General features: G+C 45.3%; 2 protein-coding genes across 2 annotated transcripts; one reads left to right on the top strand and one right to left on the bottom strand.

Moving 5' to 3' along the window:
* The first annotated feature begins 51003 nt into the window (after positions 1–51003).
* On the top strand, positions 51004–52725 carry LOC125553902 (UPF0481 protein At3g47200-like). The gene has a single exon (XM_048717552.1). The coding sequence runs from the start codon at positions 51215–51217 to the stop codon at positions 52499–52501; it is 1287 nt and encodes a 428-aa protein (XP_048573509.1). The 5' UTR covers positions 51004–51214; the 3' UTR covers positions 52502–52725.
* A 2369-nt stretch (positions 52726–55094) lies between these two features.
* LOC125551885 lies at positions 55095–66520 on the bottom strand. Its single transcript, XM_048715273.1, has 16 exons — positions 66164–66520; positions 65394–65588; positions 65222–65296; positions 64962–65126; positions 63603–63766; positions 61867–62085; positions 59955–60081; positions 58812–59000; positions 57876–57962; positions 57606–57760; positions 57171–57290; positions 56847–57072; positions 56212–56271; positions 55949–56122; positions 55749–55858; positions 55095–55578 (listed from the first exon to the last, which is right to left on the bottom strand). Exons 1-16 carry the CDS (start codon positions 66347–66349, stop codon positions 55413–55415), a joined length of 2418 nt encoding a protein of 805 aa, XP_048571230.1. The 5' UTR covers positions 66350–66520; the 3' UTR covers positions 55095–55412.
* Positions 66521–72089: the final 5569 nt, after the last annotated feature.

The raw sequence follows: 72089 nt of genomic DNA, 5'->3' as shown, positions 1-72089 counted from the left end.
TTGGTAAGGGGCGGGGAGTGGGCTTCATTGTAGCCACGCCCCTGCTCCGTCCCCCTTGATGAGGTCACGGTTTGTTGGAGTCGCCGGCCGACTCCCCAAAGTCGGCTTCTCTGGAAGTCGTCCCTGGGACTCGGCCGTGAGCGGGCAGTCGGCCGCCTTGCCATAGACTCCCCAGGAGGCGGCTCTTCACCCTGTGGTCTTGAGGGGTGCAGCCTGCCCCGATGTCTTGAAAGGTCGTGGGGCTCGGGTTGGCCTACCCGTGGCCCATTACTCCGACAATGCCCTAGCCGCCGGCCCTCTCTGCCCCTGCCCCGGAGTGCGTCTCGCACTTCGGATCCTTGGGCTCTCCGTGGATTCTCTCCGTGGAAGCCTCCTGATCTCTTCCCATGGATGGTGGTAATGCCTCGTGTTCTTTGCTCCTAGATCTTTCTAGGGTTCTTCCTTTGTCTAGGGCATTACTTAACTTTCTGCGATTAGTGTTTGAACTATGGAGTAGAAGAGATCTTTGTTTGCCTCCTGTCTTGTTTGCAGCACTTAGAATTCAGAATATTACTTGTGTGATTAGTATGCCTCGGTTCGACCTATCTCCCCTGGTAGTGCCACTGTCAGCGGTTCTACCGCCCCTACGGGCGGTACAACCGCTGGAGCGGTACTACCGGCGGAGGAACCGGTACAACCGGAGTATATCAACCACCCAGCACTATTCTATCTTCTCTGTTGCCCCAACATGTTCCTTTTCTGCTTGTGTGTGCAATCCTCTCATCCTTGTTGGTTTTTGTGTGCTTTTTCGTGTGTGTGTTCAGGGGGCTCTAGTTCTCGCTCTGCTCCTCGCAAGACCAAGAAGAGGGCACGAAGGACCTTGCGCCCGGTTGTGTCTGATGAAGAAGAAGAAGTTGTGATTCCCACCAAGCCCACTGGGCGTGAAAAGTCTGCAGCTGCTAAACAACGTGTGGTTATGCCGTTGCATCGTTGGAAAGCCAAGGATTGGGAAGCCTTCCAATTAAAGAATCCGTATGAGGTTCCCATTGCTCCTCGTTGGACCTCCATTCAGTTCCGAAATGAGATGCAAGTGCGCATTGTTCATGAACTCTTTGAGCACAACAAGAACAGATATGCCAAGCAGTGGACAATTGATCTTGACCATTGGAGGAACAACATGGAGTATTTTGGTGAGGCGCTGGCTCTCTGCGAGGAGTTTGATCTAGCCAAGCTCATGTCAGTCAACTGTGACTTTGATGTTCAACTCATCCATCAGTTCTATGCCACGGTTCATTTTGGGGAAGATGATGCGTGCACTCTCACCTTCATGTGTCGTGATGAATTGTTTCACGTTCCCTGGAGGGCATTCTTAAATGCTATTGGGTACGAGGATACCGGTTTGGAAGGAAGGGGTGGCATTCGTCCTCATGACTTTCCTGAGTCCATGCTTAAGGAGAAGCTTGCCCCTCTGTACATTCAGGGCCGTGGGATCATTGGAGAATCCAAGGGTTTGGAGAAGGTCTATGACATCATGCACCGAGTGTTCCGCAATGTGCTCTTGCCCAAGGTGGGCAATCAAGATGAGATTCATGGTTATCTGGTTGATTTGATGGTTGCTATGAAGACCATGGTGGGGACAGGGGCAACGTTTGATGTGTCCAATTGGATGTGGCATGAGATGTACAACATGATCATCTACCGTAAAGTCCCAATCTATGCTCCGTTTGTCATGTGCTTTCTGAACTCTGTGTGGGCTGTTCGTCGTCCTGGAGAGCTCCTCACTTCTCCAGACAACCTCACTGTTCATGAGGTCAAGCTCCTTAAGAAGAAGAAGCATGTTGAGCCTCGCTTCCCTGCCAATGCTCCTGAGGATGTCTATGCTACTTCTAATGATGAGGACTTTGAGCTGGAGCCAGGGGCCAAGCCTTCGTGGGTGGCCAAACTCACTGCCAAGGTGAAGAAGACCTTTTATCTCCAGGCTGACATCCAGAAGAGGATGTATGAGGCACATGTCAATGAGAAGCTTGCACGACATCACCAAATTGCAATGATGAAGCACCTCAACATGCCGGTTCAGAGTGGCTCTGAGAAGAGCATCACCCCAGAGGAGCGTTGGATATCTACCCATAACACCTGGACTGATGATGAAGCCCCTTCCCAGCCATCCTCCTCGTTTGCAGCAGCTGACAATGCCATGGAAGAATCTGATCACGACGACGATGATGACTCTGATGATGAGGATCCAGATGCGACCGAGGAGTCAGAGGAGGACGCCTGAGCTTTGGGATGCTAGCTTCACTCTTTTCCTTTTTGGTGTCTTGATGCCAAAGGGGGAGAGGGTTCTATAGGTCTCGGGGATTTGCATGGGTTTTTTCTTTTTCTCGTTTTCTCGTGTTGGTCTTTGTTCGTGGACTTGTTTCGTTCCTTGTTGTTTGTGAGACTTGTTACTCCTGTTACCTTTCCGTTCATTGGTCATTATCATTATTATTGCACTCTAAGCATTATATTGTCAGAGTGGTGAGTCTAAAAAATCTAGGGGGAGTCTAGTATTGAAAGTGTGCCCATGCTTTCTAACAGCTAGTTCCTATTGGGGCACATATTCAGGGGGAGTTCCCTCTAGATTTCATTGACTTATCTCTTGCAAATCGTGTTGTTGTCATCATCCACCAAAAAGGGGGAGATTGAAAGGGCATTTCCCTACTTTATGTTTTGGATGATGATGACAACCCTTTGTTGGTCTAATCGTGTGCTATACGTTTCAGGTTCTCGATGCTTAGGCTTACATCGGATTGCTATTGCCTCTCGTAGGAAAAGATCGAAGACGTGTCCTCTACGCTTTTATTTTCTTTGGTCATAGGGAACCCGTACTATCAAGAGGGAATACTCATTAGAAAGCACTGGGGGAATCTTTTCACATACACATTCATCACCCCTCCTTTGTCTTCCTCAGGTGTGTGTGTGTGAGAGAGAGTTTTTCCTTGTCTCTTCCCATATCCTTCCTACTCACTGTTTCTGCCCAGCGGTTGTACCGCTGGGTCTTGTCGCTCACCAGCTTTGCTCGAGCGGTTGTACCGCTGCCTCCGGGCGGTGGTACTGCCACCATGCTCTGCAAATGCTGGGGCGGTGGTTCCGTCCATGCACCGCTCAAGTACCGCTCGCGCTTCTGTTTTGATGCGGTTCTTGGGCGGTAGTGGCCCGGTTGGTCCGGTCGTTCCACGATGACCGGTACCACCTGTGGTCCGAGCAGTTCTTCCGCTCAGAACTTAGCCGCCCAAGAGATCAAGGCCATGCGGTTGTTCTGGCCAGGCACCGCCCAAGTACCGGTCAAGCTCCTGTTTTGATGTGGTGGTTGTGCGGTGGCCAGGCGGTTAGTCCGGTTATTTTTCTTAGCCAGTACTACCGCCCGCCTGTCCGGTTGTACCGCTTGGTAGGGTTCTGCAGATACACCATGAGTCCCGGTTGTACCGGGACGAGGACTGGTTGTACCGCTGCAGTGCAAAAAACGCAGTAACGGTTGGAATCGAGGGTTACTATATAAGCGAGCTTCTCCCACCTACCACTCTTACCTTGGACCTCTCTCACTCCACCATTAATGCACTTCAAGCTCTCTTGCCCGATCTCTCTCTCTAGCCACTCAAACTTGTTGATTTGCTAGGGATTAAAGGAGGAGACCTAGATCTACACTTCCACCAAAGGATATTTGCTTCCCCCATACTTTCTTGTGTGGATTTTGTTACTCTTGGGTGTTTGAGCACCCTAGATGGTTGAGGTCACCTCGGAGCCATATTCCATTGTGGTGAAGCTTCGTGGTTTCGTTGGGAGCCTCCAATTAAGTTGTGGAGAGAGCCCCAACCTTGTTTGTAAAGGTTCGGTCGCCGCCTTCAAGGGCACCAATAGTGGAATCACGGCATCTCGCATTGTGTGAGGGCGTGAGGAGAATACGGTGGCCCTAGTGGCTTCTTAGGGAGCATTGTGCCTCCACACCGCTCCAACGGAGACGTACTTCCTCTCAAAGGGAAGGAACTTCGGCAACACATCCTCGTCTCCACCGTCTCCACTCTTGGTTATCTCGTGCCTTTACTTGTGCAAGCTTATTTGTTTCATATCACTTGCTTGCTTGTGTTCCTATCCTTGTTGCATCATATAGGTTTCTCACCTAGTTGCATATCTAGACAACCTACTTTGATGCAAAGTTTAAATTGTTAAAGAAAAGCTAAAAATTGTTAGTTGCCTATTCACCCCCCCCTCTAGTCAACCATATCGATACTTTCATCGCCGAATTGCTGACCAGCTCTCACCACATCACGACAGTCAGTTTTCAGCTCTCTCTACTGAGGTGTTTGACCGGGCCAGCCGGAAACACAATCGCAGTAGTTCTCCCTTTACTACCTTAGCCGAAAAAACGGAACGTAAGGTAGAAAGCATAGGAGCCGGGCAACCCAACTATTGACCAAAGACGTGATTCGGAGCCGATGCATATAATGCAGTATTCAGGATGCTGAAGTATACTCTGAGAGTGTTTGGACTTTCTATTGTTGAGAATATATATATGGCTTGAAATAGAGCCCCTGGCGATTTAAGTCGTACCAAGGTGTATATGCCAATTCAGATATAGAGTGGGAAAGCAGATTAAGAAATAAGCCAATACCGAACAAGGTTGGGTGAAACTGTTTCCATTAGAGTCTGATTGATATGTCGAAACGTATTTTTACAGAAGAGGCCATAAGCATCAAGGCCATTTTACATGCCGAGAACAAGGGAAAGTTGTATACAGGTCCCAAATTGAAAAAGATGATCTTGAAGACCCTTTGGACACTCTGCCACATGTCTGCGCCGCCTTTCCCCATAGTGTATGGTCCTTTGAGAGGATCAACGATCGAGTGTATATCAGGGGCGTGCAAAAGGACCCTAAGTACCATCGAAGAGTGGTGTGGGTTGTAAAGAACCTGAAAAAAAACAAGAAAAAATATGGAAGAATATAAAGGTCCGGATAGGGTCGAGCCATGTCGTGGACCGTGTTTTCTGTATGCCTCCATCCGTGCCCATGGTATCTTTAGTGCGTAGTTATGTACGCGCGGTACGTATGCCGCCATGCGGTTGGGGTTGTGACGGAGGCCGAATTGCTAATCTAGCTCTGGACGAGCCAGGCTGTCATTCTGTAGGTAGCCCGCACTTGTTTGATAGTGTCCGAGGGCTTGACTGTCGGGGTAATATTTGGCTTGATAAGGCCACCCTGTGCTTCAGCTGCGAGAGCTGCGGTATGCTCCTCGGTGCGGAGGGAGCACTCTATGTTCCCATTGACTGTAATAATGCTGCAAGGTCCAAACATTTTGAGCTTTAGGTAAGCATAATGCGGGACTGCGTTGAAGCGGGCGAAGGCGGTTCTTCCAAGCAGTGCATGATAACCGCTGCGGAAAGGGACGACGTCGAAGATCAACTCTTCGCTTCGGAAGTTGTCCGGTGAACCAAAGACCACTTCCAGTGTTACTGAGCCCGTGCAGCAGGCTTCAATGCCAGGTATTACTCCTTTAAAGGTGGTTTTGGTGGGCTTGATTCTTGATGAATCGATGCCCATTTTGCGGACAGTGTCCTGATAAAGCAGGTTAAGGATGTTGTCGCCATCCATAAGGACTCGCGTGAGATGGAATCCGTTGATAATTGGGTCGAGGACCAATGCTGCCGAACCTCCATGACGGATACTGGTCAGATGGTCTCTGCGATCGAAAGTGATAGGACAGGCTGACCATGGATTCAATTTCGGGGCCGCTGGCTCTATGGCATAGATGTCCCTTAGTGCGCGCTTGCGCTCCCTTTTGGGGATATGTGTAGCGTATATCATATTCAACGTTTTTACGTTAAGGGGAAATTTCTTCTGTCCTCCTATGTTCGGTGGGCAAGGCTCTTCATCATCGTCCTCGCTGGGCGGTCCCTTCCCCTTATGTTCGGCGTTTAGCTTGCCGGCCTGTTTAAAGACCCAACAATTCATGTTGGTATGATTAGCAGGCATATCAGGGGTGCCGTGAATCTGGCAAGGCCGATCGAGTATTCTGTCCAAACTAGAAGGACCATCCTTGTTTCCTTCGAATGGCTTCTTCCGCTGACCGGGTTTAGAGCCACAGAATCCGGCATTAACCGTCGTGTCTTTGGTATCTTCTTTATTGCTTTGATGCTTGTGTTTGTTGCGTCGTGGCTTGTCGTTGCCATCGCTGGCTTCGGAGGTGCCAGGGTCGCTGTTGCTATTGCTTCTGCGAGCTAGCCAACTATCTTCTCCCGCGCAAAAGTGGGTCATAAGTGCAGTAAGGGCTGCCATGGACTTCAGTTTTTCTTGGCCGATGTGCCGGGCGAGTCACTCATCTCAGACGCTGTGTTTAAAGGCCGCGAGGGCTTCGGCGTCCGGAAGTCCACAATTTGGTTCTTTTCAATTAAGAACCTGGTCCATAGCTTCCGGGCTGATTCTCCGGGTTGCTAAACTATGTGACTAAGGTCATCGGCGTTTGGAGGCCGAACATAGGTTCCTTGGAAGTTGTCTCTAAAGGCATCCTCCAAGTCTTCCCAGCTGCCAATAGAGTTTTCTGGGAGGCTATTTAATTAGTGTCGTGATGGTCCCTTTAATTTTAGCAGGAGGTATTTGATGGCATGGAGATCATCACCACGGGCCAGGTGAATATGGAGAAGAAAATCTTCGATCCATACTGCGGGATTGATACGTCTCCAACGTATCTATAATTTTTGATTGTTCCATGCTATTATATTATCTATTTTGGATGTTTAATGGGCTTTAATATGCACTTCTATACTATTTTTGGGACTAACCTATTAACCAGAGGCCCAGTGCTAGTTTCTGATTTTTGCCTATTTAGTGTTCCGCAGAAAAGGAATATCAAACGGAATCCAAACGGAACGAAACCTTTGCAAGGATCTTTCTTGGAACAAACGCCATCCAGGAGACTTGGAGTGGAAGTCAGAGACGCAACGAGGCGGCCACGAGGCAGGAGGGAGCGCCTAGGGGGTAGGTGTGCCCCCACCCTCGTGGGCCCCTCGTAGCTCCACCGACGTACTTCTTTCACGTATATATACTCTTATGCCCTAAAACATCCAGGGGAGCCACGAAACCACTTTTCCACCGTCGCAACCTTCTGCACCCCTGAGATACCATCTGGGGACCTTTTCCGGTGATCTACCGGAGGGGGAATCGATCACAGACGGCTTGTCATCAACACCATAGCCTCTCCGATGATGTGTGAGTAGTTTACCACAGACCTTCGAGTCCATAGTTATTAGCTAGATGGCTTCTTATCTCTCTTTGGTTCTCAATACAAAGTTCTCCTCGATGTTCTTGGAGATCTATTCGATGTAATATTCTTTTGCGGTGTGTTTGCCAAGATCCGATGAATTGTGGATTTATGATCAAGTTTATCTATGAACAATAATTGGTTCTTCTCTGGATTCTTATATGCATGATTTGATATCTTTGCAAGTCTCTTCGAATTATCGGTTTAGTTTGGCCTACTAGATTGATCTTTCTTGCAATGGGAGAAGTGCTTAGCTTTGGGTTCAATGTTGTGGTGTCCTTTCCCAGTGACAGTAGGGGCAGCAAGGCACGTATTGTATTGTTGCCATCGAGGATAAAAAGATGGGGTTTATACCATATTGCTTGATTTATCCCTCTAAATCATGTCATCTTGCCTAAAGCATTACTCCGTTCTTATGAACTTGATACTCTACATGCATGCTGGATAGCGGTCGATGTGTGGAGTAATAGTAGTAGATGCAGAATCATTTCGGTCTACTTAACATGGACGTGATGCCTATGTTCATAATCATTGCCTAGATATTCTCATAACTATGTGCTTTTCTATTAATTGCTCGACAGTAATTTGTTCACCCACCATAATACATGCTATCATGGGAGAAGCCACTAGTGAGACCTATGGCCCCGGGTCTATTTTATATCATATAAGTTTCCGATCTACATTCTAGTTTACTATTTATTTTATTTTGCAATCTTTACTTTTCAATCTATACAACAAAAATACCAAAAATATTTATCTTATTATCTTTAGCAGATCTCACTTTTGCAAGTGGTCATGAAGGGATTGACAACCCCTTTATTGCATTGGTTGCAAGGTTCTTGATTGTTTGTGCAGGTACTAAGCGACTTGCGTGTAATCTCCTACTAGATTGATACCTTGGTTCTCAAAAACTGAGGGAAATACTTACGCTACTTTGCTGCATCACCTTTCCTCTTCAAGGGAAAACTAACGCATGCTCAAGAGGTAGCAAGAAGGATTTTTGGCGCCGTTGTTGGGGAGATCTACGCTCAAGTCAAGACATACCAAGTACCCATCACAAACTCTTCTCCCTCGCATTACATTATTTGCCATTTGCCTCTCGTTTTCCTCTCCCCCACTTCAACTTTGCCGTTTTATTCGCCCCTTTTCTGTTCGCCTCTTTTTCGCTCGCTTCTTGTGTACTTGTGTGTTAGATCGTTTGTTTCGTCTTCATGGCAGGCCCTTCATCTCTTCCTTTGTCTCCCGATTTTGAAGTTCTTCACTTCAAACAAAAACAAGGAGAAAACTTAAAAGATGCTTGGTACAGGATGATAGAATCCTATCGTAATTGCACTATAGAGGGAGATTTCAAGATTTTACTTCGCAATTTTTATGTTGGGCTAACCATGTCCCATAGACAACTCTTGGACTTTGCCGCTAAAGGGAGTTTTACTGATGTTGGTCCCAGTATTGCGTATGAGATTATAGAGGGAATAGTAGGAGTACTACCCCCACAAAAGGAACTCCATCATACTCAAGAAGGAACCCAAGTTTTTGAGAAAATATGCGAAGTAACTAAAATTTTGCAAAAAATCTCTTGAACCTCTTAAAAATGTTAGTGGGAACCTTAACCGCATGAATATGTTGATCACTCTTTGCAATAAGCGGTTGGATGCTCTAGATCCAAAGATCTCTAAGTATGAAGGGAAACATAAGGAACATCCCGGATCCGAGCATAACCCTATTAAAAAGATAAATACCAAAGATGGCAATACCTAGATCTATTCTTGCTTTTATGCCTAGCTAGGGGCGTTAAACGATAGCGCTTGTTGGGAGGCAACCCAATTTTATTTTTGTTCCTTAATTTTTGTTCCTTAATTTTTGTTCCTGTTTAGTAATAAATACATCATCTATCCTCTGTTATGATTGTGTTTTTTATGTTTTAATTAGTGTTTGTGCCAAGTAAATCCTTTAGGATCTTCTTGGGTGATTGTTGTTTGATCTTGCTGAAACAAAAACAGAAAGTATGCGCTCACGAGAATAATTTTCATTTTTTACCAGAGAGCGATAAAATACCAATTCCAACTGAAGTAGATTAACATACAAATTATTTAGTCGTTCCTAATTTTTCAGAATGTTTGGAGTTACAGAGGTATTCTAAACCTCCAGATTGCTACAGACTGTTCTGTTTTTGACAGATTCTGTTTTTCATGTGTTGTTTGCTTATTTTGATGAATCTATGTCTAGTATCAGGGGGTATGAACCATAGAGAAGTTTGAATACAGTAGGTTTAACACAAATATAAATAAATAATGAGTTCATTAGAGTACCTTAAAGTGGTGGTTTGTTTTCTTATACTAACGGAGCTCATGAGATTTTCTGTTGAGTTTTGTGTTGTGAAGTTTTTAAGTTTTTGGGTAAAGATTTGGTGGATTTTGGAACAAGGAGTAGAAAGAGACTAAGCTTGGGGATTCCCAAGGCACCCCAAGGTAAAATTCAAGGACAACCAAAAGCCTAAGCTAGGGGATGCCCCGGAAGGCATCCCTTCTTTAGTCTTCATCTATCGGTAACTTTACTTGAGGCTATATTTTTATTCACCACATGATATGTGTTTTTCTTGGAGCGTATTGTATAATTTGAGTCTTGAATTTTTAGTTTACCATAATCATCCTTGCTGTAAACACCTTTTTGGAGAGACTCATATGAATCGGAATTTATTAGAATACTCTATGTGCTTCACTTATATCTTTTGAGCTAGATAATTTGCTCTAGTGCTTCACTTATATCTTTTTAGAGCACGGTGGTGGTTTCATTTTATAGAAATTATTGATCTCTCATGCTTCACTTATATTATTTTGAGAGTCTTTTAGAACAGCATGGTAATTTGCTTTGGTTATGAAATTAGTCCTAATATGATAGGCATCCAGGATGGGTATAATAAAACTTTCATATAGAGTGCATTGAATAGTACGAGAAGTTTGATACTTGATGATTGTTTTGAGATATGAAGATGGTGATATTAGAGTCATGCTAGTTGAATATTTGTGAATTTGAGAAATACTTATGCTGAGGTTTGCAAGTCCCGTAGCATGCACGTATGGTAACTGTTGTGTAACAAATTTGAAGCATGAGGTGTTTCTTTGATTGTCCTCAGGAGCATGCGCGTAGTGCTTGGTTTTTGATGACTTGTATATTTTTGCAATAAGTATGTGAGTTCTTTATGACTAATGTTGAGTCCATGGATTATATGCACTCTCACCCTTCCATCATTGCTAGCCTCTTCGGTACCGTGCATTGCCCTTTCTCACCTCGAGAGTTGGTGCAAACTTCGCTGGTGCATCCAAATCCCGTGATATGATACGCTCTATCACACATAAGCCTCCTTATATTTTCCTCAAAACAGCCACCATACCTACCTATTATGGCATATTCATAGCCATTCTGAGATATATTACCATGCAACTTTCCACTGTTCCGTTTATTATGACACGCATCATCATTGTCATATTGCCTTGCATGATCATGTAGTTGACATCGTATTTGTGGCAAAGCCACCGCTCATAATTTTTATACATGTCACTCTTGAATCATTGCACATCATGGTACACCGCCGGAGGCATTCATATAGAGTCATATTTTGTTCTAGTATCGAGTTGTAATTTTTGAGTTGTAAATAAATAGAAGTGGGATGATCATCATTATTAGAGCATTGTCCCATGTGAGGAAAAAAAGAGAAAGGCCAAAAAAGAGAAGGCCCAACAAATGATAGAAAAAGAGAGAAGGGACAATGTTACTATCCTTTTCTCACACATGTGCTTCAAAGTAGCACCATGATCTTCATGATAGAGAGTCTTTTATTTTGTCACTTTCATATACTAGTGGGAATTTTCATTATAGAACTTGGCTTGTATATTCCAACAATGGGCTTCCTCAAAATGCCCTAGGTATTCATGAGCAAGCAAGTTGGATGCACACCCACTTAGTTTCTTTTGTTGAGCTTTCATACATTTATAGCTCTAGTGCATCCGTTGCATGGCAATCCCTACTCCCTGCATTGACATCAATTGATGGGCATCTCCATAGCTCGTTGATTAGCCGCATCGATGTGAGACTTTCTCCATTTTTTGTCTTCTCACACAACCTCCATCATCATATTCTATTCCACCTATAGTGCTATGTCCATGGCTCGCGCTCATGTATTGCGTGAAAGTTGAAAAAGTTTGAAAATACTAAAGTATGAAACAATTGCTTGGATTGTCAACGGGGTTGTGCATGATGGGAGAATTTTGTGTGACGAAAATGAAGCATGGCCAAACTATATGATTTTGTAGGGATGAGCTTTCTTTGGCTATGTTATTTTGAGAAGACATGATTGCTTGGTTAGTATGCTTGAAGTATTATTATTTTTATGTCAATACTAAAATTTTGTCTTGAATCTTTCAGATCTAAATATTCGTGCCACAATAAGTAAAATTACATTGAAAATTATGTTAGGAAGCATTCCACATCAAAAATTCTGTTTTTATTATTTACCTACTCGAGGACGAGCAGGAATTAAGCTTGGGGATGGTGATACGTCTCCAACGTATCTATAATTTTTGATTGTTCCATGCTATTATATTATCTGTTTTGGATGTTTAATGGGCTTTAATATGCACTTTTATATTATTTTTGGGACTAACCTATTAACCGGAGGCCCAGTGCCAGTTTCTGTTTTTTGCCTATTTCAGTGTTTCGCAGAAAAGGAATATCAAACGGAATCCAAACAGAACGAAACCTTCGCGAGGATCTTTCTTGGAACAAACGTCATCCAGGAGCTTGGAGTGGAAGTGTGAGACGCAACGAGGCGGCCACGAGGCAGGAGGGCGCGCCCAGGGGGGTAGGCGCGCCCCCACCCTCGTGGGCCCCTCATAGCTCCACCGACGTACTTCTTTCGCCTACATATACTCTTATACCCTAAAAACATCTAGGGGAGCCACGGAACCACTTTTCCACCGCCGCAACCTTCTGTACCCGTGAGATCCCATCTGGGGACCTTTTCCGGCTATCTACCGGAGGGGAATCGATCACGGAGGGCTTCTACATCAACACCGTAGCCTCTCCGATGATGTGTGAGTAGTTTACCACAGACCTTCGGGTCCATAGTTATTAGCTAGATGGCTTCTTCTCTCTCTTTGATTCTCAATACAAAGTTCTCCTCGATGTTCTTGGAGATCTATTCGATGTAATATTCTTTTGCAGTGTGTTTGCCGAGATCCGATGAATTGTGGATTTATGATCAGGTTTATCTATGAACAATATTTAGTTCTTCTCTGAATTCTTATATGCATGATTTGATATCTTTGCAAGTCTCTTCGAAATATCGGTTTAGTTTGGCCTACTAGATTGATCTTTCTTGCAATGGGAGAAGTGTGTAGCTTTGGATTCAATCTTGCGGTGTCCTTTCCCAGTGACAGTAGGGGCAGCAAGGCGCGTATTGTATTGTTGCCATCGAGGATAAAAAGATGGGGTTTATATCATATTGCTTGAGTTTGTCCCTCTACATCATGTCATCTTGCCTAAAGCATTACTCTATTCTTATGAACTTAATACTCTAGATGCATGCTGGATAGCGGTCGATGTGTGGAGTAATAGTAGTAGATGCAGAATCGTTTCGGTCTACTTAGCACGGACATGATGCCTATGTTCATAATCATTGCCTAGATATTCTCTTAACTATGCGCTTTTCTATTAATTGCTCGACAGTAATTTGTTCACCCACCGTAATACATGCTATCATGAGAGAAGCCACTAGTGAAACCTATGGCCCCCGGGTCTATTTTATATCATATAAGTTTCTGATCTATAATTCTAGTTTACTATTTATTTGATTTTTCAATCTTTACTTTTCAATCTATACAACAAAAATACCAAAAATATTTATCTTATTATCTTTATGAGATCTCACTTTTGCAAGTGGCTGTGAAGGGATTGACCCCTTTTATTGCGTTGGTTGCAATGTTCTTGATTGCTTGTGCAGGTACTAGGCGACTTGCGTGTAGTCTCCTACTGGATTGATACCTTGGTTCTCAAAAACTGAGGGAAATACTTACGCTACTTTGCTGCATCACCCTTTCCTCTTCAAGGGAAAACCAACGCATGCTTAAGAGGTAGCAGGGATATGTAGTACCGTCGTATGATTCAATGTTCACGGGTTTAAACCCTTCAGGGAACGGGTGCTCCATCACCTCATCAGTGAAGCATAAGGGGTGTGCGGCGCCTCTGTATCAGGCGATGTCGCGGCACGGTTCGGATGAAGTCGGAATGCGGTTTTCGGCCCGGGTGGGGTTGTGCCTGTCACGCCAGGCATGATGGCCGTCCTCTCATGTTGGGGCACGCCCCCTTGACCCATAGATTGATCTTGTCTGACCGGCTCTATTGTCTAGGTCCTTGCGTGGGTCATAGGTATAGCCTGGGGCCGCTGCCTCCCTTCCTCGACGGTGGGGTGGCGTGGGCTAGTGTTCGGCAAAAGTAGCCGGTCTGTCCCGTCCACGTGGTGGTCGGTCAGGTTCGTCATGGGTTTATACTTTGGCGGTGTTGGCTCAAGGGCCTCGTCGTCAAATTGTGGTAGCAGCTTGCGCTCTGGGTAGCTCTTGGTTGGGCGCTCAAGGCCATATTCCTCGGCTGCCAGGACTTTAGTCCATGTGTCATTGAGTGTATCCTGATCAGATTGGAGTTGTTGCTGCTTCTTTTTTAGGCTTCTCGCTGTGGCGATTAGCCGGCGCTTAAAGCACTCTTGTTCAAGGGGTTCCTTCGGCACGATGAAGTCTTCTTCACCGAGGCTCACATCCTCTTTGGAGATTGGTAGGTAGTTACTATCCTCCGAGTCCTCGTTCCCGACAGGATCGTTGGGGTTAACTTTCCCATCCTCCCAATCATCCTGTTCGGAAGTTGGCTCGGTATTGCTGTCTTTTTCGCGACGCGATTTTGAGCGGCGCCGCTGACGTTGACGCTTTGGAGGTGCTTCAGCAGGCTTGTCCTCAACTGGATCCTTTTTGCTGTCGTCGTCATCCTCTCTGGGTGTGTCTACCATGTACACATTGTATGTGGAGGTGGCCGTCCAACGTCCGGTAAACGGACGGTCTTGGTCTTGTTTGTCTCCGTCATCGTCGTCCATTCCGTCGATGTCTTCGGAGGCGTAGTCCAGCATGTCAGTTAAGTCTTCGACAGTGGCTATGAAGTGGGTGGTGGGCGGAACGTAAAATTCCCCGCTCTCAGCCCCTAGTCCGGGCTGGGCGTAATTCGGAAGCGATTCCTCTGTAATGGCGAGGGATCGTATTAAGTCCAGAGCCTCGTTTAGGAGCGAGGTTTGGACAGGGAAGCGAGAGTCTGCAGGGGCGGCCGGGGTGAGAGCCTCCTGGCCACGCTCCCTTGACGCGGACCTCGAGAATTCGGATCTGGAGTCCGAGGGGGAGTCTGGCACTTTAGCGACAAGGGGAGCCTGGTTCGTCTTTGGGTTTGCCGATGACGCATTCCCCTCCAGATCTCCGGTAGCAAGTTCCATAATTGCAGGGAGTCCGACAGGCTCTAAACTCCCGTCTTCGGACCTGGTAGTCTGCTCTGGATCTAAGGCTAGAGCGGCGGGCGGGGCCGTGAACCCTTCGAAGATCAAGTCTCCTCTGATAACAGCGACATAGTTCAGATTTCCAAAACTGATCTGATGACTAGGGGCGTAGCTGTAGATCTGCTCAAGGTGGCCAGTCGAGTTGGCATGCAATGCGAAGCCGCCGAATACGAAAATTTGGCCGGGGAGGAAAGTCTCCCCCGAGACGGCATCGTTGTGGATGATCGAATGAGCCATCGAACCTTCTGTCGACAGCACGGAGGAACTCTCAATGAAAGCACCAATGTTGGTGTCAAAACCGGCCAATCTCGGGTAGGGGGTCCCGAACTATGCAGCTGAGGATCGAAGGTAACAGGAGGCAGGGGACACGATGTTTACCCAGGTTCAGTCCCTCTTAATGGAGGTAATACCCTACTTCCCGCTTGATTGACTTTGATGAGTATATGGGTTACAAGAGTTGATCTACCTCGAGATCGTAATGGCTAAACCCTAGATGTCTAGCTTGTATGATTATGATCGCCTCTATGGACTAAACCCTCCAGTTTATATAGACATCGGAGGGGCCTAGGGTTGTACAAAGTCGGTTTACAAAGAAAAGAATCTTCACATCCCAACGCCAAGCTTGCCATCCACACAAAGGAGAGTCCCATCCGGACACGGGGGAAGTCCTCCTATCTTGTATCTTCTTGGCCCATTAGTCTGGCCAATATCACATAGCCCGGACGCCCGGGGACCCCCTAATCCAGGACTCCCTCAGGTAGCATAAGCACCTACCGTTCGAATTCCCAGTTCTCCAAATTTTTCGAAACAAGTTCCTGCACTTATTATCACGATGAAAAAACAATATACCTGGTGGATCCCAGTTATCAGTCTGTACTTGCAGCATTCTCTTGTTTATTGAGCATGTATATTGTTTTTTCAGGTCGAGCAAGTTTCAACTGGGTTGTGATTGCCCAGGATTGGTTTTGTTTTTAACAGGCCCAGCCCATGACGACAACAGGGCACAAAGATCCAGCAGGTATCTACTGGCCTCTGGCCCGCCAGCGTTAGTTATATTTTGTCTTAGAACATGCACAGGCAGTTTTTTACTGAATCAAACACACATCCCAGTTCTATTTTCCTCTTGAAACGCCATGTCCTACTTCCGTTTTCTAATCTCTACCGATAGTTTTACTAGTTCATATACACATATCATTATATTGAAAATACATAAAGTTCCCTTTTCATATTTACATCCTTATTTTTTGTTGTTGTTTTCCCTCCCAGCGTTGATTTTTTTACCACTGGTTTTCCCTTAAACCAACTCAATTTCCCCACATCTTATTTGCTTACAAAAACAAAATGATTTTTTGGCAAGTCAATAAGTTCTTAAAAAATAAATGTTTATCATTTCGGGATTACAACAGTTCGGACTCCACAGAAATATGCAAAATAAGGTTAAACTTTTTGACCATGGTCCTGGGCAGAAAATGGGCAGTAATAAATTACTTAAGAATTAGCAAATGGGCTACAAATTATTTAAAAAAATAGCAAATGGGCTCTATGTTGTCTGCCACAGATTTGGAGGCTGACTTGTGGGCCTACTAAGTTCATGCGTACACAAGGTTTTTCAAAAAAACTTAATCAACAATCAACTCTACCAGCGTCAAACCGTTAGATGTCAATCTAACGGCAATCGTACTTCTTCAGTCTCTGATCTTCCCGCTCCAGCCGTCCAAACCAGCGCCGGCGGCACCGCCTGCTTCCGCCTCCCGTGGCCGGCTGTGCTGCCGGCTAGGCCTCATGACCCCACCATACTCGCATCCCTGGCCTGGCTATCCCTCTACTCACCCACACCTCTTGTTATTTTCCGACGACGGTAGCCGAACCAGTAAACCCTCGTACTCCCCACCGCATGGGCAACCACTGTCGTGTCTTCCCCGGCTCCGTGTCGTTCCCTTCATAGGCCTCGCCGTCGTCCACTGCCCTTGTTCTCTCGGCACGGTGTGGTCAACATGGTCAACAAACGACATCCATCAGAAGTGGACTGTACGTGGAGAGGTTGACAGCTGGGTCCATGGCCGCACACAAGGAAATGCCTCCTTATTACGCGCAAAATAATGATTCCTCCACCTGACATCTGGGACCCACCGGAAGGGCCTCTGTATTTCATGAAAAAACGTTCCCCTGCTGACAACTCGGACCCACCAGCTATATCTTCGCACGCAAGGAAGTGCCTCCTTATTACGCACAAAAAAATGAATACTCCCCCTGCTAGCTGGGACCCACCATAGTTGGAGGCTGACTTGTGGGCCTACTGACGCGGACGAAGGGCTTTGTCAACTTAGTCAATAATGAATGATTCTAGCTCCAGTGACCGTACGATGTCCATCCAACGGCCGTAGTGCTTCTTCAACCTCTGGTCTTCTTGCTCCAACTTCCCAAACCAGCATCGTTCGTGCTGCCTGCTCCTGCCTCCCGTGGCCGGTTGTGCTGCCGCGGAGGCCTCACCGTCCCTACTACTCCCGTTGCTAGCCAGGCCATCCCTCTACTCACCCACACCCCTGTTATTCTACGGCGATGGCAGCCTCACACCGTAGCCGAACCAGTGAATCCTTGTACTCCTCTCCGCATGGGCATCCACTTCCGCGTCTTCCCCGGATTCGCGTCGTCCCCTTCCTAGGCCTCACCGTCGTCCACCACCTTGGTGCTCTCGGCGCGGCGTGGTCAATGTGGTCAAGGAACGACTTCCATCGAAAGAGTACTGTACATGGAGAGGCTGACAGCTGGGTCCAAGGCCGTAGCAAGGAAGTGCCTCCTTATGACACGGAAAATAATGATTCCTCCACCTGACAGCAAAAAAAAACATTTCCCCTCGACTGCTGGGACCCACCAGCTACATCTTCGCACGCAAGGAAGTTCCTCCTTATCCTCCCTAACAGTCGGGACCCACCTGGTCGAAGCATACGCAGTGTTGTCATTCCAGTCGCGAACGTGTACGTACATACGATCGGTCTGTCTGCAGGCTGCAGCGATGAATTGTGGCTGGGTAAGGAAGGGCACGTGTCATAGTAGAGGCGCGCACGTAGCATGCCACGCAGTCCCGTTAATATCGTGTACACGTACATACAACCAGGGTGCAAGAAAGTAAATACGGCCATGTATGTATATACGGGCAGGGTCTCGAACGCCTACTCGCGCATACGTATGGCCAGGGCTCGTGTACATGGAGAGGCAGCAACGGCGTCCTGTTCACCAGCAGCCAACCGGCTCGGTCGGAACGGAGAAACTGCATCGTTGTGTTCATCGAGAGCCAACCGGCTTGGATGGAACAGCCGATCGAAACGAGGCCTGGCGTACAACAGAATGGAGGAAACGGCCTTCTGTTCGATCGGCCATGGTCGAAAGGGGATCATGTTCATCGAGAGGGGTCTGGCATACCGCAAAACAGAGGAAATGAACTTCTCTTGGACCTCCTACGGTTGAAACGGGGTCCTGTTGATCGAGAGGGGTGTGGCGTACCATAAAACGAAGGAAACAGACTTGTGTTGGAGTGCTACGGTCGAAACGGGGGTCTTGTTCATCTGGAGGGGTGTGGCGTATCGCAAAACGGGACTCCACGGGCTACTGTTCATCTCCACCATCGATCTCCTCTAGCCTCCACAGGCTACTGTTCATCCACCATCGACCTCCTCCAGCCTCCACCTATGACTGTTCATCCACGGGCTCCTGTTCATCCAGCCTCCACCGGCTACTGTTCAACCAGCCCTCTCCACGGGGTCCTGTTCAACCACCCCTCCACAGGCTACTCTTCTTCGAGCCCTCCACCGGCTACTGATCAACCAGCCCTCCGCGGGGTCCTATTCATCCAGCCCTCCACGGGGTCCTATTCATCCACCCCACACTACAAAAAAAATACACTTCCGTGACGATACGTGTTTGTCACAATAGGTCGCTTTTTTTGTCATGCATGTGCATCCATGACAAATTTATGACAGAATCAAGATAGTCATACCTGTGCTGTCGTAGAAGTGTTCCATGACATTACCAAAATTATCATCACGGAAGTGTCCACTTCCATGACGATAAATCGCGCGTCACAGAAGTGCTTTCGTCAAGGGTGACCGACACATGGCATCCACCGTAACGGAACTCCGTTAAGCTATCGGGTCGGGTTTTGGATCTGATAACCCGTTAACAGCCCCGACCAATGGGAAATTTCCACGTGTAAAATTCTTATTGGCCGGACGAAACACGTGTCAGCTCGTCAGTGGGTCAGATAGGCGCCTATGATACGTCGACATGTGGCACGGCCCAACAGAGGCCCATTACTGTGAAAAGGCCGGCCTGTTTGACTTGGTCAAAAGCTGGTGGAACGGCCCATGGAAAGCCTGTTAACGGCCTGTTCGAATATAGCCCATTTACAACCCGCTAACCCAAGGCCCGTTACGCCCTATCCGAATTAGGACCAGTAGCGTCATCTAGGCCATCCAATATGATTCCAGCCCGTTTTCACTTCTGGCCCATGTATGGCCCATGAAGTCTTTCGGCCCATATGAGGCCCTATGTAACTCTTGGCCTACTAACTGCCTATGGTGAAACTGGCCCGTAATGAACAGTGTATCACTTTACACCCATTAACGGCCGTGGTGAAACTGGCCCGTAATGAACAGTGTATCACTTTATACCCATTAACGGCCCGTTATTCCGTTGGACCGTTTCCAGCCCATGTTATCTTTCGGCCTTCTCAGAGCCCATTTATTCTTGGGCTCATTTCCAGCATTCATTTACTTACGGCCCGTTACTGTCATTTTCTGCTTGTGGGCCAAATTCAGCCCGTGGTTACAGTCGGCCCGTTTGTGGTCCGTTCATACGTTGGGCCAATTTCATAGCGTCATCAAATACGGCCTATTAACAATGGCTCATTATGGTCGGCCCATGAACGGACGATTCCAACTCTAGCCCATTTACGGCCATAATGCGGTCTGTTTGGCCCATGTTTGGCCAATCGATTATACGGCTCGTATAAGGCCCATTGATAATACGGCCCGCATAAGGCCCATTGTTTCTACGGCCCGTAGAAGGCCCATTGTTTCTACGGCCCGTAGAAGGCCCACTGTTTCTACGGCCAGTAGGAGGCCCAGTGTCACTACAGTAAATATTAGCCCATGGTTATTGTGGCCTAGTTTTGAAAAATAGGTTATTGCAGCCACTAGCTAACCGCGGAAAAAGAACTGCAATGACTACAAGCAAACAAATAAACAAGACAACAAGGAAATAAATACGCAAGCAACTAATGCTAGGCTATCACGGCTATTACACATATTACATCCACTGGGCATCAAAGTTCGCCACCAGTGCAAATATAAGGAACAAAGCAGCATATCATATACACTGGTTGTCAAAGTTGGCGACCAGTGCAAATAAACACCGCAGCAAAACAAATCCAGAACTGAAACCACTTTAGAAGATCTCAAGAAACAATATCCTGGGTACCCATAATGCTGGCAAGATGCTTAGCAAGCTTATTAACTTTCTCTTGTTTGGCGCTTAAATCCTCCAGCGCTTGCTGTTGCACCAGAAAATATGCATCTGAATTCTGCAGGGACTTCCTCGGTCCTTCAGCTTCCTGTCGCAGCACATCTGATCGATGTCTTTCAACTTGAAATTGAGACTCAAGAAGACGAACTGATTCAGACAACGAGTTTGAAGAGCTTGTGCCAGCAGTAGTGGCCAGTAACTCGAACACTACATCAAGACAGGACTTTTGGGTTCCCTCACTATCGTCAAGATAGTTTTTATCAGCTTTCTTGGAGACCAACAGGGATGTCTCACTATCTTGAACCTTATCTGCATTACTTCCTTTACCATTGGATAATGCGGTATTGTTCTCCAATATTTTGTCCGCATTCTAAAAGAGAAACAAGCAGACACATCACATGTTTACCATGTTGTATATGAAACTCATTTTGGTAAATGAGTTCAGTAGTAAAGTGGACAGGATAACAACATGAAACAAACATATATCTATGTACCATGGTCACTTTATGGTCTATATCATTCTAGTTTTTGTTGCCAAATCAAGATAGAGACACAGTTCAAATAATATTTGTTCAAGACAAAGCAGAATAGACAGAATATATGTGTGGGTAACTATAGAGCAATAACAACACTTGTAATGTGCATGACATGAGAACATAACTGTTTATTCAATTGAAACTGAAATCAACATAGAGCAGGTTACAACAGCAAACCAGTTAAAGAAATAAGTTTAAAACATACCTGTTGCGCCATTGGAGTTTCAATTCCATCCTTCAAATTTGAAAATAGTTGGTATGAGTAAATACAGTCATGCAAGAGCAAAGGAGTATGAACCATAGCTACAAAACCTGACCTGAGAACAAATCTTCTTCTCCTTTAAGCGTTGAGTTGGGATTCGGAGTGGTGGTCCGCGTGCTTTGGGCACTGCAGTTCCCTTACTAACTGATCGTGTTTCGGTGCTCTATGGTGGAGACGGTGCTGTGTCAACTGGAACTGGGTTACTATCTGCCGGGGTTGGGGTTAGAAGGGGTGTAGCTGGTTCTCTGTCCAACTGGGTAGGGGTACAATCTACGAGAGTCTGGGTTATGTGCGGTGGATCTGGTCCTTGGGAAAGTACAACCGTGGTTCTATCTGCATCAACTGGTAGCACTATCTTTTCTGAAGACCGTGTTGTTACTCCCTTAGATACTGCTATCACGCTCTCCAATTCAAATGGCTGATAAACAAGAAAAGTAATTGAAAGTATAGACATTGTATGATAGACAGGTGCAATGGATAGTGGGGAATAAAAGAGGGCATGAAATAATTCATATTTATGTTGTCTAACCAAACAGGATAGCATGACACAATTTCACATATATGATGGCTAACTAAACAGGATATCATGACACAATTTCACATTATGATGGCTAACTAAAAAAGATGGAAAGACATAGTTCAAAATATGAGACTATGTAAATAGGATGACATGACATAACTATATAATGTGTTTATTAAATAGGTTGGCATGCCATAATTCACATACATTCACGGATAGAATGCCATAATTCAAAATATGATGACTGTAAACACTAAATAGGATGAGATGATATAACTATATGATGTCTTTATTAAATGGGTTGCCATGCCATAATTCAGATAGATGATGTGTATGTACTATGTAAACATGATGGCATGATATAATTCAAATATATGATTTATATAGTAAGCAAGTAAGCAGATGGCAATCCATATATGATGTAAAAACTAAGCAATGCAAGACAACATGCATGACATGGGTAATATAACACTACCAAGTTTGAGCATAGACCTCAGGGGGAAAAGAGGACTGGTCATCAGTCTCTGAATCCTCCTCTGAGGAGCTCTCTGTAACCAGCAAGATTTCTGCTTCAGCAGGTAGCATTGTCTGCTCGGAATACCTTGTTTTCACTCCAGATACTTCCATCACCGCTTCAAATGGCTGATGCACAGGAAGAGTAGTTGAATATACAAACATTGTCGACAAATGGAACACGTAATACAAAAAATGATAGCATGATATAATTCGCATACATGATGATTGGCTAAACAGCATGGCATTGCATAATTCACATATATAATGCCTTTGCAACAAGATAGCATTGTATAATTCACATATATAATGTCTTGCAACAAGATGGCAATGCATAATTCACATATATGGTAATTAGACACTGAACAGGTGGCATTCACACAAAGCATGTCTAAACTAATCAAATGACATAGCAATGTGAGACACCATACGCACGATATGAGCAACATAACCCTGCCAAGTTAGAGCATACACCTCGGGGGGAATAGGACTGGTCATCTGTCTCTTAATCCTCCTCTGAGGAGCTATCCGTAACCAACGAGATATGCGCTTCGTCAGATAGCATAGTCTGCTCTGAAGACCTTGTTTTCACTCCAGAATTTGCCATCACCGTGTCAAATGGCTGATGCACACGAAGAGCAGTTGAATGTAATAACATTTTTGACAAATGTAATATGTAACCAAAAAAAGGATGGCCTGATATAATTTACATATAAGATGACTGGCTAAGCAGGATGGCATTGCAAAATTCACATATATGATGCCTGGCTAAACAAGATGGCGTTGCATAATTCACATAAACGATGAATAAACTAAATAGATGGCATTCGCACAAAGGATGTCTAAACTAAGCAGATGACATATTTGATGTATAAAGTAAGCAATGCAAGACACCATATGCATGATATAACCAACATTAGCATGCCAAGTTAGAGCGAAGACCTCAGGGGGTAAATAGGAGTTGTCTTCTCCTTCTGAATCCCCCTCAGAACAGATATCTTCCTCTCGATTACAATCCGAAATGCGTGGAGGGTGGCTGCCTTTGCGCCTACCATGGAGCGACGTCTGCATGAAATTTTATTGCCACGCAAGGCTCGTCTCTTTTGCTCTACATGTTCAGTCCCATTGTTTACAATAACTGTCATGCATAGGAATAAAACATAGTGAGATTATGTAAGGAGTGCATGTAGAAATCCAGAGTGATGGTAGCAACCTATGGATAGACCCAAAACCAATAATAGCATGCAGATAATGGCTTTAGTTAAAAAATACAGATAATGGCTTCTTTTCTGTTTGTTTCCCACCCAATATGAAACTCATAGTAGACACCGGAGATTAACCAGATAGTAGATAGATACTATTGATAGCGGCCCCGATATGTACCCCACAACCATTTAAAAACTCAAGTTTGACCATTAGTTTGGAGCTGACTCAGAGTCTAATCGGTGAACAGGACGATAAAGTAGCATGTAATATTAAGCGATGCATAACATAAGCAGACACGAAAGAGTGAGACTTCTCTTGCGGACCCGTGTAGTCCTCAAGGTCATCTGCTCGGTTGATGATGGTAGTGCAGTTTTCATGGCTGCCAGCGGCGGGGAAGAAGATCTAAGGCGGCGAAAGATAGTCTAGAGGCCGGATCCCTGCTGTGCTGGACCCTTCTGTCGTTGGAGCAGCTGAGCTGGGGTGGACGACGGCGCAGCGGGAGCGGGACAAACCACGCAAGGTTTTCTTTGACAACTATCTGTAAGAGAAGTAATTCTGTAAGGGCTCGTTTGAATTGGAGGATTCCAACAATGCAGTGATAGGAAATAGACAGGAATAGGATAGGAATGCACGTGCAAAACAGAGAATTTAAAAACACAGGATTTCTGCCAATCTGGGTGTTTGATTCACAACAATTGGAAGATCACAAGATGCAAAGAAGCATGGTGACATTAAGTCAAACCACAAGAAAATGTACGGTTATAATGCTATTATGCTACTATCTCTTAGTCTTGTGCTTCATGAATAGGAATTTGAAAAGGAGGACAAGTGAAAATTAAAATTCCTAGGTTTTTTCTTTCAAGGAGACACTAAAGGAACAAATCCGTGTGCTCAGTGGACAATATATATAACATGCAGGGTAAAAAAGAGATGCAACAAGTGTAGAACCTCTTTGGCGAAGCCATGTCGATCTCAGCGTGATTGGGTTGGCCGGTGAGGATGCTCCGGCTGACTTGGCTGTCGGAGGAGGGGAAGAAGATCTTAGGCGTTTGAGATGGAGCCCGAGGTACTGCTCTGCTGTGATGGAGGGTTTCGTCGTTGGAGCAGCTCCGGTGAGTTGTACGACGCCGAGGCTGAAGCAGGACAAGAGAGACAATGAACAACATTAACCTGAGTGGAATTCTAATAGCATCTCCAATACATGACGTAAAATACATAACCACAAAGTGCTAGATGTAAAATACATCAGCCACTCATCTCTGAACTTAACTGTCAAAACTGAACTTAACTGTCGAAACTGAACTTAACTGTCGAAACTGAACTTCACTGTCGAAACTGAATTTTGCTGTCAAAACTGAATTTTGCTGTCGAAACTGAACGCACTAGCAAGGTGAGGCTACACGTCGGTCGACTGACTTTTTCATCTCTAGTCAGTCGATTTTGCAGCCGTTGGATACGAAATCAAGGGCCTGCGGTTCATCTTCAACCTCCACCCCACTGAGCCGGCCAAACAGCAGCCCCCCGCCGCCCGCGGCCGGCGGTGCGCCGCCCCACCCCCCCCGAAAACCCCCCCCCCCCCGGCCCCCCCCCCCCCCGCCCCCCCCCCTAGGCCACCCGTGCCGAGCTTTTTCTCCGGCGATCCCCACGCCACCACCCCGCCAACGCCCCGCCACCGCCGGCGACCACCGCCCACATCCCGAACCCTAAGATAGATAGTGGGTTATCTCTCCGGCGAGCCCCCCTCCCTGTTGCAGCTGGCTCTTCCTTCACCCCGGCGAGCCCCCCCCACCACCACCTGAAAATCGACTAACCCAAAAGTCGATTCAGTCGACTGAAGTGTAGCTAAATCGGAGCAGCATCGCAAGCAAGAGCAAGAGCGAGAGCAGCAGCGCGAGCAAGAGCAATAGCAAGAGCAGATCAGGTAGGGGACCGAGAGCAAGAGCAGAGCAGCAGCGCGAGCGAGAGCTAAAGCAGCAGCAGGTCCTACTGATGTGGACGTCGCCGTTGAGGGAGCGACGCCGTGGAGGAAGTGGCCGGTGACGCCGCCGTGGATGGAGCCGCGCCGTGTTGGCTCGGGACCGAGCGTCGGCAGCACCGTGAGATCGAATCAAGAAGAAAATGCGGCGATTAGTGTACAACCTCTTTGGTGGCGCCGATTAGGCCACAGCTTCATCCGAGGAAACGGTGATGATGTTGCTCTTCTGGTGGTGCAGGTGAAGATGGTGGTGTGGGAATGGAGGTGGCGCGAAAGACGAGGGGAACGTCGGGGCAGCTCCTTGGAGGTGGAGGACGGGGTGGCTGAACCGGCGGGACGATGAGATCGATGACGGATCCTCATCTGGTACGGTGGATGAGGGACATCGAGGTGTTGCTGTGGACGACGTCGTCGGGGAAGAGGCTCCGGCTGGGTGGCGGACGGAGCAGGGTGTGGGGTTTCGTTGCGGGTTTTCGCGGCCTCGGTGTACGAATGGGTGAGCGGATGGGATGGCAGTGGGGAACCATGGCTTAGAGACGCGCTTGTCTGAAATGTGGGGTAAGTTACGAAAGTACCCCCACCGATTTGAGGCGGTTCTTTCGGTTCAGGGGTACCACGGGCATTTCGCGTGTCTGGATTTCACAGGAGGTGGGAGTTTTTGCGCGCGTTGTAATTTCGGAATAGCAAGGCGCGGGTTGAGATGGAGGGAGTTGTCGGAGCACAATGAGACAAAGATATATCTTAAATATTTCAGGATAACAAGGCGCGGGTTGAAATTTCCGGACAAGCCTAACGTGTACTGTCCCAAATCAATGCGCCCTACAAATGTCATTCAAAACTTTGAATTCATGTTATGTTCAATTAAAATATTTCGCTACGTGTATAATGCATGCAACCTACTACTCAAATGAACGTTTTAGTGCATTCCAAACGTATATACTACCGCTTCAATATGAACTAAATTTGAATTTGTTTCTCTATTTGAATAAGATCTACAGTAATGATTGTTGTGACGTCAAAGCATTTGAATTCGTTTCTCTGTTTTAATAAGATCTACAATCATCATTATTGTCAAGTTAAACCATCATTTGTGTATTATCTTCACAGCACACCACATGATTAGTCTCGAGTTACATATGAACTATGTGTACTCCTATATGAACTCCAACTAGATTTTTTGAATCCACTTTATTTTGATTTCAAATCACATTACATTTCTAGCTCTAGCTAGATCTTCATAATCTAAACCATGTCTCATATGTATAATGTGTTTATCACATTATGTATGGTGCCCCGCCCCCTACGCCTACAAGTATTTAGATGTGAGTTGAAAACACCACACATAACCACAAATTCAAATAAAATGTGAGAATGTTCGATATATAGTATTATTTAGATTGTTTGATATTTAGTTGTAAGCTGCGAATGCCACACATTATCACAAATTCAAATAAAATGTGAGATTGTTTGATGTATAGTATGGTTTAGATTGTTCGGCATTTAGCTGTGAGTTGCAAACACCATGCATTATCACATTTATGGTATAACATGTGCACAGCACGTGTATCACCGCTATATTCATGCATGCAATGTTTAAAACACTATGATCTCCTATTCAAATATATGAATCCGCTTTCATATCAAATTATGATCTTTGTTAGTCTCTTACACCCACACAATCCTCTAACCTTTGTAGCTACCACTAACTTTCTCTCGTGCATGCACATGCCCTCCTCGCCCTCCCCCTCCCTCGGCATTCTATCCACCTGGCACATTCATTTTTTCTTTAGGTCATTCTCCCAGAGTCTCCACAACTCCTTTCCGACACACACCGATCGATAAACCTCTCCAGCGGTGCCTGCCTACAACATACAAACACACCTTCAATATCCTCCTTTATGTGTCCTTGCCTCGTGTCTCTCATATGGTCAGACACACATGTAAACTCTCGCCCCTCTTTTCATCGCTCTCACAACCGCACACTCCTCCTCCTATCTAGCTAGTAGTTGGGCCTCTCGCACCACCTCCTAGCTCCATTCTCTCTGTCTATCCGTCTCGCTGGGCCTTATTTGCCTCTAACAAATGGATGTACACCGACCGATCTCTCGCTATACATATAGCTAGCTAGGTCCTTATAACTCGTTTTTACCCACACGTCAATCGATCTACCTCATTAGTTGTGTCTCTCCCTTCCTCCGACAAACAACAATTGATCTATCGATCTAGTTAGGTTTGCTTACCAAACACATGGTTCCCCTTCATCATCCATGGATGCGTCCCGACAGATCTATCATGCACAGGCACACACAGAAACACATCCCCACTCTTATTGATAACATTGCAGTTCCACCCTTAGTTTGTCTAGTAGGCCTCTCCCACCATCTTTTAGAAGCAACTCCATCACCCATCCAGCACTCTACCCCTCTCCCTCCCTCTCCCTCCCTCTCTCCCTCCTCTCTCTCTCTCTGTGTCCCATCATATTTCCCGTCCTTCAGTTATGTATGGATGTCGACCTATCTCCCTCAAGACATAGCTGGGTCTCTCCTTCTCAACACATATACGAGTCGTTCTACCTCTATAGTTAGGCCTCTTCCTACCCCTCCCACCACCCCCTCCCCCACACACACACCGATACATCGAGCGCTCTAGTCATGTCTCCCTGCCACACACAAACTTGACGTGTGCCCTCTAACGTTCTGGTAGGCTAGTTGCCCTATATCTTTGACTTGTACACACAAACAATTTTGATGGCTCTCTTCATCGATCTCGCACCCACCCACTTGATCCTCTCTTTGACTCTATCGATAGCTATGACCCCTCCCTCTCTTCTCGTGGATTGCCCGACCCTCTATGTATGATATGGATAGGCCTCCATTTCACACACATTGCATGCAAAATTTTGTTTGAGATGTCATCAACACATATTCCCACAAATAATTCATGAAATCAACCCCCCACCCCACCCCCACCCCAAAACAAAAAACACTCACGAACGCGGTTTGTATCTCTCGCACACACCCCACGTAGGTGGGGGACGTGCACGAAGAGCAGAGGTGCATGCACAGCGCACGTACTCCCATCTCTTTCCCAACCACACCCGCGCGGGTACACGATGGAGCTCATTTCTGTACGAAAAAGGCAGCCCACGTGGTAATTTGGCACGTGTACTGGTTGTCCACTTGGTGGAGGGAGGATCGTCTACCACGGGTGAACAAACAAATTGCGACTTGACGTGTTATGTTAAAAAAAGAGGCAAACCATGTGGGGCCTACCTTAGAGGCAACGCTCTATACACTGGAGTACTTTTGATGTGTCCCGTCAACTCGCAGAACGAGGAGAAGCTTGCTTAGTACGCCGTATCCCCCGCCCATGGGCGCGGTGGCTCGCAGGATGAGGTGAAGCTTGCTTACCACGCCTTACGCCCGCTCCCTCGCCCACGCGCGTGGTGGCTCGCAGCCTGAGGAGAAAATTTTACTACTCCCTCCGTTTACTCCTCGTCCCTACTACCTTGGTTATAGAGATTATACTATCATATTGTTTGGAATATATATGTCCTTTAGTAGATTTCAATATGAACTACTAGTACATACTCCAAACACTGATGTATATAGACGTATTTTAGAGTGTAGATTCACTCATTTTACTCCGTATGTAGCACTCTCCCTCGCCCCTCGACCCTCGCCCACGTGGTGGACGTGCAGCAATTCATTCGGTCTCATATAGCCAGAATGATATATACTGCACTACCATTATTGCTCGACTTCCCGAAGAGGCGAAGAGCCAATCGCAAGGTTAATATCTTGGAGATGCCAAGCGCAAGGTTATAGGAGAACGAGTAGTAGGTGCCGCGTCATTTATAAATAAAGTTTTTTTTCTTCAGTGGCATGTACGCAATATGATAGGTTCATATGGAGAGAAAAGGAAACCGCTCCACTATATACATAGTCAGGACGGGCCAGCCTACACAGTTGCTTGTTGGGGTTGCTCTCTTCACACACTCTCGCACAAAACGACTGTGGCCACATCTCTAACATCCCGGCGGATCACGTCCGCTTGGGGAAGGGGTGGATGCTTAGTGTAGATGCGGTGGCCGTCGCCGATGGTGAAAAACCACTGTCGGCACGTCCCGATCAGGGGTCCCCGCCGTTCTCTCTCACAAAGCCGGTGAGGTTGCCTACGTCCCTTGCTCACTGCCGCGACGTGGGCAGTTGCCGCCTCCTGCCGCCCTCCTCAAGGTTGAGCTACGTCCCTCAGGTACAACTCCCTTTACATCCGGCTTGCACCACTGCTCCAGCTGCCCACATCACTCCCTGTGGATATTTCTCTACTTCTTTGCCCCGCACATACCTCTACTGGCTTCTACGTACTGTATTTGTGATGAGTTTATGTCTCATCAACTAGTCCCAGTAATCTTATTCTAATCACGCTTGTTCAATTTCTTTGCCACAGGGATGCTCATCTCGATTTTGGTGAAACTGCACAAAATGATCCAATGGTCAAAAGGTTGCAAACTTCATTTATTAGGAAGCTCGAACGTTGCCAGCAAATTGAAGCCTAGTCAGGGTTCACGGTTCAAGGGCTAGGGACTGCATGGATCATTTTTTTCTTTACCTGCCTCTGTTCCAAAATAAGTGTCAACTTTAGTAGTAGTACAACTTTGTACAAAGTTTGCACAAAGTTGAGAGACTTATTTTGGAACGGAGGGAGTACATATTTGCTATGATCTGTCAATCATTGAGATGCAATAGCATGCATGTTAGTCTCCTTTGTATTTGATGAAATGTTGCAACGGGCAACCTTGGACGCAAGATACATGTAACAGAAGCTGGAAGCTTCATAGCATTGTACAAATTTATCTCACTGACAAATTACAGTACGTACTATACTAGTACTTCCTCCGTTCCTAAGTATAAGTCTTTATGGAGATTTCACCATGAACCACATGCGAATCACTGGGCCTGCGTGTTTTCACTGCTCTTGCACGCCTCCACTGTAAGAATGGAGAAAATTGTAATCTAGTAGGTATACCTCCTTTCGCCGAAAGCGTGGGACATCCAGCAGTCCTACGACCTCAGTAATAAAGACCAATGAGCCGTCAAATCACATAGACCCAGCAGTAAGTTGGACGGACGAAGCAACCATCACTCTTGCGCCAGTGAGAGGTCGCGTCCGCTCTGCTCGGGCATGAATGCGGCACCGATTCTTTGGAGCGGCGCTGACTGTTTCGGGCGGGAAGCACGCGCGGGCGATGGAGGGGCTTTGGGTGGGCCAGGCTGGTCAGGAGCGGCCGTGGCAGCTGTCCGCATGTCCCTACCGGACACACTCGGAAACGAGAGGATGCACCGACTCTCGCAGCTAAAATCGTACACTACACAACATCTCTCTGTAGGAGTAGGTCGATCTGTCGCTCTCTCTAACACACACATGGTGTTAAACACACACGCACGCACCTTGGTCCCATTGCACCTTCTAACGTGACTTATTACACCTAGACAGAGGGAGTAGTAAGTATACGAGATACGGTGGCACACTGACTTAAGTCGAATACAAGTGCCCAAAATTTGTGTGCATGTTATAATAAGGATTCAGGAATGTATAAAAGGTTATTTCCCTCTCGTTGAACATAACGGGAGGGTTGTGTAGCTGGTTAGCCTGTTCGCTCATCAAACTTGAGCTCTCGGGTTCGATAACTACACTTGAGCATAATTTGTGCCAGGAGGATTCTTTGACTGGTCAAAATGTTTTCTAGGGTTTGCACGCTTCACACTCTCTCTCCAGTATATATATACACGCTGGAGCCTCAGTGCTTGTAGTTGCTCTCTTCACACTCTCTCGCCCTCTCCCGCTGGAGCCTCAGCGCTTATAGTTGCTCTCTTCACACTCTCTCGCCCTCTCCAGATCTAAACAAGACTTTGTTGGCCTCTCTCTCCCCTCACTGCTGCTCAAAGAGCCGGCAGGATCCGTCCGCCGGGAAGGGAAGGAGGCTTAACGATGTCGCCGTCAGCGAGGGACTACCGGCGCAGCTGTTCACTTTCCACCCAGCGGCGACGCGGGAGGGCCTCCGACCCCTTCTTCTTCGCCGCCATCCCGTCGCCCGCCGAACCACGTCCCAAGAATCTTAAGGTATAATTTACTTACTCCACATGCATTGCTCTAGCTGCATGTATACCATGAATCTAGGACGCGGTTCAAAGAGGAAAGGAGTGGGAAAAGTTGTATATAGCATGAATCTCGGACGTGGTTCAAAGAGGAAATCAAGGGGGAAAGTTGTATAGCACTAATCTAGGATGTGGTTCAAAGAGGAAAGGAATGGGGGAAAGTAGTGGGGAAAGTTGTATCACATAAATCTAGGACGTGGTTCAAAAAGGAAAGGAAGGGGCGAAAGTACTAGTTCAAAAAGGAAAGGAAGGGACAAGGCTGTAGAGTTTGAGCAGGACTAGATTTGCTGCGCTCACATAGGGAAAGGCGTCTGATAACAAAACTGGGAACAACACGGACTGACACGGAGTTTTAGTCCCTACACCAAAATGTCCCTATAAACAAACACCCTCTAATAATGCCGCTGCAAAATTGATGCAATGCCACAGTTAAAAGCAAATTACATGTTTAACGAATTTTATTGTTAATATAATCTCTATGTTAATATTAATCAATGCCACCGTTTGAGAAATGCTACTGTCTTGCTTTCTTTCCCATTTAGATAAGGTAGATGCTTCTTTTTGTTGGCTTCTGTGTCATCCATCGTTATTGACCACTAATTGTTTCCTTTGCACCTCTGTGTAAACAGGGTTATCTGCTTCACCTTGTTGCCATTGTGACCTTTTGTTGCACTGCACAAAACACTTTTGTTTTAAGAGTGTTTTGTGCAGTTCAACCAAAATGTCACACCGACAATGTTGCTTGATTGCTTGATCTTAGTGGAACTACACAAGAGGAGATCTTACTTCCTATCCGTTAAGGCGAATTTGGTTCAGATCTTCTTCTTGTGAGTTGTTTGAATTCCGCATCATGAGAGGTCGGTACTAGCCTTCTTTCACATGATTCTGCGGTGTGCATTCGTATGTTGTGCTACTTGTACGATAATGTTGCTTGATTTTAGTGAACTGCACAAATGGAGACAATACTTCCAATCTGTATGTGCACCGTAATATCCCATTGAGGTAAGATAAGGATATTTCACAACTGCTGGCCTGTATTTTGCCACTTTCATCAGAAAATTAAGTTTGGTATTATACTTGTGCTCCCTAATTGACATGCCAAATCTTACATTGAAGGCGAAGCTTGTTTGTTATTGAACCAAGTGATGAAGGGGAAGAACAAGGAGAAGAAAAACAAAAATCAACTCCCGGTGCTGTAATGAAGCACTGGAACTATGATGGCACAAGTAATGATATAGTTTTGCATCTTAATTTATTGCTATGGCTGGAACGAGCAATTGTTTTGCCACTGATTTGATGCCACTCTTAATGTAATATGTAATTATCTCTACTTGTGCAAACAGGGATCTTCTTTGAAGATACCATATATTTTAGTGGAACTGCACAAGAAGATGTTGGGAACATTAAACTAATCGAGGAGTATATAGTAAGCTTGGCCACCACCGTAGATGCTTCATCTGTATGCTCTACACAATAAGCCTCCTAGCAAAGGTTGGTACTCGCCCACTGATTTCATCCATATGATTGAGCTTTGTCATCTCTATTGGTTGTTCTACTGTTTAGATACTGTCATGAAAAAGTGGTATTGTCCTTGAGAAGTGCTTCATCTGTGTTGTTTTAAATATTTCCTTTATTTTTTTCGAGCAAACAGTGATGCTAGCATTTAGTAGTCCTCTTGTCATTGCACAACAGGATCATCTTCCTCTGAAGAAGAATATGGAGTACGTGAAGTGACTAGTTCCGATTATGCCAGGATGAAGAAGCCATGTCTATCTTATCATCAGAAGGAGCAGTTGAAGGATGGTTACATTACTCCCCACAAGACCAAACTAACTTCAGCTCAGAAGGACTGACAAAATCTCCATTTTTTGCTGTTGTTCTAGGATTCTTTCTAGTGAGTTCCATTTTTCTAAAAGTGTGCTCTACATGGACCATGTATGTGCCTGTTGAACCTGTCAATTCATAGTACAGTTTGCTCTATACTAATCACTTTTTTGTATTTGTGCAAACAGGGGTGCTCAGCTTGATTTCAATGGGAACTGCACAAAATGTTCATGAATACATCGAATCATTCATTTCCACCACAAGAAAGGAGGTGCCGATAAGTTCAAGGCGTTGCAACATATAAGGGCGAAATCATACAAGCTATGCGCGAATTTGGTTGATTTTGGTGGAACTGCACAAAAAGAACAGCTGGTTTATTTAGCACGAGGTGCCATGTCAATGTCCGAACTGATGGCAAACCCTGTCCATTCCACAATCGCAGGCATTTGATATTTTGGAATGGGACAACCTTGTCAAATTTTGCTCATTGATTTAGCAAGACATGCGTTTGATATTTTCGAATGGGACGCCCTTTGCTGTCAGCAGCGTTGATCAATTTTTTCTTTATTCTTTAGTTGTGAAGTAAATATTTCCTCTGACATGTGAGTCGCTGAGATGCATAATCATCGATTGTTTTGAATGTTCTCTATGGATTGCCAGGCCTGTGTGTTTGATTGCAATGTATAGAAACGCTAAAAAGCTGCTCAAACTCTTTGTACTCCTTCTGTTCCTTTTTACTTCGCACATTGTGTAAGTGCATACTTTTTTGTATAAGATTGGTCAAAGTAGAGATACTTTGACTGCAGACAAAACTTGTATGCAGACTAGAAAGGACCGGAGGGAGTACATGTGAAACTGCTACAAACGAGGTGATCACCCTGGGAATAATGCTAGTACGTATTGTTTTGCATGTTCATCCAATGCCAGTGATACAGGAATTCGAACTACTCAAAATAAATTCATTCATACACGGTCGGATTTCATATAAACATGTCAAATTTCATTACATTTCAACTATAAAGGGGTGCGCTGGATGTATAATTAATTAACCGGCCTAGCTTGTCATAGCGATTAGGGCAACTAGGAGCCCAATGATCAGGATCAACACATGACAAACACCTTTCTTCTTGTCATTCTTCTTCTTGAAGTTCGTGTGTTGCACAACCTTGTTCTTCCCATCAAACTTTGCTTTACCATCAAACTTGCCCTTGTTCTTGAACTTGTGGGGCTGGAAGTTCTTCTGTACCATATTGGCACTAGATACTCCCTCAATTCCTCAAGCATGTGTGTCCTTTGCTCTCACCTTTTCTTCCACATCAAGAGTGCCAATGAGATCCACGAAGGAGGAAGCTTGGTGATGAAGGAGGTATAATTAATTAACCGAAGCTACCCACCTGTGTCTCGCTGAGCCGAACAGAAGCTTCAGTGACTTAACTGCAGGTGCAGTTGCGTAACTGACATGTGGCCTGTTGGGCCACGTGTCAGTCAGCCAACTGCACCAGCAGTTAAGTAGAAGCAGCGTTATTCTCTAGCAGAACTCCCCGACTCCACGTCACCGCCAAGAAGCTAACCGGCCGTCAATGGTCAACCCGCCTAGCTTGGCTTCAACAGGAGGGTAGCAGCGGTGGCCTTACTTGGACCCGAGCGGCGGCGACCTACCGTGTTCTACTCTTCCTCGTTTTCTGTGTGGCACGGCCTCGTTGGCAGCGGGGCGGGGCCTCCGCGGAGCCGGCAATGTCCTCTATCTCGTTGCCGGCGGGCGGCGCCTTAGCGGAGCGGTGGAAATCCCCCCCCCCCCCCCGCGTTGCCGACAGGGTGGGGCCTTGGCTGAGCCGGCGATGTCCTCTGCCTCGTTGTTGGCGGGGCGGGGCCTCGGTGGAGCCGGCGGTGTCCTCTGCCTCGTTGTTGGCGCCACGGGGCCTCGGCGGAGCAGGGCCTCGTCAACGCCAGCGGAGCGGGGACTCGTCGGAGCCGGCATTGTCCTCTGCCTCGTCCTCGGTCTCGCCAAACAGCGCCTCGCCCGCTTCATCGCCCTCTTTGCTAGCCTCTTTGTAGGCGGCCGCAGCCTCCGCCACCCGCATACGGTACCGCCAGCGCTCGAGGCGGCCCTTGCGGGCGGAGCGGTACGAGTCAAGCAGCGCCTCCTATTCCGCCCGCTCTGCGGCGATCTGCTCCTCCGCCTGCAGGTGCTCCTGGAGGAGATGGTGGTTGTAGGCGGCGTCGGCCTGCGCCTCCCGGAACTGCTCCTGACGCATCTGCCTCACACTGTCCATATATTGGGCACGGGCCTCGCCGATGGTCATGGTGCAATGCACCGGCGAGGATGGCGCAGAGGAGGGGGTTGGCGCCGGATCGTCGACTACCATGTTCTCCATTGGGACATCGTCGTCCTCCGGCTGCCTGCCGGTCAACCAGTCGGCAGCAATGGCTGCCATCTCCTTGTGGTCCGTCGTCCGCCCGTCCCGAAGAGCGCTGGAGCGCGAGGAAGCCATGGTGGGCAGTAGTGGTGTGGACAGGAGAAAGGGAATGGATGCGGATGACTGCGGCTATGGCCGGCGCAGCAGTTTATATAGCAATGGTGGGCGGGCGGAGGGACGTACATGTAGCACCAGAGTAGCCGCCTCGGCAACCGCGTATCATTAATGTGGGCGGTAGATGGACGGACGGATGGCACTTGTGTCGTTTGAAGTCGGAGCAATCGCCTGCACCGGGAAGCAGGGCGGGCGGCGCTGACTGTTTCGGGCGGAAAGCGCGCGCGGGCGAGGAGATGAATTCACTTGGAGAGGATGACAATGGGGACCCACTAGGTCCATAGCCTCACGTACGCAAGTGCCTCCTTATTATATATATATATAACTATACTCCCTCCGTCTAGGTGAATAAGTCGTATTAGAAGGTGCATCACGACCTAGGTGCAAGCAGATTGGTGGAAAAGAAGAATATTTCTCTCTTCTAAACACAACATTTAATCACAGCAGTTAAGAGGATGTCTTATTAGCTACCCATGCAAGCCATCATAACTCATAGCATGCAGAGTGCTTTTATTTCTTGCCTAATAACCGCATGGACGTGCTGCTTGCATTGGTCCTTTCCTGAGCAAAAAAAGGAGCAAAGGGGTTTCCACGGGAGACAACGAGGCAGAGGTGGAAGCGCTCGCTGGAGTAATTTATTTTGCTTCCCCCTGGTTTCCTGACATCACGGTCCCACACCATTGTCAACCTATGTAGTAGTCAATAAACGAGAGAATTGCACAAGAAGCGGCCGACAGCTGGGACCAAGCAGCTCGAGCAGTATTTGTGTTTTTGAGGTGTGAGCACTACAGAGTTTTTCGATGTTTAACCCAGATATTAATTTTTCTCCTCTGAATAACAATGAAAATATTGCTGCAGGTATTAATTGTGCAGGCTGTGGCCTGTCTAGCCCAGGCCAGATATCCAGCCCAGATATTAATTTTTTTCAAGCTAAAAATGGCTAGCCCAGCTATACTTTTTTTAGGAATACCCAGGCAAGGTCAAGTTGTTATTCTCCGCCCCGCTGGGCCGCAAATCTTTCCTAGAAGGGATGCATTAGGCTTAACAAGAAAATGGGCTTTTAAGAAATAATAAATGGGATGTAATTATAAAAACTGGGCAGTAACTATAAAAAAATGCACCAAACACGTGATTACTTTAAAAAATATTATTTTTGGATATTGAAAATTTTAATTTCATTAATTGTTGCGAGCGCAATGTTTCGTTGGATTTTTACGTAATATAAATTTATTTAATCTGACTAGAAATTTCGGGATAAAAATATTTCGGATCCCATCAAAATGTGAGAAATTTTATTGAATTCTGTTTTGAATGGTTGGTTGAAATGGGCTGTACTTTTAACAAACTGTAAATGGGATGTAGTAAATTCCATTAGAATTCAAAAATGGGCTACACATTCTTACAAATCTCAAATGGGCTATAAGTTCTCTGCCACACACTTCTGGCCTTACTAAGTTGACGCGTCCCCTAAAAATAAACAGAGTTGACGCATATGCAAGGCTTTGTCAACTTATAGTCAACACACGGTTCTAGCAGCAGTGGCCGTTGGATGTCCATCCAACGGATGCCGTGCTTCTTCTTCAATCTCGGATATTCTAGCTTCATCCGCCCAAAAAATGATTCCTCCCCCTGACATCTGGGGTGCACCGTTTCGGAAGCTAACCTGTGGGCCTACTAAGTTGACATACCAAGGGCTTTTTCAACTTAGTCAATATAAATGATTCTAGCTGCAGTGACCGTACGATGTCATCCAACGGTCGTAGTGCTTCTTCAACTCTGGTCTTCTTGCTCCAGCCGCCCAAAGCAGCGCCGGTCGTGCCGCCTGCTCCTGCCTCCCGTGGCCGGCTGTGCTACCGCGGAGGCCTCACCGCCCCCTACTATTCCCACCGCTGGCCAGGCCCTGCGGCGACGGCAGCCTCACACCGCAGCCGAACGAGTGAACCCTCATACTCCTCTCCGCGTGGGCATCCACTACCGCGTCTTCACTGGCTCCGCGTCGTCCCCTTCCTAGGCCTCGCCATCGTCCACCGCCCTGGTGCTCTCGGCGCGGCGTGGTCAACGTGGTCAAGGAACAACTTCCATCGGACGTGGACTATACGTGGAGAGGCTAACAGCTGGGTCCATGGCGGCAGCAAGGAAGTGCCTCCTTATTAGGCGGAAAATAATGATTCCTCCACCTGACAGCAGGGACCCACCGGACAGGCCATCGTATTTCACGAAAAAAACGTTTCCCCCTGACTGTTGGGACCCACCAGCTACACCTTCGCACGCAAGGAAGTGCGTCCGGGAAAAAAAGAAAACGATTCGCCCCCTGATTGCTGGGACCCACCAGCTACATCTTCGCACGCAAGGAAGTGCGTCCGGGCAAAAAAGAAAACGATTCGCCCCCTGATTGCTGGGACCCACCAGCTACATCTTTGCACGCAAGGAAGTGCGTCCAGGCAAAAAAAAGAAAACCAAAACGATTCGCCCCCCCTGACTGCTGGGACCCACCAGCTACATCTTCGCACGCAAGGAAGTGCGTCCGGGCAAAAAAAACGATTCACCCCCTGACTGCTGGGACCCACTAGCTACATCTTCGCAGGCAAGGAAGTGCCTGACGGTCGGGACCCACCAGGTCGAAGCGTACGTAGCGTTGTCATTCTGGTCGCGAACGTGTATGTACATACTGGTCGATGTAGAGGCGCGCACGTGTCGTAGTAGAGGCGCGCACGTGTCGTAGTAGAGGCGCGCACGTAGCATGTACATGTACGTACAGCGGCCAGGGTGCAAGAAAGAAAATACGGCCACGTATGTGTACATACGGGCGGGGTCTCGAACACCTACTCGTGCATACGTACGGCGAGGGCTCGTGTACATGGCTGGGTCGGAACGGAGAAACAACGTCGTCGTCGTGTTCATGGGTCGGAACGAAATGTGTGGTCGTGTTCATCGGGAGGGCTTGGACGGAAGAGGCGATGGAAACGAGGCCTGGCGTACCACACAATGGAGGAAACGGACCTCCTACGGTCGAAACGGGGGTCCTGTTGATCGGGAGGGGTGTGGTGTGCCGCAAAACGGAGGAAACAGACCTCCTACGGTCGAAACGGCGGTCCTGTTGATCGGGAGGGGTGTGGCGTACCGCAAAACGGAGGAAACGGGCCTCCTACGGTCGAAACAGGGGTCCTGTTGATCGGGAGGGGTGTGGCGTACCGCAAAACGGAGGAAACGGACTTGTATTGGAGTGCTACGATCGAAACGGGGGTCTTGTTCATCGGGAGGGGTGTGGAGTACCGCAAAACGGGACTCCACGGGATACTGTTCATCTCCACCGTCGACCCCCTCCAGCCTCCAAGAGCTACTGTTCATCCACCGTCGACCTCCTCCAGCCTCCACGGGCTCCTATTCATCCAGCCTTCACCGCGCGCTACTCCACCGGCTACTGTTCAACCACCCCTCCACCGTCTACTGTTCATCCAGCCCTCCACACCACGGGGTCCTGTTCAACCACCCCTCCACGGGCACCCCTCCACCGTCTACTGTTCATCCTGCCCTCCACGGGGTGGTCCTGTTCATCCAGCCCTCCACCGGGTCCTGTTCATCTAGCCCCAACCGGCTCGATCGATCAGGGTCCTGTTCATCCAGAGGCAACACCACGGGGTCCTGTTCATCCACCCCCACCGGGAACTGTTCATCCAACCCCCCCCCCCCCCCCCCCCCCCACTGTTCATCCAGAGGCAGCATCAATCGGCTTTAGTTAGCAGTAGTAGCCAAGGAATCGCTCGATCAGGTTCAGTTAACAGCCATCGATCGATCGCTCGGGTTCAGTAACACGTAGCCTGCAGTGCAATTGCTCGGGTTCAGTTAGAGCCCAACGCCTCGCTCGGGTTCAGTTAGAGCCAACGCCTCGCACACACGCGCGTACGTGTACGAGAGAAACGCGCATCGCTCGGCCCCTGACCTCCCACCGTAACTGGGAACTCCCCGAAATTTTCCTCCCCCTCGCTTCTACCACGGTTTTTTCCGTCATGGACGGCCCAAAGAATGTCATGCAGCTGCGTCTCCGGCCCGCCCAAGACGAAAAGCCCATTTTCTATCATGATTTTTTGTCATAGAAGTAGGATCCCACCACATCTATGATGATACCGGGTTTTGTCACAATTATCGTCATAGAAGTGTCATATGTATGACAGAAAAAAAATTCGTTCGGCCCAAAATGTCATGGATGTGTCTTTTTTTTGTAGTGCCAACCGGCTCGATCGATCGGGATCCTGTTCATCCAGCGGCAACGGCCTCCACTACCACGGGGTCTTGTTCATACAACCCCCCACCGGGAACTGTTCATCCAAACCCCCCCCCCAACAACACTCACTGTTCATTAAGGGAAGGAGGCAGCAGGTTTGATCGGCTTCAGTTAGCAGCAGTGTCATAAGCATGACAGAAAAAAAATTGTTCGACCCAAAATGTCACGGATGTGTCTTTGTTTTGTAGTGTGGACATCATCATTCCACCACCAAGTATCCTTAGCTTTGCTTCTCCTTCCCCTAGACACTCCAAACTCCTCCGAGGCCACCTTACGAATGTAAGTCGCCATCTTCATCCACACATTGTCTGCATCCCCTCCTACCTCCCAAGGGATCTCCTTAATGACCCTCTCCTTGAACGCCTGAGCTACCTCCCCCTTAAGCTTCCACCACTTCGTTCTAGCGAATTTGGCATGCTTATCCCGCTAGACACAAATCCAAAAGTGGAAGTCGACAACCACCAGCTTATGCTAAGAGACAACACTCTCTCCAGGTATCACCTTAAAATCTAGGCACGCACGCCTATCTTCTCTTCTCGAGACGATGAAATCAATCTGGCTAGAGTGTTGGCCACTACTAAAATTCACCATATGTGATTCTCTCTTTTTAAAGAGGGTGTTAGCTATGATCATGTCGTAGGCTAGAGCAAAGCTTAAAACATCTTATCCTTCTTGCTTCGGGATGCCATAGCGAAAGCCCGCATCACTACTAGGGAAAAGGCTACTAGTAGCGTGGGTAAACTAGCTAGTAGTATCGCAGGTCCTGATACGTCTTCAATGTATCTATAATTTTTTTATTGTTCCATGTTGTTATATTATCATTCTTGGATATTTTACAATAATTTTATAGCAACTTTATATCATTTTTTGGGACTAACCTATTGACATAGTACCCAGTGCTAGTTGTTGTTTTTTTGCTTGTTTTTTACTTCGCAGAAAATCAATACCAAACGGAGTCCAAACATAGCGGAACTTTTTGGAGATTTTTTATGGACCAGAAGACACAAGTTGGGCCAAGTAAGTACCAGAGGGGGGCTCCCAGGGGAGCACAACCCACCAGGGCGCGCCTGGGGGCCCAGGTGCGCCCTAGTGGGTTGTGCCCACCTCGGCTGCCTCCCGCACCACCTCTTTGCTCTATAAATACCCTGAAAATCCAAAATCCCCAGGGGAGTCGACAAAACATAATTCCAGCCACCGCAAGTTCCAAAAACCACGGGTCCAATCTAGACACCATCACGGAGGGATTCATCATCCTCATTGGTGCCTCTCCGATGATGCGTGAGTAGTTCATTGTAGACCTACGGGTCCGCAGTTAGTAGCTAGATGGCTTCCTCTCTCTCTTTTGATTCTCAATACAATGGTCTCTTGGAGATCTATTTGATGTAACTCTTTTTCGCGATGTGTTTGTTGGGATCCGATGAACTTTGAGTTTATGCTCAGATCTATTTTATCCATGAAATTTTTGAGTTTTGATATCTTATATGCATGATTACTTATAGCCTCGTATTTCTTCTTCGAATCTTTGGTTTATTTAGGTCGACTAGATCGATTTTTCTTGCCATGGGAAGAGGTGATTTGTGACGGGTTTGATCTTACGGTGCTCAATCCCAGTGACAGAAGGGGAAATGACACGTATCTATCATTGCTATTAAGGATAAAAAGATGGGGTCTATTCCTACATGAATAGATCTTTTCTACATCATGTCATCGTTCTTATTGCATTACTCCGTTTCTCCATGAACTTAATACACTAGATGCATGCTGGATACGGTCGATGTGTGGAGTAATAGTAGTAGATGCAAGCAGGAGTCGGTCTACTAATCTTGGACGTGATGCCTATATAATGATCATTGCCTAGATATCTTCATAATTATTTGAAGTTCTATCAATTGCCCAACAATAATTTGTTTACCCACCGTATGCTTTTTTCTCAAGAGAAGCCAGTAGTGAAATCTATGGCCCCAGGGTCTATTTTCTCATCATATATTTTCAGATCTACATTTCTATTTGCCTTTTCTTTTATTTGCATCTTTTATTTTCAGATTTGTATTATCAAAAATCCAAAAATACTTTGTTGCACTTTATTTTTATATTTCGCATTTTATCGAGATCTATTTATCCAATCTGTCACAATTTTTATCCCTACAACTTGGCAATTTCTGGCACCGTTACCCGAAAGGGATTGACAACCCCTTCAACACGTCGGGTTGCAAGTATTTGTTCTTTGTGTGCAGGTACCATTTACATAGTGTTTCTTGGTTCTCCTACCGGTTCGATAACCTTGGTCTCATCACTGAGGGAAATACCTACCGTAGTTATCCTGCATCATCCCTTCCTTTTTGGAGAAATACCGACGTAGTTCAAGCCACATCAGGTCCCCATGCTACCACTATCGCGCTACAGCCAAAAATTAGTAGTAGCACGGGTGGAACCACGCTACTAGTAGCGTGGTTGCAACGCGCGCTACTACTACTTCGCACCCACGCTACTACTAACAAGTAGTAGTAGCATGTCTATAGTACCACACGCTACTAGTATCCTAAATACTAGTAGCGCGCATTTGTTTCCCACGCTACTGCTAACTAATTTGGAGTTAAAAAAATAAAATCCACCAATTCCATTTTATGCATACAGTTCCCGGTAAACATAATAGTGAGCACTGTTGGGCCCCTATTTCATGGTTAACCAGACACTGAAGGCAATAAATGAGCCAGAAAACCTCATTATGCATTACTACTCATGAATGACCACTTCAAAGAACATGCAAGTATGTATTTCATTAACAATTGCAAGCATAAGTTTATTTTCACTACAGTTGTTGTATCTACTATCACACAGTTCCTCATTCTATCTGTTCTCACTCAATAATAAGAAAAATAGAAAGGAAAGATAGAGATAATCTGCCGCAATTGCACTTCGGTGTCATGGATCCAGTCTGCCGCTTCAACATCTCATTATCCTACAACAATGGAAATTCACCCCAAAATTACCTTTTGCAACTCTTCAAATCTCTTCGTTGAAGGAAACAGTGAGGTCTTAACCTACTAACAAAGATTGCCCCATAAGCATTGCAGACTTCAATCATGGGAGAATATAGGAGTGTACAAGGACATATACAAAAAATGGAACCAACCTTTAAAAGTTTATCTTGTAGCTCCCTATTTTAGGCCAATTCTGTTTCATATTGTGCGCAGCCGTGATAAGATCGAGGTAAGATCTCTGCACAAACATTCCCACTCTGTCGCTATCTTCTACCTATGAATGAAAACAGACCTTACTGTCAGAGAAGCAAATGTGAAACCTGATTACAACATGTATGCTAAGTCGCTAACCCATAGAGACAACTAGACCAAATGTGAAAACTTCCCATGTTGCCGAGGAAGTATATGAGCACCCCTCAAAACATCAATTAGCAAGTACTCGACACAAACAAACTTGTACAGAAAAAATAACACTTCTGAATTTAACAAGCTTCAAAGATTGCAAGGAAGGCATATTGATGAGCTGCAATGCAATCTTCAATGTTCAGTACTTGTACACGCTATGCTCCTGCGGTGCAACCCCTAGCTCATTGTGGCTTCACAAAGTCTAACATTGTATAGGACGTTTTTTAGCAAAGGATGAAATTGCATACATATACATCTCAAATCATATGTAGTACGTGTCTACTCATCCTACGATTGCCCAAGCTGAGAACTCCATTTCTTATAAAAACTTTAGACATGTCCAGGAAACACATGTAGGAAACGACAAGTGTACAGATCACCCATTTTTATAGGTTCAAAGATAGATAAAAAAATTAACTAGATAAAGTTAGATGACAGTGAAGCTTAAAGCTGCAGTAAGAAACATTAGATATACACATTTCCAAAATCAATCTCGGTGGATCAACATAAGATTGCATTTAGATTGTAGAATTAAACATAGGCATATCTCATAGTTTAAAACAAAGGCACTCAACAGAAAAGTGCATAAAATATCCCAAAATAACTCAATTAGCTGCTTCAGCTAGCATCATAGGAGGGGATATAGATGTATAAAAATTGAGAGAAAACCGAACTGAGATAAAAATTAAGACACATCTAATGTAGTTATCGGCCAACGAAGAGACAAGCAAGTGGAACACTAATTGGTAACGAGTGGCAATGGATATCGAACTGGGATAAAAAACAAACAATAGGAACTACTTGAGGTAGTGGCCACCCACATTCTCAACAACGTCTCTGAACCCAAAACCTTGGTAAATCTCTGGCTCGGCCCAGGCCAAGCGTGACACAGACCAAACCAGAAGAATAATCAAGGCGCTTAACCAGCAAATCAGCTATCCCATTTCCGAAGGCAAGCCCTTGGCTAATAATCTCATATTTGCGATGCACAGAGCAAAGCTCCATCCAATCCAATCGATTCAGCCCTAGGATCAAACCCTCCTCCTAACCCTAGCAACCAACGGGGGCACCGCCCAACACTGAGGCTACCAGAATCGCATCGATCGCACGGACCATAGAGGAAAATGCAGCGCTGGAGGGGGGGTAGGGTTACCTTGATCTCTTATATGCATGATTACTTATAGCCTCGTATTTCTTCTTCGAATCTTTGGTTTAGTTAGGCCGACTAGATCGATTTTTCTTGCCATGGGAAGAAGTGCTTTGTGATGGGTTCGATCTTACGGTGCTCAATCCCAGTGACAGAAGGGGAAAAGACACATATGTATAGTTTCTATTAAGGATAACAAGATGGGGTCTATTCCTACATGAATAGATCTTGTCTACATCATGTCATCGTTCTTATTGCATTACTCCATTTCTCCATGAACTTAATACACTGGATGCATGCTAGATAGCGGCCGATGTATGGCCAGATTTGACGCCTCGTTCTCCCGACTCGTATTAATTTTTCCTAGTCGTCAATTCTCCCCCTTGGTCTCATCCCAACGTGGATGGTGGTGGCGGCGACGAGATCGTGGAGGAGAGAGTTTGACTGGGAGTTGGGGTTAGGTTGAGGAAGAGTTTGGTGGGGCGGGAGTGGATCGGGTGGTGGGTTGTGCGTCGCTAGTAGTAGCGTGGGGTGTCTCACCTGCGCTATAGCTATTCAACTAGTAGTAGCGCAGGTTCTATAACCCACGTTACTACTATGCCCTATCCGCGGGAGATATTTACCAGTAGCGCGTTTTTTCGCCATGCACTACCAGTAATATTTACTAGTAGCGAGGGGCTAATATAGCATGCTACTAGTAATTAGCAGTCACGTAGGTCAATATAGTGCGCTACTAGTAAGCGTCTACCTATAGGGTTTTCCCTAGTAGTGCATGCACCCCTTCAAGACTTGTGTTAGATGTACCCACGTGGCCATTGAGGTCTCCTCCTATGAAGAGCTTCTCGCCGATTGGTACACTCCTAACCATGTCCTTCAGGCCTTGCCAGAACTTCCTCTTGGTGTTCTCATTGTGGCTTACTTGCGGGGCATACGCGCTGATAACATTGAGAACTAAGTCCCTAACTACCAGCTTGACTAGGATAATCTAGTCCCCACATCTCTTGACGTCTACCACTCCATACTTGAGGCTCTTGTTGATCAAGATGCCTACACCATTTTTGTTTGCAGCTGTCCTCGTGTACCACAGCTTGAAGTTGGTATCCTCCACCTCCTTCACCTTTTGGCCCCTTCATTTGGTTTCTTGGACGCAAAGGATATCAACAACTCTTCTCACCGTTGCATCAACTAGCTCCCGAAGCTTCCCCATTAGAGACCCTACGTTCTAGCTACCTAAGTGAATCCTCCTAGGCTCGGCTAGCTTCCTTACCCTTCACACTCGTCGAGTCAAATGCGAAGACCCTTGCTCATTTCCCACTACATCTGTGCACCGATGTAGCGCGCCACTAGGGATGCGACGAGCCGATCCTCACTCACTTGACACCGTATCCAGATCAAGATACGGTGCGCCACCTGGGGGTGATGGCCTGACCCTTGCCCATTTGACACCACACTCGGGTTTCGATGTGGTGCGTCGCTAAGAGGGTTACGCCCCAATGAAAATCTTTTGGGTTTCATCTCCATAAGAGTGGCTGAGTTTTTACGTTAGCTCGCCAAGCCTATCACAACCCTCCTGCTTTACCCGGGCTTGGACCGGCTACGTTGAGACAACATAGGCGGAGTTGCGTGGTAAATCACCAAGTGTTGAAATTTAAGATCCTGGCAAGCAAAAGGGGAAGAGTACTAGTGTTGAAGATATTATAGGCAGTAAAGAATTAATGATCAAAGAGCCAATTATTGTTGATAATATGGATAATTCTAATAAAGATGTGGTTGTTGTCCAGCAAGGTCACATGGCTAATGATCATGAAGCTAGTACAAGCAAGGCCAAGCCGAGGGATCCAAAATATAATCATCCTAAGTGGTGTCCTCTTGGTCTGACCAAGACACAATCTAGGAGATTGCAGTGCATGAGGAGCCACGAGAAAATAGAACTAGAAGCAGAAAAGCAAAGGGATAAATTTTTCAATGAAACCCGTCCAATGATGGCCGCAAAACAAGTGTGGAAGCCTAAGCAAAAGGAAAACGTAGTAGCTTCTGCATTGATCATAGCAGCACCTACACCACCAACGGAGGAAGATGTGGCCGCTATTACATCGTCCACTTCACCCATTACTTCATCTTCACTTGCAGATATTTCGGAGTCGGTGGGCATGCTTGAGTATGGAGATGATATGCTGGATTATGGGTCTACACCGGTTCATGAAGGTACGGATATTAATATGGTGTATTACTTACTCGTTGAATTTCGTGCTATGCATGAAGAAGGGGAAGTAGCTCAGCTGGATTATGGCCCTAAAAATTCTATATTCGAGAAGCCAAAAGAACATGTGACGCACTTGAAGCCATTGTTCCTTAAAGGTCATATTAACATATCACCGGTTGCTAGAATGCTTGTTGATGGTGGTGGTGTGGTGAATCTTATGCCATATTTGGTCTTCAAAAAATTGGGACTGCGCGATTAAGAGTTGATAAAGACCAACATGGTGCTTAATGGATTTGAAGGCCAAGAGAAAACTGAAGCCAAAGGAGTTATATATGTGGAGCTTACGATGGGAAGCAAAACTTTGCCTACCATGTTCTTTGTCACCAGGTGCAAGGTAATTACAATGTGATATTAGGTCGTGATTGCGTTCATGCAAACCAATGCGTGACATCTACTATGCACCAATTTTTAATTCAATGGGTTGATGATGAGGTGGAAGTCATTCATGCGGATAATTTGGCTCGTGTTGCTTTGGCCGATGCATTCGGTGGATCGTCAACATCCCAATGCTACTTGCTTGATGGGGCACGACTTATCAGAATTTGATTTTCTCAACGCTACAAAAAGTGGTTTCGTGCTTGTTTCTTTAAAACCAGTTGGTGGTAATCGGCTCCAAGGTATGATGTATTTAAATGGATTCTAACTCAGAGTGTTACAAAAGCGTCTTTAGAATATCGGTCCAATGAGAACGATATGTATGAGTCTATAGAAGAGTTAGATGATATGGATAACTTAGGACAAGGTTTTACATCAGACGATCCATTAGAGGAGATGGATATTGGAGATGGTTCAATTACTAGGCTGACGTTTGTAAAAAAATTGAGAGCCGATTATAAAGCTAAGTTAATCGAGCTATTGAAAGAATATGTTTGTTGCTTTGCATGGGAATATCATGAGATGTCGGGTTTAAGCTGAGAGCTCGGTTGCCTATAAAGACCGGTTTTAGACCTTACAAACAAACGACCAGAAGATTTAATCCTAAAATATATGACTGGATCAAGGAAGAGATTGGTCTTTTGCTTAAAGCTAATTTTGTTATACCTTGCATGTATGTTGAATGGATTTCTAATATTGTGCCTATGGAGAAAAATGGATCTGAGTTCCAAAGCTTATATAAGCAAGATGCTATCTTGCAGAGCGATCTTTGGAGGAACACATCTATATTTGCCCGACTGCTGGTCATGGTCTATGAGATTGGGGTGATCTCTATCAAGCTCATGAACAGGCGAGGAGTATGACTAATATGTTCAACGCAAGGGGTCAACCTTCGACAAGCTAGTACTAGTGAAACTTCTTTACGCCAAACTGACAATTCAAGGCATAGTTCATTGTTCAGTTGTGAAGGAGTGTGGCTACTTGCTCTAGGTGGAGTTCAATCTTAACAGGTATCCACTGAAATACTGGTATATCATAACAGTGTTTGAAACAAAGGATAGAATGGGCCCTTAAGATTTGGTGGAGGGTTGTTGCAATATAGGATGGGCCTTAGGCCCATCTACCAATTTCAAAAAATCTACTAGGGCCCATGTGGGTTTTATGCCAATGGGTATGGTGGGAAGTTTAGTCACATATTGCTAGTTGAAGAGGAGTTTGACCTCCTTTAAGGGATTCTCTTCCACATGCTATTGGAGCTTGAGAAGAGAAGTGGTTCCCGCGGGCTCCTCAATCGCCGTCCGTTGCGCCGCGCCGCGAGTTGCGGAAATGAGCCGAGCCGAGCTCACACCTATGCACTTATTTTTTCCGATCAGGAATGAAGAATCCCTAACAACAGAGCCACGATCTGAGACGTTGGATCATGGGCTGTTACCGACTCGGACGTGGGTCCAACCCACGTCTCTCCATGCGGTCGTGCCTATATATGTGAGACGTCGGCCAACCCTAGCCGCCACGAGAAACAGATCACATCTTCTGCCTCCACGCCCACTGTCGTTCCTTTTGTTGCTGCTGTCGTCGGTGATCCCATCCCGTCCACCGCGTACACAGTCGACGGGAGAGCAAGCCTCTGAAACCCCGCCTCTTCAGATCTTGTATACAGGAGAGGGGCGATTAGGTTTTTGGGGAGCGTTTCCTACGTGACTGCTCGCCATTGTTCGTCTGCATCCACTACGCCCGCGTCACCTTTAGCATCATCATGTCATCGACATCGAGAGAATCGCCATTGAGAAGGATGCCGCTGACAAGAAGGCGGCTGAGGAGGCCGCCGTTGCTGCTTTTTCCAACTGGCCTACTGGAGGGTATAATGCGTTCGACAAAAGTACAAAGCATCTCAAACATAATGAAAATTACATTGAGATTCCAAGACCCCCAAACAACCACTATTGCCGCCAGAACGAGCCGCCGACGCGCCGTTGCCGCTGCTCCCCTACCGGAGTAGGCTTGACCTTGTCGATGACGGCCGGGAAGTCTTCGTGCATGTGCCCCTAAGAGCCAGCGCCCTGGAGCCGCAGTCATCGCCATTGAACCCTTGCATAGATCTAAAGTATCTGTCACCCAATCTCACCACAAGACGAGAAACCCTAACCTTATCGCCCCAAAGAGACGGCAGAAATCAACGTCGGAGCTCCGTCGACTACATCCAGACAGACGAACTCTAGGAGGATCGGAGCTCGGAAGACAAACTCGAAGAAGTAGCGCCGCCATCCGCCCGAGCACCGCACCTCCGAGGACTAAAAGAACCTAACCTAAACTACTAACCGGAGCGGAGGCACCGGGACTCCCCTCCCCACCACCGACCACCAAAGTGGCAGGTAGAGGGGAGGCGAATCCACGGGTTTGCCAGCGAAGTTTTCGTAGGGGAGAGTTTGCCCTATCCATCTAGGATTAGGGAAGAAAACTTGCGGAAACACACAAAATTAGAGTCTTAACGGTTTATTTCTGTCTTAGCGCTATGTGCGTAGATGTTTCTACTATATGTTTATCAAAAAAAAAAATGTTTCTACTATATGCATAGCACTTGCTATCTAGATCATAATCAGCATGTCATTAGTTCTGTCAAAATCATGTTCATGACTATTTATGGATTAAATTAATCAAAAGTTGCTAATATACTCGACACTTTTTCTTTTTCCTTTTTCCCTTCTTTTCTCTCTCTACAATGGCAATGGCATGCATAAATATTTTGACATTGCTCGGTACGAGTTCACGTCAAACATCGGGCATCCTAGATTCCTGCATCCGCCCATTCACACTATGCTCGCGCTGACAAGTTGACGCGCGTGATCGCGAAAACATGTCACTGGCGGCATCTTACATGGGGTCGTGCGTGTGCGGTATGCGATGAGCTTGTGGCATACTCCAAGGTGCGGAGCATGATCTACCAAACGGCACTCCTTGACGTGCGACCCCGTCGTGCCTGTACGTCAGCCGTCACAACCAATGTACTGTAATCACCATTGGAAAATATGCATGGAAATGCCAGGCTGCTTAGTGCTTACGACGTCGACTTCATCTCCGCGGCCAAGTAAAAAAGCTTTTTTTTTTCTTTCATTCGCAAAAAAAAAACTTTTTTCTTACCGTTCTTGTTTGCCACGCCTATGACCCCGTCCACGCTTGAAGGCCTGAACTCGAACCGGTCATTTTTGTCATCCGTCACCGATTTCATAAACTGATTTTGTACATCCCAATCCTGTAGAGTCCAGGTGTATGCTAAACATGAAATATAAGAACCACTGGCCAAAGTTAAATTGACATCACAATCATCACTGCCGTACCGCCATAAACACGCCGAAGCTGCGTAAGCTCGTATTCTAATTTATCAGCGATGGCGACCGGCTAAAAATAAGCTTTCCCGGTGTGTGTGTGTGGCTGTAAAGCATCAGTAATTATTTTTTGTCCTCCTTTCCTCCATTTTGATTTTTGAGATCCCGAATATGCGAAAATTGGGTAGTACTTTCATTTTGCCCTGCCGAATCAAAGTCTGCGCGAGAGTAGCGTAGACTAGGAGTGGAGAGATGCAACTTTTCCAAGCACATTTCGTCAAAGTACGCTGCGTGGGTACATGGAAGTTTTAGACACGGCGATAAGAAAAAGCTACTAACATACACGACGCAACGATCCAGGTGAGGTGAGGTACAGCTCCCGCGACGCCCCCATCATTTTTGTTGGCGAAGCGCGTCCCATCCTCGGATCGTGGCCGCGGCGTTCAATTTCGACGCGCGCTTCCCTCTTTAAAGCCCCTTGCCGGCGCCTCGCCGCGCAGTGTGTTGTGTCCTCCCCAAGTGCGCGCGTTCGCTCGATCCATGGCCATGGAGGACGACGAGAACGCGACCCAGAAGAGCCGCTTCTTCCGCGACGCGCGCGTGGAGGCCATGCAGCGGCGCGTGGACGAGGTGCACGCGGAGGCCGAGGACCCCTGCACCATCTTCCGCCTCCCCGCGGCCGTGCGCGAGCGCCACCCCGACCTGTACGAGCCCAAGGTCGTGTCCGTGGGGCCCTACTACCACGGCCGCGCCGGGCTCGCCGCCGCGCAGCAGCACAAGTGGCGCCTCCTGCGCGACTTCCTGTCGCGGACAAACGGGAAGGGGCTGGGCGCCTACTTGCGCTGCGCGAGCGCGCTCGAGGCCGACGCGCGGCGGTGCTACGCGGAGGGGTTCGACGCCGTGGGAGCCGACGACTTCGCGGAGATGCTGGTGCTCGACGGCTGCTTCCTGCTCGAGTTCTTCCTGCGGAAGGGCGAGGGCCAGCTCGCCGCGCCCGGGGGCGCCAAGTGGGCGTGGCAGCACATGTACCACGACGTCCTCCTGCTCGAGAACCAGATCCCCTTCTTCGTCGTCGAGAAGCTGCACGCCATCGCCTTCCCCGGCGAGGACGGCGGGCCCGACAGCGAGGGGCTCCTCGACATCTTCTGCAAGGCCCTGGCCGGCGACCTGCCGTCGAGCCGCGCCATCCGGCCGCGGAGCGGCAAGACGATACACCACCTCCTGCACCTGCACTACGAGTGCAACGTCCGCAGCGCGTCCGCGGACGCCAGCGACGCCAAGGGGCGCAGCAACGGCAAGGCCGACGCCAACGGCGCCTCGTCGCTGGCCGTGTGGAAGCAGTCGCCGGTCCCGTCCCCGCGCTCCAGCGACGGCGCCGTGAAGGGCCGGCTGACGTCGATGGTCCCGCAGGCGGCCAAGATGGAGGAGGCCGGCGTGACGTTCAAGAGGAAGGCGACCCCGCGCGACATGTTCGACGTGAACTTCCGGTACGGCGTGCTGCACATGCCGGCGTTCGTGGTGGACGAGGCCGCCAAGGTGCTGCTGGCCAACCTGGTGGCGTTCGAGCAGGGCGGCGGCCGCGCCGCCAGGCAGCTGGACGGGGGCAACCTGGTGACGGGGTTCGTGGCGCTGGTGGGGTCCCTGGTGAACACGACGAGGGACGTGGAGGTGCTCCGGCGGTGTGGCGTCATGCACTGCATGCTCACCCACGACGAGGCCGTCAGGTACTTCAGCCACGTGGTGCAGTACACGACCATGGACTACGACCGCCACCTGCTCGCCTGCTTGTTCCGAGACATCCGAGAGCACTGCCAGTGGAGCCGATGACCGATCGTGCGCACGTAGCTGATTCTTTGCTCGACTATTATTAAGTCGATCTCCACCACTTTGTTTCTGCTCTACATGCCAATACGTTTCCTTTTTTCTGTTCTACTCTCCTTTTTTCCAATGGTTACTCTACTCTCTCTTGTCACAAAATATAAAGATGTACTCCCTCCATCGCAAGGTGTATTATTTTCGGCACAGTGATCAAGACACATAATTATGTATAATTTAGGATGAGCTAAATCATTGATTAATGGCAAGTAAATCATTTAGTCTAGAAAATGAAAAGATACACGCAATCAGAAGAGAGGCACTTTTTTTTCTTCTCTTCAAGAAAAGATATATGCAATCGGGAGAGAGATACTTTCCTATTTCTAGAGGGTTGAAAACAGAATTTCAAAAAAAATAGATAAAATGCACCTTACATTGTAGGATTTTATAAAAAAACAAATGCATCTTAGAAAGGAACGGAGAGAGTACTACACTATTGCGGTATGTTGCTTTGTTAAGATATGACCGGACAATTACTCCACTGGATGGGTGTGATTAATAAGCTTTTTTAGGACACTTCTAAATTGATCAATACAGGCCATTTATTTTTGTTAATCCAGTGACTAATATTAGGAGTATTAGGTAAGATGCTACTAAAGATTTTGTAGTGTTGAGAGTAACTCCTACGGATCCCGTATCCATAAAATAACTACCCTTTAAGAAAAGTTTGGGCAAAAAACGTCGCCAACAAATCCGGTAAACATGGAATAAATTTGCAGGATCTTGTAAACTTGACCTCAACTTTCCTTTGATACACGCGACGTTTTGCTTCCCATAAACTTTTGGCAGCAAGGTAACCGCCTAAAACTTCACGCCGCGCCGCCGGTAAGCCGGTGCGCCATCACGAAAGCCACCACGCCGCTGGAAAGCCGACGCGTAGATGTGCCCCACCAGCCTGCCGGAATGCCGTCATGCATGTCACTGACTAGTGGGCCCTAAACCATTATCTAGTTTTGTTTAATGAAAAATAAAATAAAAAGAGATTTAGGGGAAGAGTTTATGAGATCTGACAAAAATAGGTCTCAGAAAACTTCTCCTAGAATTTACAGACATCCTATAAAAGCATTTTTACATGAAGTTTTTTAGGGGAACCGTGTGAGTTGCTCTAATATAGACGTTGCACTTCTTTAAATAAGAACACAACTTACATAATCGGAATTTTTTTTCATCTTGCCCGCAGCCTTTAGATGAAGCATGAGACAACCCTCTGATCTCACTACTGAGGTGTGCCAGCCTTTGTAAAAAAAGGCTCATGTTGCACTTGCTGCTTTGCAACATGAGCTCGATTGCGCTCCATGCTGGTTTTTGTCCGTTTTAGTGTTGATGCCTTTGCAACAACACTCATGTGATGTTCGGCGCTTTACAACATGAGCCTTGGTGCGCTCCCTGCTAAACCATTTTTTTCTTCCTTCTTTTTTTCTATTGAGGTGTGTCATGCTTTGCAACAACCAACAAGGCTCCTATTGCGCTTAGCATATTACAACGGGAGCCTTGTTGCGGCCAGAGGCCGTCCTATCAAACTCAAATCCGATGGCCACAGAGGCAATCGACACAAACTAGAATCCGATGGCTACAGAGGCAATTGACGCAAACTCGAATCCGATGACCATAGAGGCAATTGACGCGCAAAGAGTTATCAGCCGGCTGAATCTAAGCCTTTTTTAGAGAGAGAAATTACATGGTCATTAAAGTAATACAAAAAGGAAGTTCTAACTATGCATATCAAGCTAATGATTTGTTAAATAAGGATGTAAATTTGTGTCCCTAGTGATTGTGTTCATGTTTCTGAGTAATTATTATTTTTTTGAATTGTTTGGATTGCTTACCACATGTTTCATGTGGTTTTTCTGAGTAATCATTAATGCACTCTTTTACCCCACAAAAATGCTCTCTTTTCCTTGAAGAAAAGAAAGGTATTCCATTGACAGGTGGGCCAGTAGATCAGTGTGAACTCCCCAATAAGAAAAAACAATCAAAATATTCCACTCCAAGGTTCACTGTGATCTAAGATAGTTGTAGTCCACGGAACGAACTAAGAGCAACGCTAGCAGATAAACCACCATACGACCGTTTTGGAGCTAGCAAAACCGCCATCCAACGCTCCATCGCCATATTTATATATAGACTCTGCCCTTAAGCCATAATATATAGCGACCATGTGTTTGCAGCTTTGCGCACAACCTCCACAGCCTAAAAAAAAGGAGTATCCTCCAAAAACAAAGAGAATAGAGCATCCTCCAAAACAAAAACGCTTTGGAGGTTGCAGATGTAAGAACGTTGCTCTAAGCACAATAGGCGGGAAACTCTCTCCACCAAAAAAACAGAAAAACAAAGAGGGGGAGAGGGGGACTCAAATGGACATGAGTGAATGTCCAATGTTTTGATAAAAGAGAAGAGAAAGCGTTTACTCACACCATGAAAGGCGGTTGTGATATTGTCTTGTACAGTATCTCTATATATACTATGCGGTAGCAAGTTGCAAGAGGGGGGATGATCAAAATCGTTGCGCACTGACGAGTGAGCTGATAATCGGATATTACCTCCGTAGCAAAAAGTAAAACGTTGTTGAATGCTAGTTTAGCCTACAAAAATGTATTCTATTTTGATACGGAGGTAGTACATGCCATGGAGACTCCTACGGCTCAGGTGCTGAAAAATAACAATCTCATGGACAAAATTGTGCTACAATCCGACATAGCCCCTAATATATATATTTTTTCTTTTCTTTTTGAAGACACAAGCCCTAACTAATAGTCTACCACACAACGTTAGTTCATGGCTTCATCCAGACGTCGTCCTTGACATACCCATCTTGTCATCATAGAGAAAATCCTTAACCGCCTTCATCCAGTGGTTGTACGAGTTATCGAACTGGTGAAGAGAAGAAAATAACCAATGAGTAGACAAGAAATCCAGCCAGAAGGATCCCTCCATAGACAAAAGCCTGGGATGACTGTTTCGGGTGACTATATTCAATGCTGCAGCACTTCATCTTGTCTCTCTCCGCAGAAAGAACACGTTCTACATACCTGCCCAACCAAAAAATTGTAAGAATGATTCCAAAGAAAGGGTAAATATGGAGCAAATAAATCACCAAAAAACGATTAAATGTTCTTTTCTATACAAGGTTTAACGGTACAAGGAGTAAAGGCAGAATAGCTAGTTGGGGACTGGCGACATGCAGATAAAGTTAACATACTGTTCTGTAAATATAGTGCTCTGAAGGATGTCGGAACTGTTTTGAGAAGCATCAACCAGACGGTGGTCATACAGCAATGAAGATAGATCCACAAGTTGTTCCTCAAGCCTCTGAAATGGTGCAAACAGAAAAGCAAATCAGGTCCAGGCAGAACTTCCACACTGAAGTAGACTGATGCAGTGTATGAAACATGTACTTACATCCAGGTACTCTTCTAAACGTTCAACAAGGCCATGGGGGAAAGGCTCCGGCATTGTGGTCACCTTCTTATAGAATTTCTCTACCCATAACTCAGTGCTAGACTTGTTTTTATTACCTTTGACAGGTTCTCCTAATGGCGTCTTAAGATGATCTGACGCAAATGATTGAACGGACTGCAACAAACATCAAACCACAGTTTAGTTTGTCGTGCACGTCAAGAAAATAACCAAATGATGAGATGTTCAATTGAATGTCAAAGGACCTCTGATGTGTCCCTTATTTTGCGAAGAGCTGCATCAACCCGGGCATAGATTGTAGTTCTCTGCACATTAAAAAACAAAAATTGTCACAAATGAATATGACAACAGCTGACCGTAAGGTTGTACATGCCAGTTTAAATGGGTTGCAAAAGCCGGTAAGACGCATTTTACTATCAATAATTGCACTACCAATGCATTTTGATGTCTATGCTACGCATGTATGTTGACACAGGTCGAGAAACCCGTGTTTGAACCAGAATTTATATTGGTTAAAATGGAAACCTGGTGATGGTGATTACAGAATCGTGATAATGATTTACGCATATACCCAGCTTTTGTGGACATAAATGGCAACGGAACAGCAGAGAAAATAAATACCGAACCTAGCATGCTCCCAACACACGTGGAATAATTATCAGAAACTGGCCCATGGAGGGGAAGAAGCAATGGGTGTATAGCAGGCCTGAGCTCGAGGTTTCACAGTTTCTGTTCCAGTGCAATGTACAGACCATAGAAAGCATGAACAAGTATTCTGACAGAGCCTCACTATTACATATGAGCATTTATCTCCCTCCCCTGCTCCTCTCATTGTACATTATTTAAGGGAAATAAAAAAGGTATTGTTGGTTAACATTACCAGTGCAACGTCCTGAAGGATTTGACTGATCTGAGAGGAGTTTGAGAATGGTCCAAAAGGATGACATCCAGCAGACCATAGCCAGTTCACAATTGGTCTTTCATGAATACGCGATGCCCGTTCATACGGTGCACTCAGACCTCCAACTGCGGAAGCCAAACCAGCCAAGATGTGACGCTGTGCTAGAGATGGATACGCAAACTGCCTAGTTGTTTCTGACACGTAGCTGCAACATAAGGGAGGCTTAAACATAGCAGCAACTTGAACTCATGCTGTGCAGGAATCAGTAGAACATTTTTTTCTTTACAGAAAAGTTTAACATACCTTAGAGGAATCATTTTATTGTTATGCTCCAATACAATGACAACATCTTTACTTGTCCAAACAAGGCTTTCCTCTTCCATCATAAGCTCAGCATCAAAATCAGCCAATGATAATACAAAGCTGTTGAGAAACAAATCAGCAAAAGTAGCAGTGCACCTTCTGCCTCAACAATGCATTCTTAGGACCTTAGTTCTTAAAATATCTTGTGAATAGTTCTACTTCTATGCACAAATTATACTTTACATTTGTTGAGTGCATAATTTGATAACTTCCAAATTTTACAATAAAACGGTAGGAGAAAATCCATGTGAACAGTGACCCTTGTCTTCTTATTGTTCTTAATTTATCAGTTGCAGTTTTATCCTTTTTTTATTTGCAGGAGCACAATATGAGTTTGAAATATTATACTTGCTCTCTTTGTGTGTAGTAGCTTACACTGGAATCACTCTGGTTCCATAAGTTCTGTACATGGCTCCATGTTTCTTTTTTCCAGCTCCTCGTTTTTCTTTCTTATTTCTGGGCATGTAAGATTCCCAAATAGGCTTGTGCTTGATAGAATCTTGTACATTATCTTGCTCATCCATCCAATGCTGTTGTTGACAAAAATTGTTTCTCATAGATAACACCCGTAATAAAAAACAGGTATTGTGATTCATGAAATTGACGTAAAATTCCAGTGTATTTCATACAGCAAATATTACACACCTGCTTCAGGAAGAATCTACTTGAGAGGGAAGGATCCGAGACTTCCAATAAACCAGCCGACAGCACATCGGCAGAACGTTCCATTTCCTGTACCAGTTGGTATAACCACCTCAGAATATTGCAGTTGAAATGTAAGAAATAAGCATTCTGGATCCATCTATATATTCTTCCCTCTCATTAGTCTGCTTTGTAGTGCTTCAGGTTTCACCATTTCATAAAAGCTATGGGACTCGTCCCCTGGATGATCTGGAAACAGAGGAACGAATGCGTCTTCGACAATGCAAGACCCTCGATAGATGCGCTAGTTGATAGGATTAAAGACAAGGCCAAATGTAGGGCAAAAGCTGGGGCACAGGGGCTGCGAGTAGTCTTGCCCGCCTCCTGGGATGTCCACTGAACGGAGGCGATAGGACTCTGTAAATATAACCTCCTAGGAGGCATGTACTCTCTCTCACCTTTTCAATGCAATGAAACGCAAAAATCACTTTGCGTTTTCTCGAAAAAAAATAAAAGCTATGGGACACGTTCAGTACGGTCTTATACACCTGGTGCCAAAAATGTCTATAATTTTCACTTGATTCAGCCTTCTCCCAGCACAAGCAGAAGATCCATGAATATTACGAATTATACAGTTGTCTTTTTTTATCCTTACGGTATTAGGAAGACATGGCTAACAGGCCAGGGAAAGCCGTATAGTTCTCCATGTGACAAGCTCTCATGCACCTATATTTACTAAACGTGGAAAATGGATAAATATATTTTATGCTATATAATTAGATGAAGATGTTATGTTAATTTTTCCAGAAGTGCCTCTTCAACCCAAGAAGCATACATCCAAGATCTGTAGGTGAGTAGGTCTATTAAGCTACCATAACGGAAATAATATCCTTGCAATTACAACATAATGCATTTGAATGAAGCTAAGATCTAACATACCTCTTTGAGTATTGCTCCATCCAAGTATGTTTTGGTACGGACGTGAAATCGACCATCACTCTTTGTTTCATGAAGAGAATGACTACGCATTGCTTTGGAGACCGCAACAGCTAACTTTTCATGCTCATGCAGTGCATGCGAACCAGAAATTACTATAACCTCCTGCCCAGCATGGACCATCTTCTTTACCTGAAAGAGTATGCATGGTGGTACTAACAATTCAGGTCACGAGGTTAAAAAGTATAGACTTATATATGCCCCGTAGATCGCTGATCAATAACCATGTGTACTTCATACTGCACAAAACAGGCACAGCATACTTTTTTCACTAATAAATCAGCCAGGCTAGTAAATCGCTGATCAATAACCATGTGTACTTCATATTGATTGTACTACTATTCATTTTCAACCAATAATGAATCATGATGATCTTGAGCTTCCTAAATTGGACAATGTGACAAGACAGATCTTCACTTCATACTTGCAATTTCCTTTTCTCCTACCAGGATCTAGGTAAAAAAAACTATTCACATGGATTTGCCACAGGCAATTATATCAATACAATTACTGCAAAAGGACTTTTCGAATGAAATCCCATTGGCACTACAGATTGTGAAATGATAGCTAACAGTCAACAACGCTGGAACTAATACTGATTGAGAAAGCTTTGCTCGCACCTCAATGTACTGTTTAAAATATATTACAAGGACTCAAGGAAACATCCAAGCCCTAGACCAATAGGAAAAGACCATAATACCCCTGACATCACTGTAATTGTATATATTTAGCGTTTTATTTTTGCCTTATTCTATTTCTAGAAGTGGACAATTTCTCCCAACAAATGAAACAAGGTACAATGGAGTAACCATAACTTTGTATCTTACTTTTAGCATGGTCATTCTTCCAGATGCAAAATTGCATTTGCTAATGTTTTTGGCACTCTTGAGATTTGCAATGCTATTTCATGTAAATGACAAACATATGTTTTTGCCCAATATAATAATATGCAGTCGGAATGCTGCTCCTACATATTAGTTGACTAGTACATGAACACAAAACACAAACTAGTGAGTTGACTACAGAATACTGTGGCTTCAGCCACCTGAAGATAAATTCATAATTCATGCAAGAAAGTCAACTAACCTCTCTTTCAATAGCTTTAACATCTATACTGTTGTTGTGGCCAGCTTGAAGAATATTGTACCTATTGTGGTTCTGTAGCACAATGATAGGTACAAGCAACCTCAATGTCATGTCAACAGTTTCAAACCTGGATTTTTTTAGAGATATCAGAATAGCAGACAGATAGAACAGTGGGTGCTTGAAATGGTTGACATGGCACTGCAGAGTGTCAGACTATACTCAATCTTAAAATAGCCCCCCCCCCCCCCAAAAAAAAAATGAAATCCTAAGCTAAGTATACGAATCAGAAGAACGGATTAACCAGCTGTACATGAACTATGGAGTACAACTGGTGTCAATTGATTGTGTGCCATAGTTTTGCCGTTTCAACTATAAACAGTTTAGTTTTGAATGATTTTCGAATCTCCAATACTCCATACAAACTTAGCTCGTATTAGAATAAGGTTCCATTTGGCATTGGGTGGATTATGATTTCATTTGATTGAGCCGCTTTATCATATGTTCAAAGAATCTATGAGATCAAATTTAAGAAGGCCGCCATTGGATCACATGCTTTTATCTAATTTTAATGTGATTTACCAATCAAAGTAGTAGCCTACCTTTGACAGATTCTTACTTCACAGCACCACTACAAATATGCAAAGCACAGCACAACAATAGCAAACTGAGCCTGTGAAACTGGGCTTTCACGCCTAGAAATGACAAAACAAACCAAATGAACATCTCTTTTGCAAGGATGCGTGATAAAATGCAGAAATGAAAACAAGGTAACCTAGTTTATGCTACAGGCTCCAAGTGGGCAAGATGTGCGCAAGGAACTGAAGACACAGAAGACCGTACTCAGGTACTGACATGATTTAACTTGTTCCCGATTCCTGAATGTAACTTCTGCTTTACTAAATACTCCCTCTATAAACAATTATAAGACGTTTACTTCTCTGTGAATATGCTGAGAAGTGAAGTTATTTGAGAGAGAACTTTTTTTGAGATCTAGAGAGACAACTGAATTATTTTTTTGGAGAGAACGTGAAATACTTCAGACAAAAAAATAGTTATTGTGATCGAATATCCATTTCTGAGCCCAGGCTCATCTGCACCCGGTGAAGAGAAAATTCACAAAAAATACAAAAAATCAAAAAATCAGGTTTTTTTTGCATGGTAGATAATTTGGTGCGTGAGGTGCACTCCAAAATTTCAGATCATTTGGACATATGAGTAGCTCTCAGCAAAGAAGACAAATTGGCAAATTGGGTCAGAACAATACATGAACAGTAAACTTTTTCACAGACCCCAAAATTGTTTTTTTTTTGCCAAGAGCTACTCAGTTGTCCAAATGATCTTAAATTTGGAGCGCACCTCACACACCAAATTATCTTCCATGAAAAAAAAATCAGAATGTTTTGAATTTCTCTAGTATTTTTTTTTGTATTTTCTGTTCATCACGGGTGCAGCTGAGCCTGGGCATCGAATCGCCTCGTCCGTATTATGATTGTCTATTAACTTTGTCAATCTCTCCTACTTAAAAAATACGTAAGGTTCTGTCTTACGGTATTTTCCTTCGTCCTCCCTCCTCACCCCACCTCCGCTTCCGGTTTTGCCTTTTTCCCACCGTTTTTTTAAACCACCTCAGCTGTCCGCATATCCCACATCTTACTGGTTTACCAAATAAAATCATTTCTTTTGGTAAGTCAATAAGTACTGATTCAATTGGTAGCTAAACTCTATTTTTAGCACTTAATCACCCTAATGCCCCTGTTGCAACGCACGGGCAATTATCTAGCCTACATAAAATATATGATATTTCAGTTATTCATCACTGATTTTTTTTCTATAACTAACATGAGCTATTACTGGGAGCAGAAGTTCGATTCATATATAATGTTTTATGAATAACAGAAATTTTCAGTAATACCTGATATCAGGAGCTATTACGTGCTCAATGGTGGTTGAAATTAAACCTGCAAGCTGCCCAACAAAAATATCTTGTGTTGAACTGGCACTTGGAGCAGCAAGTCCTCTTGGGAAGATTATATTTGACAGCCGCGGCATTGACCTATAACTAACACTGCCTTCTTCACTTTCTATTTTCCCATATGTACAAGGGCCTGCTGACAGATCTATTACAACAAATCTGCAAGGAGTAGCAAGTCGTCATTTAGAGGATTCATTACTTAGCTGCAATCTGATAAACTATTCTAGGGCATGATATAAGACAATAGCTCTAACATGTACTCCCTCTGTCCCAAAGTGTCGCTGATTTAGTAAAGCTGTACTAAATCAGCGACACATATTCTGGGACGGAGGGAGTAACAGTTAATAGTACAGCATGACACTCTTTCTATTAAACGATTTTAGGGCATGATAAAAGAAAATAGCTCTACCATGTAACAGTTAATACTACAGCATGAAACTCTCAAGTCTTGGTGGAAAAAAACTATGCACATAAAATAATCTATGATATGTAATTCAACGAGTCATGGCAACCAGGGTACAAACTTCTGTTTTTGTTTAACCCTTGACCCTGCTAGTACATCAGAGACCAATTATTTCCTGGCCTAGTCATTATATCAGTTTTTTTCTCTTTGTATATATTCCGTAAGTGGTGTTCCTTCATATCCAATAATCACTCCTGTATGCTTACCTCCAAAGTAGCATATAGTTAATCCAAATTTCAGTTAGTTTACAAATACCAGGTCAAGTTGGGGTCACCTAAAATGATGGGAAATGGCTGATTCCTGCCAGGATTTGCAGCCCTGATAGCTAGCTTACTAACAACCAAGCAACAAGAAAAAAGTGAATATGCTTTATCTTTTTAAGTGAAGCTGAGTAAATGTCAGGGCCTCCCTTACAGGTTCCATTAAAAAAAGTGATGCTGAGTAAAGATGGTCTCGCATTATTTCCACTACAAAGCACATCCTTCGCCCTTTGGGCAAACTACCCCCTTTGGAAAACGGATATCAGGTTCAGTAGGATGTTATTTTTTGACTGAAAGATCCAATAGGGCCTTTTACAGCTTAGTTGTTTTCAAAAACAGAAAACAAGGGGATAAAACTTTTTGCAATCCCCACTGCTGGGGCAGAAAGATCATTGCCATTAAAAACTAACGTACTACTACTACCTTCATTTCAAAATATAGGGTGCACTTTAATCCGTCAAGACAAGCCTTTGACAGTGATTAGTAAGTTAATATGTAGTCTATGTGATGCAGAATGAAAGTTATAAATAAATATATATTGTTGAAAATAAATCTTGTGACAATAATCTCATGTCACATAAACCACATACTAACGAAGCAATTGTTGGTCAAAACATTGTCTTGAAGAGACAAAATATGCCTTATATCTTGGAGGAAGGTGTACACATTAAGGAAGAAAGTGACAGCACATGAATCTAATGGTATAAATAACGAAACAGAAAGGATCGTGAAAACAAAAAAGGAATCATCTGGCAGGACAAGTGCAATGCAATGAAGCAGCAAGTAGAATAGGAATATTGGTATGGTTTTTCTCTCCAGATTACGCTTCATATCGCTCTTGCAATCATGCACTGGGCTGAAGGGTTGTCACATTTAGTGAGTTAAAAATGTAAATTCTTGACCATCAAGGTTTCTTGCAAGTCGTAAAGAAAAAATAGTATAATAACTATTACCTTCCAGAACTCAGCCAAACTTGAGTTGCTCCACCTCCATTGTACCGGTAACGATAGATGTAATCCGCTTCTTGCTTTTTTAGCTCTTGTTCTGTCAGTCCATTAATTTTACTATACATTAAACTGTCAAGATCAACTCCTTTGTTCCGAGGATCCATTCTGACCTGCCAAGGAAGAGCTTTGTCAATGTTGATTACTATTCTCTAAGTATAATTGTATAAGATACAAGGATGGACATTGAATCCCATGTTTTCTTTCTGGACAGTTCACTAATGATTGCTGGGCTCTTATCAATGTCTTTTGGGAGTCCTTTTGCATAGTTTCCTATTGTTACAGAAGGCTAAGGATGCTGCCTGAGCATGACTATCTTTATCTTAAATGTTGTTCGAGGTGTTGATAACCATTGGCTGCTGGCATATATAATTACAAATAAACGATGTATTTTATAATATCCATCAAACAAATTGAGATGGATAAATCGTTCGACCTGAATATGTTAGAACTTATGAAAATGTGAGGGTACTGTTCTTCTAAGCAAAGTGAATATAGTTCAGGATGAAAGTCATGAAACTCCCACTTGTTAAATCAACTTATTTTCCTTTGTAATACCTTCTGTGCAGTTTCTTTCGTATTTCAGCAGGGTCCCCTACATTCTAAAAGAATAATTGTATGCATATTTTGTCTCTGGCCAGTTTACTAAGGATTGTTGGGCTCTTATCAATGTCTTTTGGGCTCATCTATGCATATGCTCCAATTTTTAGAGAAGGCTAAGGATGTTGCATGAGCATGACTATCTCTATCTAAAATACTGTTCAAAGTTTTGATAACCGCAGACTACCAGCATATGTAGTTACAAAGAAACACATTAATTATTTAATTATACCATCAAACAAATTTAGATGGAGGAAATTGTTTGGCTTGGATCTGTTAAAAGTGAGAGTGTTTTTTAAGGATAGTGAGTATAATTCACATTCAGAATGCAACTCCCACTGGTTACCTTCTTTTCCTTTCTCTTCTTATGTACTCCCTCCGTCCGGAAATACTTGTCGCAGAAATGGATGAAAATGGATGTATTTAGAACTAAAATACGTCTAGATACATCCATTTCTCCGACAAGTATTTCCGGACGGAGGGAGTATTATCTTTTGTATAATAACTTTAAAATAATTTCAGTAGGGTTCTTCTCTTCTGTTTCCCTCAAATAGTAATAGGAAAATAAACAACCAGAAGAATTAGTCTGTTTACTCAATATTTCCAAAAGACTACAAGTCTACACACGAATAATAGCTATAATTTGCATGCAGGTGTGAAATGAATTAGAAAAGTATTTTATATAGAACAATATACAAGTGTACGTACCTTATCAAAATTAACAACAAATATTGCAACAGGTACAGGCCTATCCATCTCAGTTGCAGAGCGACCAGGCTCCATATCAAAAATAAATGAGTATAGCCTCTCGAATATAGGTTCCACTACAGTTGCTTCTACCTCAAAGAGAGGGAATTCCCTACCATATTCACTCTGTGGGGGACAAAATAGTTAGTGTCATGTCTTGTGTCAATCAAGATCTGAACAGCGTTTAAAGATACTTTTGTAGGGAAATAACATATTTCTACCTCTCTCGCAGTTCCTGCAGAAACCATAGCCTCCTTCAGTGACTTCTCAAGCGAAATAAGCTCTGGTTGTCCAGCCTAACGAAGCAATAATTTCAGTAATATCACTGGATGAAAACAAGACCTACATGGTGGCGAAAAATAATCTACATGACCATCGTAAATGAAGCCTTACCGCTATGACATTATACATGATATGATGCTCAATATCAATTGGCTCCCCTGTCTCGAAACAAGAGGGCCTATGGAGTGGAAAGCTCATCTTTAGGAATTGCTCAAGCTTGTGCACATCCAAAGGGTATCTATACCCTCCATCACCGTTGAAACCAATCAGAACAACGTTAACCTCGAGGGGCACTTGAAATGGAACCTGCAAAATTCCCCAAATGTGTTTATAGAAGTTCAATCTTTAATAAAGTAACACCACACATGTTTTGGAACACACAGGGATTTGAGCAGAGAAATAGGGAATTATTACAGATACATCACTACTGTTTGCTCAGTTTTCCTGGTTATACGAGCACTAGTATGACCATGGCAACCGATTAACTAATGTCAGGCTCGATTTAATCTACGGTGCCCCAAGTCCCAGGCATAATCCATAACGCAAACCCATGTGAACAATCTCACACATCTTCGCAGCCAGAGTCTACATGTATATATTAAAAGTTCAAAATTGGGAAATTTTGACACGTCCCACAATAAAAATTGCTCTCGATATCACTGACGGAGAGAACCGAAATCCGGTGGCAGGTGCGGATCCCATACACGCGGGAGTGGTATTCACCGCACCGCCGACCGAGATCGGATCCATTCGAGCTCAATTACTCTGCGCAGATCGCGTCTGCAGAGGCCACGCGCGAGGGGGATCGGAGAGGTTTAGCGGGGGAGTGGCGGGGCGATTGGGGGGGGGGGGGGGGGGGGGGGGGGGGGGGAGTGGAGTACCTCTGCGCGGGTGTGGAGCATGCGGCGAACGTCGGCGCGGACGCTTTCCTCGACGTCGTGGAAGGCGCCGTGGTGCCAGTGCTCGTGCCCGGGGTCCCGACGGAACGCCTCTCGCCGCGCCGCTGCCGACGCGGCGGCGGTGACTGCGAGGAGGAAGAGGATGCGGAGGAGGAGGGGAGGCGCCATGGGAGGCGGGGAAAGAGAGGCGCGGGAAACCCCCTAGACTGGGGGAGCTTCGCCGTGGCCGGCTACGAGGTAGTACTGGGCAGGCGGAGGAGGGGGCAGAGCGGTCGGCGGCACCACACGGTCCACGGCGAGTGCGTGCGGGCGTTTGCTGTCTCGGCTAGGCCGTCGTCGCTTTGAGATTAGTGGTGTTTGACTTGTGTGGACTCGGGATCGATGGATCTGTTTTTGTAAAAAGAAACACAGTTTTTTTACAAAAAAATCTGCTTTTTTCGAGAATCTGCTAGGCTTTATTCATCAAGAGGTACAAATACAGGTATTAGAGCATGGTTAATAGTATAGCCGGCTATATAATATTGACATGTCATATATAGTCACTGACGGAGTGCTGGATAAGGGGTGTTCGACATGTCCGTTGCGCGACCTATGGGTTGGGCCGAGGACCCTCCCCCCTCCCTCCTAAGCTTATCATCAGTGGGCTTCGTTCATCTGGGCCACACCGGGAAGAAATGGCGTGAAGACTTAACGTATACTCCAAGACGTAGAGATGGTCTTCGACACGATTGCCCTTTAAATGCAATTGACATCATGTAAACCCTAGATACCCCCGGTGTCTATATAAACCAAGGTGTTAGGGTCTTAGAGGGACAGATTCGCATCCGATCTCGTGGTAGATCACCTATACTTTGCACCTCAGCCGCAATCACTACAACAAAGCAAGACGTATGGTTTTACCTCTTCAAGAGGGCCCGAACCTAGGTAAACATCGTGTCCCTGTGTCATTGTTACCATCTAGCCAAGCCTACCTGATCGGGGAACCCTACCCGAGATCCGCCGGACTTAGCTCCGACATTGGTGACCCATACAGGTCCCTCTAGGAAATCGAAACGGCTCGATGGCTTGCAGATTGACGATAGCATCGGTTGTGGTATGGCTTTCTTCACGGGACAACTCTTTGTCTTTGGCAATATTACTCTTTACGCTGGTTAGACTGGCCACCTGGGTCAAATCGAAAATTATGCTTCAGGCGAGATCATCAGATTTGAGAACCTCAAGTATGCCACGGATTCCCGCAGCGCTCTCGCGTTTTCGTGCTGGGTGTCAGACCAGCCTAAGGACCGCCCTGACGCCTCCATCAAGATCTCGGATTCAATCCTAGATCAGGACCACTCCATGGATCACACCTCGGATTTGGCATTGAGCTCGGAGCTGAGTACTGTGTCAATGGGTCAGGCATCTATCTTGACCAACGAAGACCCTGAGGCCATGTTAGATCGGACCTCAAGTAAACTTTAGTTGAGCCCGACTTTTGATCAGGATATGGGCGAGGCGGACAAGGCGCTTTTGAACAATGTTAAATCGGATTCAAAGCCTCGTCATCTCGGACGACTGAACCTTGGTGTACGATCAGATCTAGGAAAACCAGGGAAGGCTAGACTTTTTAGCCCACCCTCCACCCACCTAGTCGCTACCATAAAAAAACTTACCGATGTTTTAGACAGTGCCTCTGAGGAGACCACCGACATAGATGAAGACATCGGCGAGATGTCAGATATCGCTCCACCGCCAGCCATCAACCATACCGGCAGGTGGACCGCAACCTCCACCTATGATGTCTACATGGTAGACACTTCCAAGGATAGAGTGAAGGAAATATGCCCTAGAGGCAATAATAAAGTTGTTATTTTATATTTCCTTATTCATGATAAATGTTTATTATTCATGCTAGAATTGTATTGATCGGAAACCTAAATACATGTGTGAATACATAGACAAACAATGCATCCCTAGTGAGCCTCTACTTGACTAGCTCATTGATCAAAGATGGTTAAGGTTTCCTGACCATGGACATGAGTTGTCATTTGATAACGGGATCACATCATTAGGAGAATGATGTGATGGACAAGACCCATCCATTAGCTTAGCATATTGATCGTTCAGTTTTATTGCTATTGCTTTCTTCATGTCAAATACATATTCTTTCGACTATGAGATTATGCAACTCTCGGATACCGAAGGAATGCCTTGTGTGCTATCAAACGTCACAAGGTAACTGGATGATTTTAAAGATGCTCTACAAGTATATCTGAAGGTGTTTGTTGAGTTGGCATAGATCGAGATTAGGATTTGTCACTCCGAGTATCGGAGAGGTATCTCTGGGCCTTCTCGGTAACACACATCATAAGCTTGCAAGCAAACGACTAAGGAGTTGGTCATGAGGTGATGTATTACGGAACGAGTAAAGAGACTTGCCGGTAACGGGATTGAACTAGGTATGCAGATATCGACGATCGAATCTCGGGCAAGTAACATACCGATAGACAAAGGGAATAACGTATGTTGTCATAACGGCTCGACTGATAAAGATCTTTGTAGAATATGTAGGAGCTAATATAAGCATCCAGGTTCCGCTATTGGTTATTGACAGGAGAGGTGCCTCGGTCATGTCTACATAGTTGTCGAACCCATAGGATCCGCACGCTTAACGTCCGATGACAATATTGTATTATATGAGTTATGTGATTTGGTGACCGAATGTTGTTCGGAGTCCCGGATGAGAGCACAGACATGACGAGAAGTCTCGAGATGGTCAATAGGTAAATATTGATATATAGGACGATAGTATTCGGACACCGGAAGTGTTCCGGAGTGTATTGGGTATTTATCGGAGTACCGGAGGGGTTACCGGAACCCCCGGGGGGAACATATGGGCCACATGGGCCATGGGAGGGGAGCACTCCAGCCCACAAGGGGTGGCGCGCCCCCCTTATGGCAGGAGGCCGAATTGGAGAAGGAGAAGAGGGGGTTCGCCCCCCCCCCCTTCCTTCTCTTCTTCCCTCTTCCCTTTTTCCTTCCAGCAATTATGGTGGGGGGCGAATTGGGGAAGACCCCAACTAGGATTCAACCTACTTGGGGCGCACCCCTTGGCTGCTCCTCCCTCCACCTATATATATGGGGGCACCCCTAGCACAACCAGACAATTGCCTAGCCGTGTGCGGCGCCCCCCTCCACCGTTTACTCCCACGGTCATATCTTCGTAGTGCTTAGGCGAAGCCCTGCACGGATCACTTCACCATCACCGTCACCACGCCGTCGTGCTGATGGAACTCATCTACTACCTCAAAAAACTTGCTGGGTCAAGAAGGCGAGGGACGTCACCGAGCTGAACATGTGCAAAACTCGGAGGTGACGTACGTTCGGTACTTGATCGGGCGGAGCTAGAAGAAGTTTGACTACATCAATCGCGTTATCAAACGCTTCCGCTTACGGTCTACGAGGGTACGTAGACACACTCCCCCCCTCGTTGCTATGCATCTCCATGGATAGATCATTGCGTGTGCGTAGAATTTTTTTTGTTTTCTATGCAACGTTTCCCAACAGTGGCATCCGAGCCAGGTCTATGCGTAGATGATATGCATGAGTAGAATACAAAGAGTTGTGGGCGGTGATAGTCATACTGCTTACCACCAACGTCTTATTTCGATTCGGCAGTATTGTGGGATGAAGCGGCCCGGACCAATCTTACATGTCCACGCACATGAGACCGGTTCCACCGACAGACATGCAACTAGTTTTGCATAAAGGTGGCTGGCGGGTGTCTGTTTCTCCTACTTTAGTTGAATTGAATTTGACTGCGGCTGATCCCTGAAGAAGGTTAAAACAGCAAACTTGACGAAACACCGTTGTGGTTTTGCATATGAATACTCGTGGTGACAATGGGGTATCATATTGATTCACTTGATATGTGTTTTGGCACTCAACTTGCGGATTCCCGCGGTGACATTGGGGTAATCTATGCATAGGGGTTGATGCACGTTCTCGTCTTCTGTTTCTCCGGTAGAAATCTTGGGGCACTCTTTGAGGTTCTTTGTGTTGGATTGAGTATTATGAATCTGAAATTATTTGGTGTTATTTTAGTACGAACTCTTGGATAGATCGATCGGAAAGAATAGTTCGAGGTGGTTTCGTACCCTACAAACGATTTCTTCGTATGTTCTCCGCTAGATAGGAACTTTGGAGTGATTCTTCGTCGCACTTTGAGGGGTGGTTATATGATCCAATTATATTTGCATTGTTGAGAGATTGCACTAGCGAAAGCACAGACCGTAGGCCTCATTTTCAAGCATTGCAATACCGTTTGTGTGCCCGTTTACTATTTGCTACCTTGTTGTTTTTATCTATTCAGATTATAAAAATATATTTCTACCATCAATATTACACTTTTATCACCATCTCTTCGCCGAACTAGTGCATCTAACAAATTACCATTGTATTTGGTGTGTTGGGGACACAATAGACTTTTTATTATTTGGTTGCAGGGTTGTTTGAGAGAGACCATATTCATCCTACACCTCCCACGGATTGATAAACCTTAGGTCATCCACTTGAGGGAAAATTGCTACTGTCCTACAAAACTCTGCGCTTGGAGGCCCAACAGGTGTCTACAAGAATAAAGTTGTGTAGTAGACATCAAGCTCTTTTCGGGCGCTGTTGCCGAGGAGGTGAGTTCTTGAAGGTATATCTTTAGATCTTGCAATCGAATCTTTTAGTTTCTTATTTTATCACTAGTTTGGTTTATAAAAAGAAAACTACAAAAAATGGAATTGAGGTTGCATCATATTATTGATCATCTTTATAATATCTTTCTTGAAAATGATGGTTCGGAAAATTGGGCTCAATTGTTAGAAGAAGAAGTCAATAAAATGTTTGGCACAAAATATTTGAATGATGAGCATGATTGCAATGTCGTTAGTATGAATTCTTTGAATATCCATGATGCTAATGATATGCAAAGCCATAAGCTTGGGGATGCTATGTTTGATGAAGATGATATTTTTAGTCCCCCGAGATTTGATGTGCAACCTATTTATGATGATTATAACGATGAAAGTGGATTTGGAGAGGTCGTGACTTTATTTAGTGATGAATCCACCATTTTGGAAGAGGTTGCAATTGATTATGACAACAAAGTTGCTGTCTATGATGACTATGGTGATGACATGTATGCTATATTGAATAATGATAACCATGAAACTTGTCATCATGATTTTAATCTTCAATCCCATGATAGTTATTTTGTTGAGTTTGCTCCCACTACTATTCATGAGAATAAATTTGCTTATGTGGAGTGTGAGAAAATTTCTATGCTTATGTATCATGAAAAGAATGCTTTATGTGATAGCAATTTTGTTGAATTCATTCATGATGCTATTGAAAAATATTATGAGAGGGGAACTTATGCTTTTACATATCTCAATAATACCAAGTTTCCTCTCTTTATGTTGAAAGTTTTGAAGTTGCACTTGTTTTGCCTTCCTATGCTAGTTGATTCTTGTTCCCATAAATTGTTTGCTCACAAAATACCTATGCATAGGAAGTGGGTTAGACTTAAATGTGCTTGCCATGTGATTCATGATGCTCTTGTTATGTTTCAATTCTTATCTTTTATGCGAGAATCATTGAAATCATCATGCCTAGCTAAAAGGCATTAAAGAAAAGCGCTTGTTGGGAGACAACCCAACACTTTTACCTATTGTTTTTGTGTGTTCACATAATTAGGCTACTGTAGTAATCATGTTTTATTGCTTTTGTTTCAATAAAGTGCGAAGTAAGACCTTTGGGATGGCTTACAGTGATAGTTGATTTAATCTTGCTGAAAAACATAAACTTTTGCGCTCAGGAAAACAATTCTCACTTTTAACAGAAGCATGATAAAATGCTGATTCTTTTTGAAGAAGATTAA

Source organism: Triticum urartu, chromosome 4, assembly GCF_003073215.2.
Source record: "Triticum urartu cultivar G1812 chromosome 4, Tu2.1, whole genome shotgun sequence".
Classification (NCBI taxonomy): domain Eukaryota; kingdom Viridiplantae; phylum Streptophyta; class Magnoliopsida; order Poales; family Poaceae; genus Triticum; species Triticum urartu.
The sequence above is the reverse complement of the archived record's forward strand: the minus strand, read 5'-3'. Positions and strand labels throughout refer to the sequence as shown.

Bases quoted from the DNA above. Each gene is read 5' to 3' on its own strand.
- LOC125551885 (XM_048715273.1), bottom strand. From the start codon at position 66,349: ATGGCGCCTCCCCTCCTCCTCCGCATCCTCTTCCTCCTCGCAGTCACC. The intron at 57,761-57,875 runs GTGTGTAATATT...TGTCAACAACAG, and splicing joins GTAGATTCTTCCTGAAGCAG to CATTGGATGGATGAGCAAGA. The intron at 56,272-56,846 runs GTAATGTTAACC...TTTAATGTGCAG, and splicing joins TCCTTCAGGACGTTGCACTG to AGAACTACAATCTATGCCCG.
- LOC125553902 (XM_048717552.1), top strand. From the start codon at position 51,215: ATGGCCATGGAGGACGACGAGAACGCGACCCAGAAGAGCCGCTTCTTC.